The sequence below is a fragment of the Panthera pardus genome, unplaced genomic scaffold (genome assembly GCF_024362965.1).
Source record: "Panthera pardus isolate Hobbes unplaced genomic scaffold, ASM2436296v1 HiC_scaffold_5, whole genome shotgun sequence".
Lineage (NCBI taxonomy): Eukaryota > Metazoa > Chordata > Mammalia > Carnivora > Felidae > Panthera > Panthera pardus.
In genome coordinates this window covers 19,709,524-19,775,688 of record NW_026526980.1, presented here as the reverse complement: position 1 = coordinate 19,775,688, position 66,165 = coordinate 19,709,524, and the positions used below count along the sequence as shown (strand labels likewise).

Here is a 66,165-nt window from a genome sequence, read left to right as displayed (position 1 = left end):
TCGAGCCCCACATTGGGCTCTGTGCTGACAGCTTGGAGCTTGGAACCTGCTTCAGATTCTGTGTCTCCCTCTCTCTCTGCCCCCTCCCCCCCACTCACACTCTGTCTTTCAAAAATGAATAAAACATTTAAAAAAAAAAAAAGAAAGAAAGAAAAAGAAATGCCAAGGACATAGACGAGCCAAAACAATCTTTAAAGAGAAAAAAGTTAGAGGATGTTCACTACTTGATGTCAAGATTCACCCTAAAGTTACAGTTACCGGGACACCTGGGTGGCTCAGTCGGTTAAGCATCCAACTCTTCATTTCAGCTCTGGTGATGATCCCAGGGTTGTGAGATCGAGCCCTGCAACAGGCTCCGCACTGACAGTGTAGTGCAGAGCCTGTTCGGGATTCTCTCTCTCTCTGCCAGCATGAGCACACGTGCATTCTCTCTCTCTCTGTCTCAAAATAAATAAATAAACTTTAAAAAAAAAGGCAAGGGGCGCCTGGGTGGCGCAGTCGGTTAAGCGTCCGACTTCAGCCAGGTCACGATCTCGCGGTCCGTGAGTTCGAGCCCCGCGTCAGGCTCTGGGCTGATGGCTCGGAGCCTGGAGCCTGTTTCCGATTCTGTGTCTCCCTCTCTCTCTGCCCCTCCCCCGTTCATGCTCTGTCTCTCTCTGTCCCAAAAATAAATAAAAAACGTTGAAAAAAAAATTTAAAAAAAAAAAAAAGGCAAAAAAAAAAAAAGCTACAGTTATCAAGACAGTATGGTACTGAGGGGCACCTGGATGGCTTAGTCAATGGGATGTGCAACTCTTCATAGCAGGGTCATGAGTTCAAGCCCCTTGATGGGCTGGCTTAAAGATTACTTTTTTTAAAAAATGAGAAAAAAAAAGACAGTATAGTATTAGTATAGAGATAAACATAGAAATCAATGGAACAAAATACGTAATTCAGAAATAGATGAACATATATGTGGACAATTGATGTTCTGGAAAGGGGGCAAGGCAATTTTTCAACAGTGGAAAGGAAAATCTCAACAAACGTGCTCACGTGACTGGCTAGCCATACACAAAAAAAGTGAAGTGTATACAAAAGTTAACACAAAGATATCATAGACCTAAATGTTAGAACTGAAACTATAAGACTTCTAGAAGAATCAGAAAATGTTGGTGACTCTGAGTTTGATGAAGATTTCTTAGATGGGACACAAAAAGGCACAAACTATAAGGGCAAAAAATCCAAAATTGAACTTCATCAAAATTTAAAATTTCCACTCTTCAAAAGATACTGATTAAAAAGAAGTTAAAAACAAGCCACAGACCAAGAGGAATATTTGCAAAAGATATATCTGACAAAAGACTTGTACCTGGGATATGTAACTGCTACAAACTCAATAATAATAAGACAAATAACCCAATTTTATCATAGACAAAAAATAGGAACAGGGGCACCTGGCTGTCTCAATCAGTGGAGCAGGTGACTCTTGATCTCGGGGTTGTAAGTTCGAGCCCCAGGTTGAGTATAGAGATTACTTAAAAATAACATCTTAGGGGCTCCTGGGTGGCTCAGTCGGTTAAGCGGCCGACTTCGGCTCAGGTCATGATCTCACGGTCCGTGAGTTCGAGCCCCGCGTCGGGCTCTGTGCTGCCAGCTCAGAGCCTGGAGCCTGTTTCAGATTCTGTGTCTCCCTCTCTCTGACCCTCCCCTGTTCATGCTCTGTCTCTCCCGGTCTCAAAAATAAATAAAATGTTAAAAAAAATTTTTTTTTTAAATAAAAAAAAAATAACATCTTAAAAAAAAAAATAGGAGCAGACATTTCACCAAATATTCTGGCTGGACTTCAGGATCACACACACCTGGGTTCAAAGGCCGGCTTTACCACTTTCAGGCTGTGCGGCATGAGATAGATCACTTCACCTCTGTGAGCCTCGCTTTTCTCATCAGCAAAATGGAGGACATTCGTAACTGAATAGTAGGTAGTCAGAAAGACTACACATAATATTCCTAACTTATTTAAATACTTAAGAAATGCCAGGGGCACCTGGGTGGCTCAGTCGGTTGAGCATCTGACTCTTGATTTCAACCGAGGTTGTGATCTTGTGGCTGACGTTGGCGCGGGGCCTGCTTTGGGATTCTCTCTCTCCCTCTCTGTCTGTGCTTCCCCCCCCCCAAATAAATAAATAAACATTAGAAATGAAAAGAAAAAGAAAAAGAAAAGAAATGCCAGATGTCCTTTCAAATACAGATCGGTTTAGTACCACGTTTTAAGCCTGGGAAAAGCCAACATTGTATTTAAGCAAGTTGAAGAGTTGAGACAGAGAAATGTGTCCAAAACAGGGTGTGGAGCTGACGCCCCTGGAGCTGTGGGGCAGAGATGCGTAGGGTAGTCAGTGGAGACAAGAAAACGAGGGCAAGAACAATAGCATCAGAACAGGAAAACCAGAGGCTACCCAAGCAAGTCTCAGGCAGCGCCAGCATCTACAGTGGGTTGTACAGGCTTGTCACGTGTGGTGTCTCCACAGATAGGTGGGGTCTTATCTACAGGGCAGGCTGAGCCAGACAAGCTTCCTGGAGAACAGGGAGACTGGTGGGGACAGGGTGAGCAGACCCCACTTGGCCAGAGGGAGATGTGTGCTGGGATGGCCCCCCGGAGGGGGCAAAAGGAGGTCTGGTGGCCGCTTGAACCGACCACAGAACGGCATGCCCTTGAACCCGGGGAGTGGCCAGAAAGGACCAAGGGGCAAGCCTGGCCTCCATGTGGAGTTCAGAAGAAACATCATCCACCCTTGGGCCTCGTGCAAAACATCCGCTTCCAAATCCGCCCTTGAAAGAAACTCCCCTTGGGTCTCGGTGTCAGGAAGAGCTGGGCATCTCCAGGGCTTCGACTTGGCCCTGGCTGGGAGCAGAATGGAAGGCAAGCCGCTCAGTCTCAGGCCTCCCCACTGCCTGGGAGCCTGGCATTAGTGGCCCTGCAAAGAGGCATCAAACTAGCCAGGTGGGTCTGGAAGGGGTGACAGATGTGTCAAAGGCATTAAGGGACCCCCAAACTCCGTGGGCTTTGTGGAGCCTGACTCTTTGCCAATTTTAACTCCTTTTTGAAGTCCTCCACCATCCTTGTCTCCCCCAGGACCCCACCAGATGCCCAGGGGAGGGTGTCACAGCCTGAGCCTGGACTCGCCTTCTCCCACTCTTGCTAGTCTTCTGGAAAATGGCCTGCCACAGACAAAAGGCTCTGGTGTCCCAGATACAGGGATGACTTCTGCAGCTTTGACCTTGAGCCGCCCTGTAAATTTGCCCATGGCCTCGGTAAAAATGACCCTACCGATCCTTCAGCCCTGCTCCCTGAGAGACTATTGGGTCTAGACACCTGTACACTGCCCATCCAGGTCACACCTCACCCCTTCTGGGACAGCAAGGTTTGACAAACAGTCCCACCGGGAAAGACTTGGCTCATCCCCTAGTCATTCATCAGCACTGAACTCCTGTCTCAGACCAACTGGTGGAGACAGGCCAGCAAAAACTGCTCTGGGTATGGGGCCAGACATCTGTGCTATTGGGCACAGTGGAAGAAACAATGACCAACCAGGGGGGTGGGGAGTGGATTATTAGGAAGCCTGTAGGAAAAGGAGGCCTAGGGGTGCCTGCGTGGCTCAGTTGGTCAAGTGTCCAACTTCGGCTCAGGTCATGATCTCGTGGTTCACGAGATCGAGCCCCACATCGGGCTCTGTGCTGACAGCTTAGAGCCTGGAGCCTGCTTTGGTTTCTGTGGCTCCCTCTTGCTCTCTGCCCCTCCCCCGCTTGTGTGTGTGTGTGTGTGTGTGTGTGTGTGTGTGCGCGCGAGCACGCGCGCTCTCTCTCTCTCTCTCTCTCAAATTAAGAAAATAAACATAAAAAAAAAAAAAGGAGACCTAGAATTAAGTACAACAGATCTATTAATTGGTCTTTCCCAGATAGAGAAGAGAAAGGCATCACTGGCCAGGCCTGGAGAAATCAAATTGCCCTGTTCTGGGATAAGGCTGGAGCCTGGAATCAGGGAAGAAAACGGAGAAGGAAAGCAAAGGCAGATGTGGAGCTGGAGGGGCTGCATCGAGCCAGGCCCTGGAAGACCTTCTCAGTCACCTTCAAGCTTTTGAACTTTATCTCGAGGGAAATGAAGCCATTATAAGTTTCCAGTAAAAGGTTAGGGACTTCACCTCCATGGTCTCCCTCCCCAAAACCATAACTCAAACCCAATCACGAGAAAAATCCCAGACCAAAAAAAGCACCCAAATTTGAGGAATATTTTACAAAATACCTAACCAATTCTCCTCAAAACTGTCAAAAGTCAGCAAAAACAACTCTGAGGAATTGTCAGACCAGAGGTTAAGGAGACATGATCATTGAACGTGAAGTGGTATCCCAGAAGATATTCTGGAACAGACAAAGGACAGAAGAGAAAAATTAGTAAAACCCAAAGAAAGTGTGAGGTTTAGTTAATGGTAATATACCATACCTTCATATGGTGGAATAGTCAACAATAAAAAAGATTACTATTGCATATTACATGGCTTAATCTCAAAAACTGGCTAAGTAGATACAGAAGACACAAAAGACCACAAATTGTAGGAGTCCGTTTGTACGAAATGGCCAGAATAGGCAACTCTACAGAGACGGGAAGTAGATTAGTGGTTACCAGGGACTGGAGGATGAGGAGGGTGGGGAGTAAGAGGGGCGGTTTCTTCTACGGTTGACAGAAATGTTCTAAAATTGTGGTGATGGCTGCACAGCCCTGTGAATGTTCTAAAAAGAAAAACCTCCTGAACTGTGTACACTTCAAATGGGTGCATTACATCTCAGTAAAGCTCTTGGTAAAAAATAGTAATTTTATGTACACACCTAACAGTTTTAGGAAAGGCAAAGGAGTGAAGTGCTGATAGGGGCTTGCAGCAGGGCCACAGCCAAAGGGAAGAGAACTCCAGTGATGCTCGTGGAAGGGGAGAGGCATTCAGCTAGGTGGGGTATGTGTTAGTTTCCTATCAGGGCTGTAACAAATAACCACAAACTTTGTGGCTTGAAATAACACAACTTTATTAGGATTCTGGAGGTCAGAAATCCACAATGCTTTTCACTGGGTTCAAATCCTCAGTGGGGCTGTCTTTTTTTTTTTTTTTTTTTTTTTTTTTTGGTAGCAGCTCAGGAAGGACTGTTCTCTTGCCTTCTCCAGCTTCTACAGGCCACTGCATTCCTTGGCATATGGCCTGGTCTTACGTCTTCGAAGCCAGCAGCTGTGTTTGACCCTCCGCTCTTTTACTTTATAGGACCTTTGTGATGATATTGGGCCCACCCACCTCTATAATCCAGGATAGCACGCCCCCCCCTGCCCACGTCAGTCATTAGTTTAATCACATCTGCAAAGTCTCTTTTGCCACGTAGGGTCCCATATTCAGATTTTGTTGAGGACATGGACATCGCCGGGGGACCATTATTCTGCCTACACAGCCTGACATCAGGAAGGTGATCACAGGAGGACAGTGTGAGGGGTAGATGGGGTGACATCTGGATGTGTGGAGCCCGAGGTGCCAGTGGTACATCCAAGGGAACCGCCCCCTTGGCTTTCATCTATTCGCCCAACAGTAAATCCCTCCCATGAGTCAGTCAGTCATTGGGGTTATAAAGGTGACCAGCTGTATTGCTTTTCACTTCTGAAATCCAGATGCACCGTTTAATCAAGGACATCTTACAAATGCAATTGGCAGGGTTTTCTTAATGACACATAAACACTTCTTACAACTGAAGGCATTTTGGAATCAGTGACCACTAAGTCTGGGCTGGCACCGGCATGGACCCAATTAATACAGAAGTTGGAGGCCTCACTAGAGCATCAAGTATCCCCAACCTGCCGTCTTTCCTACTTCCAAGCCTGGATCCTTCCACCTGGGGTCCTGGCGCTCAGCAATCCTGTTTCAGACCAGCAGAACCCTGGCCACACATGCTCAGCTCTGCCACCACAGCAGGACCTGGGAAGCGGCCCCTCCGGGTGTAACCTCAGTCCCGAGTCATGCCCAGTGGCTCTCCACCTGTCCACACGTTGGAAAACACCTGGGAGCTTTCAAAAAGCCCCACCCACTGAGCCACTATCTAGACTAATTCATTTAGAATTTGAGGAGTAATTTTACAGCTCCCCTGAGACTCCAATGGACAACCAAGGTAGAAAAGTGGAGGGTTCAACCTAGTTTGGTACAAGAAAGAGGCAGAAGGCAGCACTGGCGAGAGGTGGGAGGTGCTAGGTCCAGACAATACAATTCTACCAGTCTCCCTCCCAACCACACCCCCCAGAATCTGAATTCCTGGAAGAGGACTAACCCAGTTATCTCAGCTCCTTCACCGCACTTGCCCATGCACACTGGGAGCTCAGGAAATGTAAACCTCACAGGACTTCCAGGGTGCGAAGAAAGGTCTGGGAAAAGCAGCCCACTGGGGCTGGGCCAGCTCTCTGATTTGCTGTGTGAGCTCCAGGGAGGCACTGGCCCTCTTTGTGCCAGTTCAGGGGTTGGCCCAGGTGGCCTTGAAGGGGCTTTCGAGTGCCAACACTGAGTATGCACTTCCCCTACGAAGCCTAATACAGTGGAGTCAGTGGATACCAGGCTTCCTACTCCCCCCAAACAGGTGTCCCAACCCCCAAGGCCTCAAATCTCCACTTCTGGTGCTCTACCTTACACTGGCTACAAAGACGGAGACTCTGAGGTTCTGAAGGCCAAAGACCTAAGAACTGCAACATAGGAGCCCCCTCTGAGGATACCGGAGGACAGCATGTGAGTGAAAGGAATTTGTAGATGGTGAGGAAACTCCAGAGGCCACCTGACAGCCCTGGTTCTGCCCCCAGAGTGACAAACAAAGGTGAAGTGGTTCAAGTAACCAGAAACTCCCAAGAAGGAACTTCATGAGAAAACACTCATGAGGCGAGTCCAAAGGGGTCCTTGGCTTCTGGCCATCAGCACAGCCAAGGCCCTAATATGTAACCAAAGGCTTTTATTGGGAAAGGGAAATTGACTGAAAAGCGGCCCCTCAAGTCCTCACTGCCTGAGGCAGCTGGGGCCTCCTCCAGAGAGTTCAGGAAAGAAGGGGCCACCAAACCGGGCCCTCAGCAGGCTCAGGTATAGAGGTCAAAGTCAATGCGTTTGGAGTTGTAGAACTGTCCACCAGGAGGGTCCAGCTTCCGGCAATAAACACCATCTGCGAAGTAGCCTTCGTTCACCCAGGTCTGCAGGAAAAGAGAGCAAGAGCTGGGAAAGGACTGGTATGGGCGGTGGGGGAGGAGAGAAGTGGCAGAAAGAAGTAGAAAGGGGCTTACCTGCATCTGGGTGCTGGTGAAGGGCCCATACAGCTCAGCATCCCCTGTGTTCTCCCACTTATATTCCCACATCACGTCCACCAGACCATCTCCTGGCAACTCTGCTTCTAAAACAACAGACAAGGCCATCTGGGCCTCAAGTTCCCTGGCCCCTGCCCCTGCCCCTGCCCCCAGCACTCCTCCTCTGCCCTCCAGTCCTACCTCCCTTCTGCGTAGGAGTTGGGGTCTCCAGCTCCCCCTCTGCCACTTCTTCAGCAAACATGTCCAGAGAGGGTGGGGGTGTGGGCTCAGGGGGTCCCTGGGTCCGGGACCCCAACCCCTTCAGCCGCATGGCTAATCGTTCCCTTGTCTCCTGATACACGCCAAGGTTGCCCCGGGCCACCATCTGGTCGGCCAACCCAGAGAGCCGATCCAAGCGCTGGGGGGAACTGGGCCGCCCACCCCCCTTTGCTGCCCCCTTTGCCTCCTCCTCTGGCCCCCAGACGCCTCAGTGCACCAGCTACGGTCTCTCTTGGCAACAGCAGCTCCAGAAGGCCCTCCAGAAGGGCTTGGGCACTCATTGGTGTCTGGCCCAGGCTGTCCTCTTCCTCTGAGTCGGACGGTGGGCGCTGATCGGGTGGCCGCTCCCTGATTTTCACCTGTGATGTGAAAACAGGGGTGGGGGTGGTTATCTCCTACAAACCGTGAGCAGGGCCCAAGCCCAGCACTGGCTGCCTCCAGGCCCCCACCACGTCAGCCCCTGGGCCACACCCAGTCAATGTTGTCTAGCCAGCTGTCTCGGATCTGAGCATCCCGGTTCAGGAAGTAGTTGCCATCAGCATCAAAGTGGCCTTCCTCCATCTCCTCCTGCAGGTTGAAGGGTGTGATCCGCACACCTCCCTCACTGGGGAGCGTGGCTGCTTCCTGACCTGCATGAAAGACACAGGCATCCCGTGCTGGGTGCACGCGCGCGTGCGCTAGCAGCGCGCACACACACACACACACGCACGTGCGCGCCCTTGCCACCCCCCCATCCCCAAAAGCTCTATCTGTTCCTCCAGCAGAACCAATTCTTGGGTTTAGCTCACCTTCCACATCCTCCGAAGCCAAGATATCGTATTTGCTGGACCCCTCCTCTTCATCATCATCCTCCTCATCACTGTCCAAAGAGTGTTTGCCTTTGAAGCGGCTCCCAGGACCCCCTGCCCCAGCCACAGGATCCACTGGCTGTGAGGAAGGGCCAGCAAGTTGAGAGACGCAGGTTACTGGCTATTCCTCGAAATACTCCAGGTAGAGTTTTCTTCAAAACCTTCCCCAACTGGAAATTCTCCAAACCCACTTCCCAGAAAACATGGAAAAGCTAGCCCCCTCTCTGCTTTCTTTGCCCCCCGCCCCCTTCTTTCTCTTCTGGCTTCTAGTTCTTTCTCTCCCCTCACTCCTCCTAAGAATGCAGGAGTCTGGCCCCCTCACCTTCTTCTTGGGAACACTGATTTCATCCTCATCATCCTCCTCTCCCACACCTTGGAAGGTCACTTTCCTCTTTGGCATGACTGGACTGAGGAGCCTTCCCTGGGCTGAGCCGAGAGAAAGGATGCAGATTAAGGGAAGTGGGCGAGGCTACTCACCGCGGAAGAGCCCCAGCACAACAAATAATCACCCGGTACGCACTAGATCCAGCTCGGGAGGAGAGGGAGCACAGAATGAGGGGCCGAGAGGGAAGCTGGCCGCCAGGAGGCCCCCCGGACTTGGTTCGGCATCCAAAAGAGTTGCTGGAGCGGGGGCGGAGGGGCGGTGGCGCAGAGGGGCTCCCCACGGGCAACCCCCACCCTTGACGAAAAAAGGCAGGCTCCCCCACATACCCCGCCAATCCCTAGCCCCCGCAGTCCTGGGTGCGACGGGGATCCGCGGGCCGACACCCTCTCCTCCACCCCCAGCTCCCTCAGAGCCCGCGGGGCCTGGACGGCCCCAGGACCTGGCGTCCTGGCCACCCCCTCCGCCCCGCGCTGAACTCCCAGCTCCGCGGGGTGACCCCCAACTGTCCCGGGCTAAGTGTACAAGCCTAAGTGTACAAAGAGAGGCGGCAGAGCCGCGGGGATTCGAGCAGCCCCACCGGCTCGCGCTCACCTCAGGATCCACGGGAGGCCGTGGGGGAAGAAAAAGAGAGACTTTCCCCAGGGCTACATCCGGGGCGCCGGGCGCCATCACCCGGAAGAGAACTGCGGAAGGCGCCAGAGAAGGCCGGAAGTGGCTTCACTCCGATTAGATGACTAACTGGCAAAGCGGGCGGAAGCACGCCGAGAGCGGGGAAGACAACCCCGCCCTCCCCAGGGTGACGTGAGCAGTTTGGGGGCGACAACGGCGAGAACAGGCCACAAATGAACGCCTAGACCCTGATCAGACGATAGGGATGGCCGGATGCGGTTTAGATTCCCTCCTACAGCAGTTAGAGACTCTGAGGAGAAAGTAAAGCACACTACTTAAAGGGGCGCCCAGCATCATGGAGGGGCGAAGTGGGACAGTGGGTTTCGGCCCGGTTCCCTTTACAGAGTTGAGTCACCTTTTTCCAGGGTTGGCCAAGGGCTTTGTGCCCCTCACCGTCTCCATAGGAATCCTGCTTTCCCAGTCAGCGTCTAGTTCTGTCCTCTCCTAGTCCGAGGTGCGGCCTTGCTCTTCTCCCTGAGGAGAGACCGAGTTCCCACGATGGCCCGCCTGGAGCCCCCAGCTGGCTTTGGGGGCACTTTCCGAACCCAGCTCTCTTTAGGACCCAGGGGAAGTCATTTACCCCACGCCTGTCCCCTGGTTGAGTTCCTGGTTTCAGAGGTGGGAAGAGCCATCACCGTACAGGTGACAGTGGTTCCTGTGTCCAGAATCCAGGCTAGAAGCCTCTTGTGCGCCGATCTCAGGTAGGCCTGGAAAGAGGCAACAATGCCTCTCTCTCAGACCACAGCCTCAGGATAAAGCCCCACTGCTGGCAAGTAGGGTCCCAGCGGCCCCAGCCCAGAATCTGTAAGCTGGCCCAAGGGGGAGAGCTAAAGGGGGGGATGGGGGGGTGGGTATGGGTCCCTGTGCTGTGGGGACAAGACCTCTAGCTCTTCAGAACAGTCCTGAATCCCACTAGACTAAGGCTATGCCCAGGAAGAACCTACTGGAGCCCCAGGAGGGCAGCATGGGGTACCCATGATAATAAGGAGACCACCCCTCCTCTCTCCTGCCCCCCAGGATTAACTCCCAGATTGAACTACCATGAAACTGCACCAAAAGTCCGTGCTCAGTTTCTTCCACGGATACAGAACACAGGCTCCAGACCGGGAGGGCATCTTGCTAAAGAAGGGAGCCCGAAGTATCAGCTATCAACGCCGCTGGTTTGTCCTCCGGGGAAACCTCCTCTTCTACCTGGAGCACCAGGCAGACCGCACACCCCTGGGCCTCATCCTCTTAGAAAACTGCCAGGTGGAGCCACGCCTCGGGGCCACAGAACCCTATGCCTTTACCATCTTGACCCCCGGGGTTGAGGGCACAGAAGGTGGGCGGACCTACAAGCTGGCAGCAGAAAACCAGGGAGAGCTGGCAGCGTGGCTGTGGGCACTGGCTGGGGTGAGCTGGAGGCGGCTGGTGGCGCTACTACCCCCACTGGAAGCCCAGTACCGGGAGCTGTGCCAGGCAGCTGGCCAAGAACCCAGCTCACCCCCAGAGGACTGTGGCTTCCTAGCCACCCTCAGTCCCCCCTCCAGCTTCCAGGAGTTGCACGAGCACTTTGGGAAAGAGATCCGGGTGCTGCAGGTGGTGCGTAGAGGACTCCAGTCCAGTGACAACAGAGGCAGCAGATCCCAGGCAAAGGGGGAGCAGGAGCTCAACAGTTGTTGATGAGTGACTGAAAGATGGACCAAAGGCCAAAAGGTCCCTCCCTGCCAAGACCAGCTGAGTGCTTCAGCAGACACCCAGATCCTGGCCTGCTCCATTGTTTCCTCCCCACCCCCACCCCACCTAGTTCTTATTCTAACTCCCTTTATCAAATAACAAGGCAGGAGACAGGCCCAGGTACAACAGCAGGTTCTTTTCTGATTCCTCGAAGCGCCGCACAGGGTGGGAGCAGAGACAAGAGAATGTAAACATTGGGTTCCACCCCCTGGAGCTCAGGGGAAGACCCCTTACCCAGATAGGGGCTGGAGGGGAAACAAGGTGGAAGGCAGGGGCCCTGGTAAGACAAAGCAGGAGAGGCCTGAGAACACAGAGGAGGGTGGGTGAAAGAGAACAAGGAGAATGGTAGGTGGGGAAAGGGGGGACATTTCCTGTGCCAGTGCATGTCCCCTTAAATAAACGAGTGCAAGAACATTATGGAAGGAGAACCAAAGGATAGAAGACAGAGCAAGCACCCCCACCCTGGGCCGACCAGCTGCTCTGTACATAATTACAACAGAGATGTCCAGAAGTAGAGCAAGGAGAGCCGTGGTCCCCAGCCAGGAAGTGGGGGAGACCAGCAGGGCTGAAGAAGGGAAAAAGGAACCCAGCTCCACTCATGGATAAGGGGAGCAACTGGAGTGTAAGAATCTGAAAACTGCTGATTCCCATTGCCAGGTCACCCCTGAGGTGACAAAAGGCCAATCAGGACTGCACCTGGGAAAGAACCCCAAAGGAAATCGGGGCAGGAGTGCCAGAGACCCCAGCAGGACCTAACTGGAGGTGAAGGGGCTCCAGACTTGTTCACACCTGCCCCGAGGAAAGGCAGCTGCCCCATGCACTGTCACTGTCCCAGCTGTGTAGGGATCAGCAGCTGGCAAGGAGATGGGAAATCAAACCACTTTCCCCAGAAGGACAGTCTGCCCAGGAAGCTCGGGGCAGCACCCCAGGCCAGGCCTGCTCCTGACTGAGGGGAAAACAAGGGAGGCCATGCAGTCCAGCCCCGGGGACAGAGGTCAGAAGTAAGCATCCTGCCGGGCCTCAGATGCGGAGGACCTGTCCCCACCATCCTGGGGGCCTGGGGGTCCATCTGCCTTTCGACGCAGTGAGAGCTTCCTGCCTTGGGCCTTCTTTTCCTGCTTCTGCCGTTCCTTCTCCTGCTTCTGTTGCTCCTTCTCCTGCTCTTTTTCCCATTTCTGCCGCTCCTTCTCCTGCTTCTCCCGTTCTTTCTCCTGTTTCTGCCGCTCCTTCTCACGTTCCTTTTCCTGTTTCTGCCGCTCCTTCTCCTGCCTCCGAGTCTCCTTGGTGGGACCCAGTGGGGTGCTGTTGCCGGTAGGCGAAGGAAGGGATGGATGCAGTCCCTCAGCGGTGACCACAGGTCCCGGGGCAGGCCCAGCACTGGCCCTGCGGGCAGGAGGGGGTGGGGAGGGGGCCCCTCCAGCTGCCCGGGAGCCTCGGCTCTTGAGGCCAGGGAGGCTAAGAAGGCTGGAGGAGGGGCCCAGGGGTGGCTGCTGCCGCCGACGCTCCTCATGGATGGCCCGGGAGCCATGTAGTCGCCGAGAGGGCCGATACTGCAGCTCCCCCCGGGTTTCTCGCCACTTCTTGAGCTGGGCTGTGTTCTCTCGCTCAATCAGTGCTTCTGTCACTGGGAGGTTGGTCACCTAGATGGAGAAGAAACGGGTACCGGAGTGAAGGTGAGGATGGGGATGGGCTGAAGCAGGTGTGGGTGTGCTAAGGCCACGGCCTACCTCGTGCACCAGGAAGTCCTCCTGCATGCACTGCTGGGGCAGGTTGCGCAGCTGCTCCATGGTCTCATACATGCCTTGGCAGGAGCGCAGCTTCTCCACTGAGCCCAACGTGTGACGCAGCAGCACCAGGGCCACGCGGAAGATGATCTTGACGCCTGCAAGGTCAGAAAGAAGAGAGCGCGGGCGATCAGGGCCGGGACCTCAGTGTGTCCCAGTCAGAAGGGACTCAACAGGCCCCATCCCTGTCTACTGCCAACCGTACAGATGAGGAAACTGAGGTCCCACGAAGGGAAATGAGCTGCCATGGGTTTCGAGTTCCTGAGAGGAACAGTAGGTTCTGGACTGATAGCAGAGCCAAGACTAGGCCCCAGTTTCTCCAGCCCCCAGACTGCTTACAGGGAAGCCTAGGTCCCAGAGGTAACTTCGGGCAGCAGGCCACTCTCTGGCAGCCACCGTGGAAACCCCGGCCCCCTCATGGCCTGAACGGCTACAGAAGTACCTTCACAGAAGAACATATCCCAGACACGCAGCACTGAAGCCCAGGGCAGGGTGCGGGCAAAGATGCACATGAACCATTCTGTCATGTAGAGCACGGGGTCAATGCGTTGCCGCCGCAGGTGCCGGTGTGCCAGCGGGGAGGCCCGGCGCAACAGCGCAAAAAAGATTTCTCCGTCCAGCTGAATGGCCTCCTGGAAGTGGGATGAGCCATGAGAAGAGGCCTACTGTGGCTCCCGTGGGGTAGGACTGTCCCTAGTGGGGGATCCTCACCTCAGTGGGAGAGGCCCAGAGCAGAGGGACAAAAGGACAAAAGGGGGGGGGGGGGAGAGGGAGGAGGCAGGACAAGGACCTCCCTGCAGCCTCAGGAGAAAGTCACCACCTTGGGTGCACCCAGCCCCCAGACACTCACCAGCCCTGCACTGTAGTAACCGGGGAGGTACTTGTCACAGATCTGCACCAGGCACCAAAAAGCTTGCTGAGAAGAGCGAGAACAAGGAAGGAGGGAGGGGCCTGAGAAACAGGGAGCAGAGAGCTCCCCCATCACCACTGTAGGCCAAGGTCCTCCCAGTCCCTCCCAACCAGGACCAGCGTATGCTGACCTCAGCAGGCATGTGCATGAGCAGCACGGCGGCCACTGGGGCCTGGGCCTGGCAGTAGCCCTCATCGGGCCGGTAGATAGTGTAAGCCTTCAGGATTCGATACAGGTCCTGTTGCCTGTGGGTATTGGGAAAGACCATGAGGGCAATCACAGGAGTTGGGGGCTCTCTGCCCCAAACTAAGCCTGCCCCCCACAACCAGCCCCAGCCCAGACCCCTCCTAGATCCAGTTCCAGATTAACCTCAGAGGTTCACCACCACGCACCTCCACCGACCTTCCTAGCACTGCTATCAAGGTTAAGCCAATGACCGAGACCATCATCAAAGCATTCCAGGCTCCAGCCTTCCACCCTTGCCTCCACATCCTATGTGCTCCGTACCCGTTCCCCAGCACAGGATGTGCTCTCTCTCCATCCTTCATCTGCCACCACCCCATAGACCTTCAAGGTCACCTTCTTCAGAAAGCTTCCACTGTCCACAGCATCAGACCTCCCGTAGCACTGTCTGAATTCTTTGATCACTCCAGAGCAGGGCCTGCCCTATCTGCCTCAGTGGATTTCATCAGTTCTCTGCCAGCATGTCCATTGGCCCCTGGTTCTTGGTGAAGGCCTGAGAAGCCAGCTGTGCCTCAGACCTTTCTCGTGTCTCTGTATCCCAAAGAATAAAATCTCTGCCCTAGACCTGTCCTCTTGAGGGTGCCCATCGCTGTGTCTGAGAATTCCATTCACTTAGCCCCACATTGGAAAAGAGAGCCCTACATCACTCCCCGTGGCTAATCAAGTCTTATCAACACTACATGTTGAGTTTCATTCATGCCTGTTCCTTCTCTCTACCTCCACAGCCATTCCGGAGCTCAGACTTTCATTTCTTACCCAGAAAAAAGTAAAAAGTAATAACCTCTTACATCCCCAAATTCAGTCATTGAAGTGTGATCTTGTGTTTTACCTGTGTTTTACCCAGTACTATTTACTTAATATTTTTTCTCCACTTTGCAATAGCATCCATGAAATGACAGGTTTGATGTACTAGTTATTTTACCTAATACCTATTAAACATGTAACTCCCACAAGCTCCCATGCTATTTTTACCCATCTACCTGCATCTGTGTCCCTGCTTTCTCCCTGTTGCTGTGGGTGAACTGTCTGTGGTCCTGGCCAAACACAGCTTTTCCACTTGGGTACTGCGTCCCATCCCCTCTCACCTACACAGTCCATCACTCCAGCAAGCCTCCCACCTCTCCTGCATCATCAGTTTTTCTCTCCCTACTAGATCATTCCCAGTGGCATACCAGTATCTGTTATTTCCTCTATGTTACAAAAAAAGTCTCTTGACTACCCCTCTTCCCCTCCAAATATTACATCATTTCTTTCTTTACCTAGTCAGCAAAACTTCAGAATAAAGACTTGCTGTCTTTAATCTCTTTCCTCCCATTCTCCAGTCAGGCTCTATACTACTGCCCTGTGCAAACTGCCTTTATCAAGGTCACTAATGACCTCTACTGTGCTGAGTCCAGAGGTCAATTTGCAGACTTGACTTTACTTGACCCATCAGCAGCATTCCATACAACTGGTCCCAAAACCCCTCTTCGATTTGCTTCCAGAAATCACACTGCCCTGGTTCTCCTTCTACCTCTCTAGTTTCTCCTTCCTGTGCTGGTTCGTTCTTATCTTCCCATTCTTGAAATGTTACAGCTGCAGGGCTCAATCTCTGAGTTTCCTTTTGTATCTACACTTGCTGCCTTGATGAGCTCGTCCAATCCCACAGGTGAAATTTAGTCCCATCTAGAGGCCAATAACTCTCAATCTCCAGCTTACCTCCAGTTTAAACTTCTCCCCAAATTCCAGACTTATACAGGTCGTAGATCCAACTTTCTTGACATCTCCATCTGGATGTCCAATTAGCATTTCAAACTTCACATTCCTAAACTGAGCTCTTAACATACCCCTCTAACCTCCTTTTCTCATCCACACCAATATATGAACAGCTCCATTTGTCTAGTTTCTCAGGCCCAAAACCTTCAGAGTCGGCCTTAATTCCAATCTCTCTCTCTCTCTCTTTCTCTCTGTCTCTCTCTCTCACACAGTCCACATCTAATCTATTGGCAAATCCTTTTGGCTCTACTTTCAAAATATAGACAGAACCCAACCACTTTTCCCCATAGTTCCACGGCTACCATTCTGATATATCTATCATCCTCTCTCTCCTGGATTATGGAAATAGTCTTCTAACAAGTCTCTCTGCTTCCATCCTGTCTCCTTATACTATTCTCAGCACAGCAGCCAGAATGATCCTTTTAAAACACAAGTCAGATCATTATAACCACATCTCCATTCACATTCTCTATTACCCTTTCTTGCTTTAAACTCCTCTTTAATACTTACCACCCTTTCACATACAACATACTTTCCTTCTCTATCCTCACTAAAATGTAATAAGCCCCATAAGGGCAAGAGTTTTTGTCTTGTTAACTGCTATCATCTGTGACTAGACCAGTTCCTGGCAGATAGCAGGTGTTCAGTTAAATATTTGCTGAAAAGATGAACCAACTGATGAAAAATGTGCATCTGAGAGTCACCTAATACCATCTGGCATATTACTAAGGAGTGATATATATACATCTTGGGGAAGTCTAGCATATAGAACAAAAGTACAAGTGCCTCAGAACAATTTTTAAGGCCCTCTGGTGATCTGACCCGAAACTGCTTTTCCAGCCTCAGCTCCACTCAACCCCACATCCCAGAGACAGCTTATATAAACCCCCAGCCAGGAAAAACCTGCCCCTGGCTCTGCTCCCATCTAACCTTCAAAACCCAACTCAAATGCAACCTCTTCAATAAGTCCTTGTTGTGCCTCTCCATCTCCCCTCCAACAACCCCCCAGCCCCGAGTCAGAATCTCCTTCCCAGGACAGTTCCCTCAATATGGCTTGACACTCAATACATTAAGGACCACTTTCCTAGAAGCCCTGGAGGGCAAGAACAGCTTTCAACCCAGCCCTGTATCCACCTGGAGCCTTCTACAGACTGACCCACATGATCAGGCCATCTTACCCATGCCCTCCTCGAGCGGCAAACATCTCATGGAAAGGGAATTGGCGGTGCAGGTCCTTCTCGATCACATCCAGCCACTTGGGGTCCCCAGGAGCCCGTTCCAGCTCCTGCAGTGGGACATCAGGGATTATCTCAGGATCTAGGGGGACTGATGATACCCTTCACACAGTATCACATGTCCCCATACCCTGGACACACCTCAAACTTGCCAGGGTTCTGCTCCAGGAGTTCCTTGCTATTGGACAGGTACTGCCAGGCCTTGGCTCTGAGGGAGGAGGGGATCCCCTTCCGGCAGCGCAGCTTCACCTAAGGCAGAGTGGCAGGCAGGGTGACAGCTTCAGGGGCTGGCATAGCCTCCAGGCTTTCCCCAGCAGTCCTCAGGCTTCCTGGGACAGCCCTCCCACATCTCATTGGCTTGACTCCACTGGACCTGGCCTGGCCTTCTATCTTTAAAACTACTCCTCCCCCCAGGCCCAAGAACCACCCATCCCCAATGTGGCCTAGAGAACAAATACTATCATGGCTTCCCTGGAGTATATGAGCTCTCCCTAACCCCCTCCCAACTTGTCCATTGCCCTGCCCACCAGTCAGCCTTCCAAACCTTCTGGAAACGCCGTGACAGCCACTTATCCCAGTTACTGAACATCTCCAGCCATTTGAGTTCCCGCTGCCGAGCCACATCTACAGGAATGGAGCTCTCTCTGCAGGATGAAGAAAGCATGGAAAGGGTCAATAGCAGTGGTATAAAACACGGATTGCTGGCGGAACTGAAGCAAGCCACCCACCTCCCCAGGCTCAAATGAGAGACTGGATGTAAAAGCATTTTGTGAGCTACCAAATATCAGGATATCTGGCCACTTAGCCATCTAAGGGCCTAGTTCACCACACTGAAAGGACTTCTTCCCTTGGAAGGAATCTCTGTACAGAGATGGTGTTCTCATGTTGGATCTCTGTACATGTTGGGTGTGTTCAAATCCTGCTTATGGCACATACAAGTTTGGGGAGAGGGTACAGAATATTTAAAAGCCACAGTTTGCATTAGACCTGGGTCCAAGTTGTAGCTTTACCACTTACTCACTGTGTGACCTTGGGCAAGTCACAGAATTCCTCTAAGCCTCGATTTCCTCATTTGTAAGGTGGAGAAAAAAATAGGATCTACTTGAGAGGTTATACAATAGCAAGTGCTCAGTAAGAGCAATTGTTATCCATAAAACAGAATACAGAACAAATATAAATATACTTCTCTGCCTCCTTAGAAGCAACTGAGTTTCCTCCTATCAGACTCTTGAGATCCCCTGGGCCACCTGCAATTCCCTCTACCTCCTCCCTGAAGTCACCCGAGATTCTCAAGCAAATGAAGTTTTCCTTGCACTGTTTGCCCATTGTTCTGTCACAGCTTCACACTCAAGATACCCCAGGAGTCTTGAAACAGTTACTTGTAGGAGCCAGTACCAGGAAATGAGTGGAATGGAAGAAAGCGCTTGAATTTCCAGACCAACCTGAGCTCAAATCCCAGTTCTGTCCATTAGAAATTGGGAAATCTTGGCAAGTGATAACCTGAATCTCTTCCTCATCTGTCAAAAAGGGATGCCACCATCTACATCACAAAGGTATGAGAGAACTACTGAGAAACTGTATATAAAGGACTGGCAAATGGATGGGCTCATTAACTATTAGTTTCTTTTGTCTTAGAACCACTTAATCATTGCTCATTAATATTTTAAAAATATTTATTACGTATTTTTGAGAGAGAGAGACAGAGCGTGAGCAGGGAAGGGGCAGAGAGACAGGGAGACACAGAATCTGAAGCAGGCTCCAGGCTCCAAGCTGTCAGCAGAGAGCCTGACACAGGGCTCAAACTCACGAACCTCAAGATCATGACCTGAGCCAAAGTCAGATGCTTAACCAACTGAGCTACCCAGGCGCCCATCATTGCTCATTAATTTCTATCATAAGTTGGTTCCAAACCCTACTAAGGATCAGGAAGAATTAGGTAATATCTTTCCTGCCCTCAAGAAGGTCACAAGCTTGCAGGGGAGATAACTGCAATGTGGTGTGGGAAATGCAATAACAAAAATGCACAGGAGAGGCACTGACTGGAGTAGGGGCAGTGGATATCAGGAAAGGCTTCCTAGAGGAGGAGACATCTTCATTATAAGCCAGGAGGGACTGAGTAGAACATACCAAGACAAGAAGGAGGAGAAAGGCATTCCTGGCAGGTGGAACAGCCTGAGTATGAAGGGGGAGAGACTACAATCAGTTCAACAGGACCACAGTATTAAGTGCATGATGAGAAGTGGTGGGAGAGAAGACCAGAAAGACTGGCAAAGGCAGAAAATAAGGAGTCCATCTGCAGAATAAAGCACATGGCACTTTATCCTGTGGCCAGGGGAGAGCTACCATAAGTTTTTAAGGTAACATGTGCCCCAGTCAGCCTGGCCTCAGAAGTATGTTCTTCCAGCATGGAAGATAGATTTTAGAGGGACAAAATTACAAAGCAGAGAAACATAATCGAGCAACGTGCCTGGCACACAAGAGGGGCTCACTGAAATCCAATTCAATCCAAGTTCCTTAGGGCAGCATAATATTGAGGAGAAAGCCACTGGTCACACAGATCCAGGTGTGAGTGGGGCAATTCACTCAACTGCTCTAATCCTGTTTCTTCACCTATACATTGGGTACAACAGTGCATCCCTCCAGCATGGGAAAACACCAAGGTCAAACTTCAGTTGCCTTCCTAGGACCATGAATGTTGGTGCTCAATCAAAAGTTTTCTGTTTTTTGTTGGATTATAAAACACCTAGAATACCTTCCCACAGTGTTTTCCCCAACTCCAGGCAGGTGCCCCCCACCCCAACACACATAACACGATTAGACTAAATCCTACGCATTCTTCAGGATTTGGAACAGACTCAGTTGAATTCTGAGTGGGCAAAAGGTCCCTTCCCTAGTACTCACAAAATCCTGTGAAGATCTCTAGGCTAAACCTAAAATACATTGACATCAATTGTTTAAGTATTTGTTTCTCCCTTTTGACAACGAGTGCCTTGAAACAACTATTTTATCCCTAGTACCTAGCACAGGGCCTGGCACCTGGGTGCTCAGGTGATGCTGTAGGTTGAACTGACCAACAGCTTAAAGCGGTACATGAACAATGGGCAGGATCCTTCCCAGAGAGAGGGAAGGAAGAAGTCAGAGGCAATCACACCCCCACATCAGGAGTGACTCAGGCCCCTGGAGGGAACTAGGAAAGAGTAAGCCCGGCTGGGGAGATGAGGAAATGGGGAAGAGGCCTCCCCCAACCCCTTCCTTCAGTAAAAACACAAGATTGCCCTTCTCTGTTTCGCAGAGGAGCCCTACCCTCACGGTCTCCCCTCTACCGACGAGGCCTCCCCCAGCTCATCATCCCATCAGACCTAGGGCTATGGGGGAGGGAAGATGACTGCATCCCTCCCAGACTGCTTCCCTTTCAGGGACCAAATATCTCTACCAGAATCCCTGCCCAGCCAACCCTCCAGAATATCTGACCCACAGCTGGAGTTTTTCACATCAAGGAGCTGGGACGACCTTAAGTATCACCTCATTCAACCTTTCACTATACAGAGATGGAAACTGAGACACAGAAATAGGGAAAACACTCGCTCAAGGGCACACAACACACTAAAAGCAAAGCTCAAACCCAGAACTCCTGACACCTGGCCTGAAACTCTAACATGCAAGTGCCACCAAAACCTCAGGATGCTCTAGGCATGACAGGGATCACCAAATAGCTCACTCCTGCTGGAGCCACTCCCCTGGAGCCTTGGAGGAGGCTGAGCTGCCAGGATCTGGGCAAGGTGTATCATTTCCTCCTCCCCAACCTCTGCTTCCCTGAAGCCCCACGGGGTGCCCACTGGGTACTCACAGACTGCCCGAATACTGGCTGCCCCCAAGGAAGCCATACTTGTCCGTCTTGCGAAGGGCCAGCCCATTTATCTCCGAGTCTGAGCCCATGGAGCTCACATCATCTGCCAAGGACTCCAAGGTCCCAGACATGAGGCTTACAGAGTCCAAGTAGCTCAGAGTGTCCGGGGCCTGCCCTCGAGGCCCAGAGATGCCAGGTCCCAGGCTGGACGTGGAGCCTAGGTCCTGAGAGTTTTCAGCAGGCTCCGGAGCTGGGGTGACCGTCACGACAGTTACCAGAGCCTCACAAGTTCCTGAAGGGCCTGTGCCAGACCCTGAGGGGTCCTCTGGAGCCTGTGCAGTTGATGCTGATGTTGCTGCTGCAGCTTCATGTCCACTTGTCACCTGTCCTGCTGTCACTGCTGCAACCCGCGCGGTCACTCCTGAGGCAGCTGGGGTTCCCGGCTTGGGGGCAAGCGGGGGTTTGGCGGTCAGAACCCCAGGAACTGTTCTGGAAGGGGTCCTGGTGGGGGTACCTGGTCCAGGGGCGGGTGAGGCTCTAGCCTCCTCCGTCTTCGGAGAATCTGTCCCCGGGCCCAAAGCCATGGACATCTCGGCTCCTGCCACTGCCGCGGGCACCAGGGGGTCTGGGTCAGCGGAGACTTGCGCCCTCGGGGCTTCGGATGAGGCCTCCAGAGTCAGCACCACCACTGTGCTGCCTGTGACGGTCGAAGCCGGGGCCGAGGTCTGGGTGGGCCCCGGGACCCAGGCGGGCTTCGCCTCCCCGGGCGCCACCAGGGTGACGGGGGCCGAAGTGGCCGTGGTCACTGGCGGCCCCGGAGCCACCACCACGACGGGCCCGGCCCGGGACCCGCGGGGCGGCGGCGAGGGGGCCGCGGGGGCGCCATGACGGCGCGGCGGGGCCACCAGGGGCGCCGGGCCCGTCTCCATGGCCGCGGGCCACCCCTCACATCACCCCGCCGGGGCGGACGCAGAAGGCGCCGCCCCTCAGGCCGCTCCTCGCCGCCCGCCAAGGAAGAGGAGAAGGCGAAGGGCGCGGCCCGGCGCGCGTCGCAGATGAGGGCGGCGCGCGGGGCGCCGCCGGGCGCGCGGAGGCGTGGCAAGGGTCCTGGGGCGCCAGGCGCCGGGGTCTCGCTCGCGCCCTCTCACCCCTGGCGCTCTCTCGCCGCCGCCCCCTCCCTCCTGCTCCGGGCGAGCGGCCGACCTCGCGCCTGCGCACACTCCTCAGTGCCGGCTAAGCGGCCAGCATTTCGGCGTTTCACGCCTGCGCGCGGACAGGGCCGTCGCGCTCCTTTTTTCTCCCTCCTCGTCAGAGTGTTTGGGCGAATAATAGGAGAGAGGGAACTGGGTTTCTGCCAATCGTTGGAAGGGTGGGTGGGGCTGGAGGTGGGAAGGGGCTGGGTAATTTGGGAAGAGGAAATGGAGAAGAAGAAGGGCTGGAAGACCAATGAGAAGGGGGGTGAAGGCAGGAGGAGGTGGGACGAAAGAAGTAACTAATAGAAAAGCGCGAGGCTGAACGCCCTGGCCAATAAAAATGGCTAAAGAGTGAATGACCGCGGAAGGAGGCGGGTGCTGTGCGAGAAGAGGCTAGCCTGGCCAATAGGAATACTAAAAAGGGAGCCAATGAAAAGGGCGAGTAGGTGGAGGGCAAGTTGACAGACAGTGGTGTCTATTTGGGCAGTGACAGACGGCATCCGCAGTCAATAGGAAGGGCTGAGGAATTCTTAAAGTCTCCCAAGAAGGTCACGAAAGAATGACAGCTGGAGGGGGGCGGGCCAAATTTGCAGTTAATTTGCATTGTCAGCCAATAAACGCATTCCCTCGCTTAAGCATTGGGAGGAAGATAGACGGCTGTCTCAGCCAATGGAAGCATCCAAAGTGTAGGGGTGCTGCCAGCAGGCGGTGCCAGCCCAGGGATATCGGTGACAACCGGAGACAAGCGCAGAAGGGGGGTGACAGTTGGGGATAGCACTGTGAGGGGGCGGGGGCCAGGGACATTACTGCAGCCCTTAGCCAATAAGAGCATGGCGCTGCTTTGTTTGAGTCCTTTCTGGGCTCCCATTCTGTCTGTCTCTCTCTTTTTTAAGTAGGCTCCACACCCAACGTGCGGCTTCAACTCACGACCCCGAGATCAAGAGTCGCATGCTCTACCAACTGAGCCAGTCAAGCGCCTCCTAGGCTCCCCTTCTCCATCCAGCTTCAGAGCCACCTCACTCTCGTGGTCTGTGAGACCCTACCACAGATCCAATGCCTTGATCAAGTCCTCTCAACCTCCACTCCGTCTCTAGTTCTCATCTCGGTCTCACAACCAACTTCAATACTCCAAAGCCCAGGCGACTATAACCAGAGCCTCCAAATCCTCTAAGCGACCCATTTCTCTAGATCCTCCCAAGCCCTTAAGTCCTTCTCCTAGCTCCCCAGCTATCTGAGCTCCTCCTCAGAATCCAGGCTCTAATTCCTTGGACCTCATCCTCTGAGTGCCGCCCCCCAGCATTCTAGTAGGCATCCTAGACCCAAACTATGAATTCCCAGTAACAGGAACTCCCATATCTGTATTCTTATTCTTTTGGGTATCCAGGACCTATCCCATCAACTCCTCTCCCCTCACTGCCACACCTCTCTATACTCCTCATTTTCTAAGAAACCAGACCCCAATCTCCTGAGCCCCCCCGCCCTTGCTACCCTAGACCACAAACACAAAGCCCTGACTTTACAAGCCTCTCCTTTCTCTGACCCACATCCCTCCGAGCCTCAGGGTTAGAGGGCCCAAATTTCCATACAGAGTCCACCATCCTGAAATTTCAGTCAGACCTAGCTCCCAATGCCCAGGTCCTCCTTGGTTTCTGAGTTCTCTTAGGCTACTCACTCCCAGCTCAGACCCAGATCCTGTGTATTCTCATTCAGTGTCTGAATTAGATATACAGCTCCTGATCTCCTCCTCAACTTCCCCACTTTTCATTTGGCCCAAGCTACCTGAGCACTTTCCCTTTTCCCCTCTTTGGAGTTTTCCTCCCCTCCCAGAATCCAGGAATAAGGCTCCTCCCTGGGCCTAGACCCCCATGGTAACCTTATAAGGTGAGACAGCTGTCCACTGAAGTAGGGAGGGGCCAGTGCAGGAGGCCGAGGGCAGCTGCTAAGTTTAGGGTGGCTCCTTCTCTCTTCTTAGAGACAACAGGTGGCTGGGCCCCAGTGCCCAGAAAAGAAAATGTCTTAGAGGCATTGGCATGAGGCTGGAGGAGGGAGACGGAGGAGGCATCTTCCTCAGGACACTGGGTCCTAAAGGAAGCAGATGAAGGAGGAGATGGGTGTCCTCGCCAATCGTGGCCTCCTGGGGTTTCCTCAGCCACTATTTCCCCAGGAGAGGGCACCTCAAAGTCATACAGTCAGCCAAACTTGTTCTTGCCCAGAATGGAGAAAGGGCCACTGGCCATCCCAGCCCCCCAGGCGGAGGTGACCAAGTAGCAGTCCTCTTGGGGTCTTTGACTCCCCTCCGCTCGGTTCCAACTTTCATAATAGGACCCAAAGAAATGATTACAGACTCACATTCCATTATGTTCTCCTGTTTCAAACCTTTCCAAGGCTCCCAAGTTCTCAACCCTCAGCCTGGCATTGAAGCCCCTCCAGTCTCTGGTCTCCAGCCCCTTGCACCCTCTGCTCAAGCCCCATTACCATTCTGGCAACCTGATCTTTCACTTCTCCAGGCCTTTGCCCGTCTGTGCTCTCTGCTTAGCACACCTGCCCCTCCACTTCCACCTGACCCACTTCTCCTGGCCTTCATAAAGTCATCCCCATACTCCCAGACACGGCTGCTATGCTCTCTACTTCTGTACTCCTGACCAAATGCTGTGAATCATTCTCTGCATTTATCCTGTCTCCACAGCTAGATTCTAAGTCCACCAAGACAGGGCCTAACTATTCATTGTAATGATTATATTTCACTAAACTGTTCCCAAATGGTGTTCATATCCACAAGTTCTGTGGGATGGGAATTAATACCCATTTTATAGAGGGTGGAAACAAGACCCAGGGAGTTGAAGCACGAAGCCCAAACTCACAGAGCAGGCTTTCTGTCTAGTCTCTAGTCCCTGGTCATTCTATGCTTGGCGTTTTTTTTTTTTTTTTTTTTTCTTGAAACACCCTCCCCTCCACCATGAAGGGGAGGTAGAAGACTTTCCTATTCTTCAGCTTTCCCAGACAGCTGTCTCCCTTTCAACTCTGCCACTACCCCACAGGCATACATACACTTGACTGTGAACTCCACAATGGGAGTTGAGGGATTGTGCTTGCCAAAATGCACCCATGAAGCACAGCCCAGTGCCTGGCACAGTGTAAGTGCTCAATAATTTTACTGGGTTTAAATCTGGAGGGGTGCCTGGCTGGCTCAGTTGGTAGAGCATGCGACTCTTGATCTCTGGGTTAAATTTGAGCCCAACATCGGGTGTAGAGACTACTTAAAAATAAAAAATATATATATTAAAAAAAATAAGTAAAACCATAAAAAATTAATTTCAAAATAAGGAATGTTTCAAAAGTAAATAAATAAATCTGGACCCACCCACTCAGGGGTACAGGGGCCTGGTTCATCTCTCCCCCAGTACTGTCCCTCAGATTGGGTCCTCTCTGAACTCTGACACATTCCAGCCCGCTTTTGGGAAAGAGAACATCCCTTTCTGCCCAGGTCCCAGTGAGACATGCATCCCAAGACCCACTCCCTCCTCCCTCCCTGGGCTCCAGCTTCTGCTTGGCCCTCCAAGAAAGGAGAGGCCCTCAGCTGGGCTATTTTGGTATCTGGGGTGGGCACCGAAAGGGCTAAGGTTACCTTGGAATGTTGAGGGCTCCCTGGGGCAGGACTATATAACCCCAGAGGGACTGCCCCAGGCTGACTCTGCTCCTTTCCAGCCAGAGCCACTGCCTTGCCCCCAGGAGACCGAAGACATGGTGAGTGAGAATCCCCCAGACCCCTCAGACCTCAGGGCAGCTTCACTTTTGAAAAGAACATAGCCGATTCCCAGTCCAGTAAGAGAAAAAAAGATGAATCCTCCCTTTCTTGGCATTACTAATGGGGATCGTACAGAATGATGGCCTACAGGACCCAACCAAGGATAATCTGCCCAGACTCTCCACTCACAGACCTGTCCCTCTCAAAGCATCCTCTGCACCTTTCTGCACTCCCTCTTCCCCAAACCCTCTGGGACCAGCCAGGCAAGAAGTCCAACTCCCATTTTATAAATGAGGAAGTAGAGGTTCAGACAGGGTGAATGAGTAGATTAGGTCACACAACAAGTCTGGGACTCAGAGGAGACAGGCTCAGGGCACAGAGAAGGGGACTTGTTGAGAAGTCCCACTTGTTGGGTAGGATGAAGGACAGGAATTTAGGGATACAGATTTAAGCAAGTCCCCTCAGCAGAGGTCATAAGGAAGGGGAAGCCTAGAGCCAGAACAGTTGCTTTAGAAAAATGACCCAAAGAACCCTGAATCTAATCCACTGCCTCCAGAGAGGAGTAGGGATTGGCCCATAGACCCCTTTGCCCATCCCTCACCCCCCAGGCACCCAAGAAGGCCAGGAGAAGGGCGGCAGCAGAGGGCGGAAGCTCCAGTGTCTTCTCCATGTTCGACCAGACTCAGATCCAAGAGTTCAAGGAGGTGAGAGGAGAAGGGAGACTGAAGGCTGACCAAAGGCACCCCCTGCTGTTCCTCCCCCCTCATACCCCTCCCTGGAATGTGCACCTGTTTGGGGGGGGGGAGGGGAAGGGTTTAGAATTCCTTGCTCCCCTCCCTGCTTGGCATGTAAGAAGACAGCTGGCTGGGGGCCAGAATCTGATCTGCCTGGGATAGGGATGCTGAAGCCCGGCCATAAGGGACCTAACCCCTCCCTGCCCCTACCTTGCGCAGGCCTTCACGGTAATCGACCAGAACCGTGATGGCATTATCGACAAGGAAGATCTGCGGGACACCTTTGCAGCCATGGGTGAGCCCCTTATCCCACCCATAAAGACTCAAGACTGAGGAAGTACTGGGAATATGGAAGCCTTGGGTTTCAGCCCTGCTAGCCCCACCTTGGGCCTCAGCCTGCCCAGGCAAAAAGTGGGTGGGATGATCTGAAATTATGGGAAGGATCAACCCTTGGCCCCAGGACCCCACTCCAGCTCCCCCCACCCTGCTCCAGGGCGCCTCAATGTGAAGAATGAGGAGCTAGATGCCATGATGAAGGAAGCCAGTGGTCCCATCAACTTCACCGTCTTCCTGACCATGTTTGGAGAGAAGCTTAAAGGTGAATGAAGTGTCTTGGGTCTAAGCCCCCAACCGCTCCTCCCCAGACCTTTCAAGGACAGACCGTTCAGGGACCCTTCCACTTCACATGCCCTCTGACCCTGCAGGTGCTGATCCTGAGGACGTGATCACTGGAGCCTTCAAGGTCCTGGATCATGAGGGGAAGGGCACCATCAAGAAGAAGTTGTAAGTGACCCTCTCCAGCTGCTCACACACAGAAAGCCTCCTTAAATTCTTACCAAGGGTTAGGTATAAGGGAGGGAATAAGGGAAAAATTAGAACTGTGGAAATGGGCAATAGGAGTACATTTTGATAGCACATTCGGGAGGGGAAGAGCAAAAGCAGGGAGGCCAGACTGGGAGACCAGTGAGGGATCTACAGTGACTTCGGTTTTGAAGATGATACCAGGAATGACAACAAGGATGAGGTGGGAGGGAGTGGAAAGGAACCACGAAGCCCAGTCTCAACTCCCCATATGTCACCTCTCTCCAGCCTGGAGGAGCTGCTTACCACGCAGTGCGACCGCTTCTCCCAGGAAGAGGTGAGTTGGGGAGGGGCCCGGGAGACGCAGAGGGAGGGGTGAGGGGAGCGTACGCAACCGGTAGAAGACGCCCCTGAATCTTTCCCCAGATCAAGAACATGTGGGCAGCGTTCCCCCCCGACGTGGGAGGCAACGTAGACTACAAGAACATCTGCTACGTCATCACGCATGGCGACGCCAAGGACCAGGAGTAGGGGACCCTCTTAGGCCTCTGCTGGCCAATGCCTCCTGCCAGTCCGACCCCCCACCCCGACTCCTAATAAAACTCAACTGGTCTTTGTTTCTTAGCTGCGGCGCCTTCGGTGCATTTGTGGGAGAGGGGCTCAGGTGGGATGCCCGGCTGAAACACTGCCTGGCACCAAGGCAGCTCCCAACAAATGAATGAGTAAAGAGTGGCCCGGAGGCCTGGGTGGGGCGGTTTCACCCGCTACTTATTCCCGCTGGGAAAGCGAAGACGCGAGTGGCTTCAGGGAAACTTTTTATTGAAGTCACAACTTGGGGGAAGAGGGGCGGAGATGGGAGTCAGGGGGCGGGGTGGGAAGCGCGGGGCGGGGCAGGGCGGGGCGGGGCCAAAGTCGGAGCTACAAACTCTGGCATTGCGGGAACCTGTTAGCCCGAGAACCCAGCGCCGGGGCGGACTTCTCAGTTTGGGGCTCTGGGATTAAGCGCCCGGCAGCCAGAGGCTCGGGGATTGGACAAAAGACGGACTGAAGGCGGAGCCGAGGTAAAGCAGGGCAGGGGCGGGGGCCTCAGAGTGCGTCCGACTGCTCGCCCTGAGTCTGGCTCTGCTGCATCTGGGCCTGCATCTTCTCCAGCATCTCCTGCATGCGGCGCAGCTGCGCGGGGCAAGATTGCAGGCGGTGGGACCGGGCGAGGCCAGAAAGGGACTTCGCAGAGGACTTGGGTTCTTGGTCGGGGAGGGGGGGTTGGGAAGCGAGGTACTTGCTCACCTCTTCATCTTTCTCGCGGATCAACTTCTCGGTCTCGGCCAGAGGCAGCATGGGCAGCGGGATCTCTGTAGCGCTCTGGCGGGAAAGCTTACTAGAGGGCGGGGGGTGGGGGGGAGGACAGGGAATCAAGGACGGGACCCTTGGTTGTGGGTCACAGCCGCGAGGCAGGGCGTGGGGCGAGGTTGGGGTCTAGGAGGCGGGGCCTTGTCCTTCCAATGCCGTCAGCAAAGTGGGTGGGGAAAGATTCTGGGGGATCGGTCTGGATGGTGAAGGCGGGGTCCGGGGTAGTGAGGGCCGGGCCTTGGGAGCATCTAGGACTGAGCTCGGGCTCTCACCTGCGGCTGGCTCGATCACGCGCCCCAGGCCGGGCCAGGCTTTGTAGGCAGCTGGCCCGGTAGCCCTCATAGAGAATATCGTGGGTCACCTCCTTCAGGTCCTGTAGGTGTGTCTGCACCAGCATCCGTCGCAGGTTCAGGAAATCGCAGTGATGTGGGTTCTCCACTGAGGGGCGGACCGGCGAGCGTCAGGGAGCTTCTTGGCCGGGTCTAGTCTGCCCGGAGTCCTGCCCCCACTCTAGGTGAGGGTCTGCAGTCCAAGGACCCCTCTTTTGATTCTTAAGACCCCCGGGACCGGAGATCGTCCCAACTTCATATGTTGGGTGCTGTTAACTCAGCGGCGTTCTGGGCTCCCTGTTGGCCTCAGAACGCGTGCCCCACCTTACTCACCCTCCACAGTACCCCAGGAGTAGCGGCGTCCCCTCACTGGACGGGTCCCACCGTCCCTCACTACCTCGCAGGAACCGACGACTGCGAAAGGGATGCTTTCCTGGAGGGCAGAAGTCAGGGAATCACCGTTGGCCCCTCCTCGCCAGAAACCTCTTTGTCAGCTTCCACCAACACCTCCTCCTCCCCTGCTTCTCTGCCCCTTCCTCCTTTTGCCTCTGCACCTTCATCTCTGCATCCTGCCTCTTGAAGTCTTCGTCCTCATCAGAGTCACAATCGGGAAACTGGTAGATGTTGATCTCCTCCTCCTTCAACTGGTCCCGGATCTGGGAGCAGACACAGAGAGAAACACAGAGGCTGTGAGCAGCAGACATTGCCTGGTGGGTGACAGTGAGATACAGGTCCCAGGTGGTCAGAGACAGAGAGAAAGGCATGAAAGACAGAGATGGTGAGAGGTGGACATATAGGATACCCCAAACCAAAATCTCAAAGGGGTGCCTGGCTGGCTCAGTCCGTGGAGCATGTGACTCTTGATCTCGGGGATTGTGAGTTTCAGCCCCATGTTGAGTGTAGAGATTACTTAAGTCATTGGAGTGGGGGTCATTATCCTGGGGCTGGAGGGCTATCAAGAGTGATCATATCTTTGCTGCCACTCTCAGGCCTTAGCAAAGCATCCAGCCCAGGGGTTCCATTCTGAGCCTCCAGAGACACAGCTCCTTCAGTCAGCTTACTCCCCATCTTCCTCAGGAATTTTCTCCTACAGACTAGCCTGACACATCATGCTTCCAAAAGGCTAGCCCAAGATCAACGAAGTCAAAGCTGAGTTCAGGTTTGATGGCGACTTTTGGTTTCATGTAGGGCCAAAGGTCAGAGGTCACCAGACCTACCCTCTGCTTGAGGGCCTGGGTTTCCTTAGGCATCAGGGCATCTGCTTTGGCAATGACTGGGATGATGTTGACCTTTTCGTGCACTGCCCGGAGAAAGGCCACATCTAGGGGACGGAGCCTGCACCGAGGGATTTGGTCAGGGTTCAGTCTTAAGCCACTGAGACCCTCCCCCACCCCTCCCCAAACACCCCAGCCCCCCAGGGTATCCCCCCAGACCCTCGGCCAAAGGGTGAGATGAAGTAGAGGCAGCAGTGGACACGGGAGTCCTGAATGTTCTTCCGGTTCAGGCCACTCTCATCCCTAAGATACTGCTCAAATTGCTCCTCAATAAAGCGCACTACAGGCAGCCAGCTAGGGTATGGGAGGAGAGAGTACAGTCAGAGATGAGGGGCCACAGCATAGGGAAGGGGCCAAGGCTAGCCAGGACTTGGGGGGGGCAGGGGGACTTGTTTCTTTGGCTCCAACTAAAGACATCAGAGGAGATTGGCAGGGTGTCAGGAAACACTGGGCACTTTGGCTGCATGGACACCAGAAACAGACCCCACCTTTTGGGGAGGGCAGGAGCAGAGCAGACCAGCCCTGTAACTGACCCCTTAGTCTTCATAGAGTAGCCATACCGGGAAGCTTAGCCCCCGCTCCTTCCCCTGCTCCTCACCAGTCTGAGCAATCCACTGAGTCCCCAAAGCCAGGTGTGTCCACCAGGGTCAGCTTCACCTTTATACCCCCCTCCTCGATCTCCACGCCCCGGCGCTCAATGGTCAGCGTTTGTGTCAAGCGAGCTGTGAGGACAGAGAGAGGACAGGGAGCTGGGTAGGGGCCTGAGACAGGACTGATCTCCGTTCTCAGAATCACAGTTGCCCCCAGCCATTTTTCAGGGGAGTCTCAAGAAAGCAGCGAGCTGCCTGAGTTCCCCAGAAAGTCATGGGAGACCCAGATGAAAAGAAAGAGAGTGCAGCCTGGGGATGGGAGAGACAGAGAACCTGGAGAGGACGGGAGGATCTTACCACTGGCCTCTGGCAGGTGCCGGTCCTCATAGAGATTGGTGAGAAACAGGCTGTTGATGAGGGTGGATTTTCCCAGGCCTGACTCCCCTGTAGACAGGACAGGCCCTCCTGGTCAGGTGAGGAGACAGCCAGAGTGGCTTGAGGACCCCCTCCCCCCCACCGGTCCCCTATACAAAACCCATCAGACCTGCCACCATGAGTGTGAAGTCAAAGCCTTTCTTGACGGACTTGCGGTGCAGCTGGTTGGGGAGGGCAGCGAAACCCACATACTCCTTGTCCTGTTGGTGGGGGGTAGACGGTATGAGGCTGCTGGGGGCAGCAGGAAGGGCCCTCCAGTATAACCTGACCTCAGGTGCAAGAAGTCAGCCTACTGTGGGTTGGCCTGGATCTGGCTACTCTGGGGGCTGGGGGCTGAAGGCAGAGATGCCTGTATTCCTGGGCATAAGGACTCACCATGGTCCTGCTAGCTGTCGCTGCACCTGCTGTCTCTCCCCACTTCCTCTGGTGAGGCAGGAAGTTGAGTGTGGCAAAAAAAAAAAAAAAAAAAAGGGGGCGGGCAATGTAGGAAGCTGAGATGCTCAAACTGGGCCGGAGAGGTGCGGAAAGCCAAGACCAAGAATACCTGGAGTTCTCACTTATGGGATCCCTTTGGCAACCCCCCCCCACCCCCCACCATGGGAAGCTTCAACCCCTCGGTTCTCTACACACCTTTTTCCCAAGCCCCCACTGTAGCCCCATCACCCTGGTGGGAGGTGGGTGTAGGCAGAGAGGAAGGAAGCAAGTTAGTATCTCTAGTAAGTGAGATGAAGGCTTTGACTGGGATGGTTAAAATTTTTTAAAGTTCCCACGGTCTACGTGGACCAAAAGTCATAACAAGATTAGAGGTGGGAGGGGCCGTCAATTTTCCTTACCAGCTCAACTGATTCTTAAAAGGACTTCAAGTCTTTGGACACCCCTGGCAGAGATACCTTACTTTAGAATCCTGGCCAAGGCACTCACCTGCTCTAGCCCCTTCAGGGGCTTCCCAGTAGCCTCAGAATTAAGTCTGAGTTCTGGCCTGGTAGTCAGAGCCTTCCACATCTGGACTCATCACCCCTTCTCTCACTTGCCCTTGGAGAGTGCCCACATCCTTTGTTCTGCCCACACTGAGTTTTTTCTTCTGGCATTCTTGATCCTTCAAGGGTTTGATTCAATGATCTTCCTCTAAGAAATCTTGCGCAACTACCCCAGGCAGAGTCATTTTCCCTCCTCCAGACCCTAACACCTTTCACAAGCCTCTCCAATGCTCGCATTTGTTTATCTGGCTATCTTTTCTACTGGCTGAGCTTTCTGAGGGCAGGGACCATGTTCTCTTCATTTCTATGCCTTGGGTGTCTTGCACAGGGCCTGGCACAGAGAAGGTGCCAATAAATAATATACTCAATGAATGAGTGCGTAAAATAACAAGTGAATGAAGTTGGTCAGGGCCAAAGGCTGGGAGGCTGCGGAACATATAAAAGGAGCCTTGCTTTGGAGGCAGAAAGAACTCTGCAAACCTCAGTTCTACCACTTACTATGTGACCTGGGCAAGTCATTTGACTTCTCTAAACTCCATTTTCCTCATGGTAAAATGAAATACATGCATTTCCACTTAGTTATCAGAACTCCAAGCAGTTTCAGATGACATGTGCTTTGGAATCAATCAGCTACATACACAAACCCTGGCGTTAGACTTGACGAACCGAGTGACCTCTCTGAGCCTTTACAGATGATCTCCTTCCTATGGCCTATTGGGCCCTGCTTGGTCTGGATCCTGTCTACTGCTCCAACCTCATTTTCTTTTCCCATTCCTTGTGGTTCTATTTATTATTTCCCTGTTAACCCCTGTTGCGAACCCAACTGTGTCCCCCCGACCCCAAAATCATGTGATGGAGCCCTAACCCGCAATGTGATTGTATTTGGAGAAGGTAATTGAGGTTAAATGAAGTCATAAGGGACTTCAATCCAGTAATAGGTCTGGGGTCCTTATAAGAAAAGATACCTGTGATCTCTGCGCAGGCCCAGAGGAGGGGCCATGTGACCATGTGAGGACACAGAAGGTGGCTCTCTGCGACCCAAGGAAACCAGAAATCAACCTCGCCAGAAACCAACTCTGCTAGCACCTTGATGTTGGACTTCCGGTCTCCAGAACTATGAGAAAGTTGATGTCTTTTGTTTAAGATTCCTAGTCCGTGGTATTCTGTTATGGCAGCTGAAGCAGACTAAGGTAGCCTCATAGCTCACTCCTATCCCTCGCCCTAAGGCAACCACCCTAATGTGCTTTGTGTGTAATTTTTTGCTTTGTATACATTTTGAAAAATGTGTAGTATGCAGTGCATGTTGACGCAAACGGTTATATATCTATGAATATGTATTTGTTAACTTTTTCATTCATCACTATTTTTTTAAAAAAATTTTTTTTACTTTTTTTTTTTAACATTTATTTATTTTTGAGAATGAGAGAGACAGAGCATGAACAGGGGAGGGTCAGAGAGAGAGGGAGACACAGAATCCGAAACAGGCTCCAGGCTCTGAGCTGTCAGCACAGAGCCCGGGGCTTGAACTCACGGACCGTGAGATATGACCTGAGCTGAAGTCAGACGCTTAACCGACTGAGCCACCCAGGCATCCCAAGACAGAGTAAAAATTTTTAAAGTTTTGTTTTCACAATCTCTACACCCAACATGGGGCTCGAACCCATGACCCCAAGATCAAGACTCGCACGCTCTTCTGACTGAGCCAGCCAGGCGCCCCCATTCAGCGTTATTTTTTAAGATTCATCCACGTTGCCATGTGTCTATCTTACCTTTACTTCACACTCATTTCTATTACTGTCCCCTTCGTGTAACCTTGGAGAAAACCTCTCTGGGCTTTACTTTCTTTATCTATCAGATAGGATTGGAATCTCCTGCCACACAAAACTCCAATGTTGTGCGAGAGTCCTAGGATTATGGAGACATCGTGATTAAGAAATGTGTGATCGTGGCCATCTGACTTTAACTTCTCTGTGACTTAGTTTCTTTATCTGTTAAATGTTAATAATTCTACCTCTTAGGGTCACAGCGGGGATTCTATGGCCTAATCCACAGTAAGCTCTTAGTTGAGTACCCAGCATATGAGATGAGCTCACGCAGAATGCTAGTTATTGCTAGCATTACTCGAGCCGAGGGGTGTGACATGTCAGCATCTCAAATCTGCTCCTTGCTGAGGATCCAGACAGTGAATCAGTCAGGGTTTCGGCCCTCTGGGGAGACAGAGACAGCCACAAGTAAGTGTGTCACAGAGCACTGGTGCTAAAAATGTAGTGTAACAAGAAGATAAACAGAGTACTTTGAGAAGCCAAGGGAAGGGCTAATTATACCCCTCCTCAAGCCACCACAGCTCTTCCTCCAGCGTTTGTTATCTCGCCGAGCAGCCTTAAGGTCTTAATTAAAACTCTGAGCTCCTCCCCGCTGCTCTCCATAAGTGCAGTTGACCCTTGAACAACACGGGTTTAAACTGTGCGGGGCCATCTATATGCAGATTTTTTTTTCTTTTTCTTTTTTCTTTCTTTTTTTTTTTTTTTTTAGTGTTTATTCATCCTTGAGAGAGAGAGAGAGAGAACACAAGCAGCGGAGGGGCAGAGAGAGGAGACAGAATCCCAAGCAGGCTCCAGGCTCTGAGCTATCAGCACAGAGCCCCATGTGGGGCTTGAACCCACGAAGCATGAGATCATGACCCTAGCCAACGTCAGACGCCCAACCGACTGAGCCACTTAGGTGCTCCTATGAAGATTTTTTTTTTTTCAATAAATACAGTACAGTACTATAAAGGTATTTTATGATTTTCTTTTTTCTTTTTTTATTTTGAAGAGAGAAAGAGAGCATGTGGGGGTGAGGGAGGGGGCAGAGGGGAAGAGAGAGAATCCCAAGCAGGCTCTATGCCCAGCGTGGAGTGTGATGGGGGGCTTGATCTCACGACCTTGGGATCATGACCTGAGCCGATATCGAGTCAGAAGCTCCACCGACTGAGCCACCCAGGAGCCCCTCTTAAGCTTTTCTTAATAACATTTTCTCTTCTCCAACTTACTTTATTGTAAAAACACAGTATATATACACAATATGGGTTAACTGTTTATCTTGTTGAGGCTTCTGGTCAACAGTATTTTATTAGTAGTTAAGTTTTGGAGAAGTCAAAAGTTGTACGTGCATTTTCAAACTGTGCAGAAGGTTGGCGTCCCTAATCCCTGCATTGTTCAAGGGTCAACTGAATATCCACTTGGTTTCCAGAACCTTCCTATCAGAAATAATTGGCCTCCTTCTCTTTACACCTTCCACCCCCTTGCATCTGCCCTGGGTTCAAACTGATCAGGTCTTCCCTGAGTTATTGAAGAGCCTTTAAGAAAATAACATGTATATTCATTTATTTGCTGTATAATCAACACATTCTTACAGAAAAAATAGAAAATGCAAATGGAATAGAAATGTGTGCATCTAGGGGCACCTGAGTGGCTCAGTTGGTTAAGCATCCAACTTTGGCTCAGGTTATGATCTCACAGTTTTTGAGTTCCAGCCCCACATTGGGCTCTGTGCTGACAGCTCAGAGCCTGAAGCCTGCTTCGGATTCTGTGTCCCCCTCTCTCTACCGCTCATTCGCTCTCTCTCTCAAAAGTAAACATTTAAAAACAATTTTTAAAAAGATATATACATCCAGTATCACTACCATGGTATAACCCTATTTTGATGTTTATCCTTCTAGATTCTCTCCTAGCTCTATAGATGTGAATAAACATATTTACAAAACTAGGATCATACTATAACTTTGTTTGGAATCCTGTTTTTGTCACTTCATATGTTTTGTACGTTGTTCTATAGTGAATACACATCTATATATTATTTTTTGACATGTTCATTTATTTTTAGGAAAATGACATTTAACAATTTGATAAGAGTGCTTTTTCTTTTTTTAAAGTTGTTATTTTAATTCCACTTAGTTAACATACAGTGCTATATTAGTTTCAGGTGTACATTATAATGATTCAACAGTTCACATCACCCAGTGCTCATCACGACAGGTGCACTCCTTCATCCCCATCACCTATTTAGTCAATCTCTCCACCCTCCTCTGGTAATCCCATCAATTTGTTCTCTATAATTAAGAGTCTGTTTCTTGGTTTGTCTCTTCCCCCTCCCGCCCCCGCTTTGTTCATTTGTTTCATAAATTCCACATGAGTCAAATCATATGGTATTTATCTTTTTCTGATTGACTTCATTTAGCATCATATTCTAGCTCCATTCATGTCATTGCAAATGGCAAGATTTCATTCTTTTTTATACCTGAATAACATTCCATTGCATATATATATCACATCTTTATCCATTCATCAGTTGACAGACATTTGGGCTCTTTCCATAGTTTGGCTATTGTTGATAATGCTGCTATAAACACTGGGGTGCATATATCCCTTTGAATTAGTGTTTTTTAATTCTTTGAGTAAATACCCAGTAGTGCGATTGCTGCATCATAGGATAGTTCTATTTTTAACTTTTTGAGGAAACTCCATTTTTCTGTTTCCCACAGTGGCTGCACCAGTTTGGATTCCCACCAACAGTGCACAGGAACTCCTTTTTCCCTATATCTTAGCCTACACCTGTTGTTTCTTGTGTTGTAGATTTTAAACATTTTTTTTTTAAGTTTATTTCTGAGAGAGAGAGAGTGAGCAGGGGAGAGGCAGAAGAAAAGGGAGAGAATCCTAAGCAGGCTCCACACTGTCAGTGCGGAGCCCGATGCAGGGCTCAAACTCACGAACTTCGAGATCATTACCTGAGCCGAAATCAAGAGTCAGATGCTTAACCGACTGAGCCACCCAGGTGCCTCTGATTTTAGACATTGACAGGTGTGAGGTGAAATCTCATTGTGGTTTTGATTTGCATTTCCCTGATGATCAGTGGTGTTGAACATCTTTTCATGTGTCTATTCATAGATATTTGGTATTTAGATTGATTCCCATTCTTCCCAGTGATAAACAATGCTGAAATGGGTCGGGCCTGTTTGTGGTGCCATCATTGTGTACTTGTCCCATTTCCTTAGGGGAAGGGGAATTACTGAATCAAAGGAAGTCACGTATCTAAGGCATTTGTGCATATTAACAAATTGTCCTGCAGAAAAGGCTCTCGGTTTGTCTAGTATAGAGATGACATGAATTACTAGTGACATAATACTCATTTGCATGCTTATTATTCAAACAAATGTGTCCAGTCATTCATGTTATAAGGTTTGGGGCCTGTTTAGAGAAAGGAAGATCCTGCCTTGACATTCCTATGGGCAATATATGGTGGACAGTTTTCTCATTTAATTATCTAGATTCGTTCTTTTTCATCTTGCCATCAAACCTGCATAGCTACCTAAGGCCCCACCCGGCGACCCTAGAAGGGCTTCTGTATCTTTAGACTGGAGTTCAGGTTCGGACTTAGTGACTCCAGGCTTTCTCTTCTCAAAGTCAAAGCTAGCTCCAAGAGTGAGTATGGTGTGTGGGCTGGCCGCCTTTCAGGGGAGGGTTCCTCCGAGAGGGGCTAGCTCTTTGCCATTTGGTACCCTCTTGCCTCTGTTTGCCAGTACAAGTGCCTGACACATGGGGGGCCCCCAGGAAATGTTTGTGGAGCAAATGAATAAACATACCACTCTAGCTTCCACTGCTTTCCTATTATGTAAACTCATGACATCGTGACACATTAAAACAGAACTATTCTCTATTTTCCTCTTTGAGGGTAGGTCTTAGCCATCTTTGGATCTCAAGCTTCTAGCACATAGTAGGTTTTCGATTAGTGTGTAGGCAACTGTTAATGTGGGGGCACATCTCTCTTCATTCAGCCCCCACCTCAGCCAGCTCTGGACTTTGTTGAAATCTTAGTTCTGTCAGGATTAGCTCAAAAATGCCACCTTCTTTCTTGGTTACTCTAGCCAAAAGAGTAAAAGCTGATATTTTTTGGCTCAGTGTTTTATACATATTACACATATTAATCCTTAACCATTCAAATTCGGTATTATCATCCCCGTTTTACAGTTTAGGAAACAGAACTAATTTCCGCAGTGTCAAACAGTAGTTAAGTGACAAGGTCAGGAATCAGACTGCATAAATGGCCTTAAAGACAGAGTACACAGCCACTAAACTCTACAGAAGGTATCTCTCTCTGCACTACATTCCTATTTTGTTCGTCAGATTGGTATAGATCTGTCTCATCGTCGGCACATCTCCATATTCTACTGGATCAAGAGCTCCCTGGAGAGTTTCTTTGTAAGTCCAGGGAGTAGACAGTGTCTAGATATTGGTTCGTGATGCTTAAGTATGTACTGATTGATTTGTGGTCCTAGTTTCTGTGTCTAATACCTATGAATAGGAGGCATCCAGAACCATGCAGACTCACTCCCAATTTAGAATTCTTCCTGCTCTCGCACACTATCCTGAACTGGTGCATGTACCTCACACCCTTACAATTAATTCTTTTTCATGGTTTGTGTACTTGCCCCTTAAAACTGGTAGCATCCAAGGATATATCTTACTGGTGTTTCACCTCCTTATTCCAAACTCTTGGCTTAGCACTGAGGTGCTAATAAATTGTGAATTGATATACAAACCTCTGTCACCCCTCACTTATCAGATAATAAACAAACACTTCCAAGCACTCCCCCCTTCCCCAAAGGCAAGCTTGCAGAGTACAGATACTGGGGATCACGCCCCAGGGTCCACTGGAACGGCCCACCAAGCTGGGAACGATAGTTTAATGCTTTAGCCTCTCCCTGGGTGTGGCCTTTATAGGGTTGTCGACCTGTCCCTAGTCTCCCTGTGGCCTATTTCTTTGTGTCTCTATCTCTTTGTCTCTGCCAGTTTCTCTTTTGTTTCTCTGCCTCTGGGCCTGTTTTCTCTCCAGATTCCCTTCTTTTTCTTATAGCTCTTCCGACTGTGCTCCAACGATTTCATCTATCTCTTATGTTTCTACATCTCTTTGTCTCTGGAGGCCAATCTTTTGCTCCTGTATTTTTGGTTCGCCGCTCTCTCGGTCTCTCTCGGCTTTTGCGTTCTGACTGGGGGTTCTTAGGTTACGACTTTGTGTCTGGCTCAGGGTCTCCGCCCCGGGCCTGACTTCAAAGGCTGACTCTCCCCAGCATTTCCCAGGCATCTGCCTCTAGCCTCTAGCTGCCGCTCAGGCTTCGGTCTCCCCCAGCCCAGCCCCCATCCCCACCCCACCCCCGGCCCCAGGCCTCTCGGACCCGCCGCGCTTTGTTTCCTGTGTCTCGGCGCCCCGCCCCCGCCCCGTCTGGGGTCTCCGCCGCCCTTTGTTTGCCTGGGTCTCTCCCCCACCCCTTTCCCTGGGTCAGTCTTCGATCTCTCTTTGTCTCTCCGGGCCAGGGTGGCTGGCGCAGTCGGCCAGCCCCGGGGGTCGGCGCAGGTGGCCCGACACAGCGACAATTAGGAAGAGTCTTCGGCCCTCATCACCCGGCTCCGGCCCAGGAGGTACACGGTTAATACCACCGAGTTCGGGCAACTGTCCTCGGCTTAGAGTAGCCCTCTCCGCGGCACGCGGCCTTCCGCCGGCCACCGAGCGCCGGCCGACGCGGGCGGCCTCCACAGGCTTGCAGCTCCTCCCAGTTCCTAGAGCGGCTTGGTGAGGCCTGGCGCTTCCGCTTCCCGTCCCCGCCCCCGGCGGCCGCCCCCGGGACGCCTGGGTCCGAGCCCCCTCCCCATTTGGCGCGGAGCCCGCATACCCCGGCCGCCGGCGGCTCCGGCAGCGAAACCCCGCCAAGGAGCTCGTGAGGGCGCCGGTGTGGCACAGCCGGAGGCGGCTGGGAGGAGAAGGGGGCGCTGCGGGCCGGAAGGAGCAGCAGGTGCAGGGACGGCCGGCGGCGCGGGCGGGGGTCACCGGGAGCCGCACCCCGCACCTCGGACCCGGCCGCTGCCCGGTGCCCGCGCTGGCCGGCAGAGGGCAGCGACAGGGTGCCGCGGGCCGCACATGGCTGTGTGACCGTGGGATTGTGTCTGTCCCCTTGCTCAGGGCGGCGTGCGGGCGATGGAGCGCGCGGTGGAGCCCTGGGGCCCGGATCTCCAGGGCGCAGAGGAGAGGGAGCAGCTGAGAGGCGCCCGCACAGGTGAGGGCCGGGGCAGTGCCTCGCCACGGGCAGGTAAAGGCTGGGTGGGGACTCCGGTGCCGGGCTGTGTCTGGCCGAAGCCCAGAAAAATCGGACGTGAACCGTGCTTCCAGGGGGAGGGGGAGGGGAGCAAAAACCGAGGGAGGGAGCCAACGTTTCTGAGCACCTACTGTGCGTCAGGCCGTGAAGGGGCATCATCGCAAGGACTCTCCCCACTCCTGGATAGTCCTCAGCAGCCTCACAGCCTCTGCCCTACTTCAGGCCTCGTTCTGTCTCGTCTTGACAATTGCAAAAACCTCCCCACAGCCCTTTTCTCTTCAGTGATGCACTCAGCAGCCACATTGATCCAAGTCCAGATGTAATCCTGTTTGCCTTCTCAAAAACCTTCCCTAGTTCCCTTCTGCCTGCTAATTAAAAGCCTTAATGTAGTGTTCGATCTAGGCCTTACATGCCTAATCTAGTCCCAACATCCCTTTCCAGCTTTATCTTCCATTCCTCTCTATGGTTTACTCTTTTCTGTGCTGTGAAAGCTTTGCCCTATCTCCTTATTTCCTCTTTCTCTTGTGACCGCAGTTTTTCTGAGCCCACAATTACAATTATTTGTGCTTGATCGTACCTCTCCTAAGCATTTTGAGGGACAGGTGTGGGTCTGGGTCCTCTCAGGTATATGCAAGATAATTGAAGTAATACATTACACAATAGGCTAATATAAGAAGATATAATAGAAATAGTAAATAGTAGGTGTTCCATATAGAGACAGTATAATGTAGTGGTTAACACAGGCCTGGAAATCAGACAGACCCGAGTGAGAAACGTGGCTTTAATACTTCCTAACCCCATCGCTGCTTGGCCTTTTGGCCAAGTGTAGTATCTGTTCTTACCAGCGTGATACTTTATAACCTTAAGCAAGTGGCTTAAATTCTTGGAATCTCCATGTCTGTAAAATGGGAGTAGTAGTAGCATTGTATCATAGGATTGTTTGCAAGGATTCAGTGATGGGTAGTTCAGTGACCGGCACGTATTAAGGGCACGTTGACAGGAAGTTACCATTGTTGATGAGAGGCAGCAATAATAAGTATTTCAGAAGTTCAGAGGAGAGAGGGAGAGACATCCTTGTGACTACAGATCGCCAAGGAAGCCTTCCTGGGGAAGGTGCCATCAAAGATAGGAGCTGAGCCAAAGGGCAGGGTCTACTACTCCCTTTTGTTTCCCCAGGTTTAGGGAGTGAGAATGTGGAGATTTCTCAGCCCGATGAGTTTGAACATCCCCCCCAGGAGGATGACTTGGGGTTCAAGGAAGAGGAAGATCCGGCTCCAGGTCATGAAGTAGGAAATGCCTCTCTCAAACCTGAAGGCATCCAGACCTGGGATGACTTGTGGGTCCAGAGAGAGGGACCGGGAAAACCTCAGGCTCGGGACAGAGGTCCCCGGCTCCTGGGAGAGCCACGCTGGGGCCAGGCTAGCGATCGGGCTGCCGTGTGTGGCGAGTGTGGCAAGAGCTTTCGGCAGATGTCAGATCTGGTGAAACACCAGCGGACCCACACAGGGGAGAAACCCTACAAGTGTGGGGTCTGCGGCAAGGGCTTTGGGGATAGCTCTGCCCGTATCAAACACCAGCGAACTCATAGTGGTGAAAAGCCCTACAGAGCCCGACCACCAGCCCAGGGTCCCCCAAAGATTCCTCGGTCCAGGATCCCGGCTGGTGAGCGCCCCACTATCTGCGGTGAATGTGGCAAGAGCTTCCGGCAGAGTTCTGACCTGGTGAAACACCAGCGGACACACACGGGTGAGAAGCCCTACAAATGTGGCATCTGCGGCAAGGGCTTTGGTGACAGTTCTGCTCGTATAAAGCACCAGCGGACACACCGGGGGGAGCAGCCACCCCGGCCCGTGGTGCCCAGACGGCAGCCTTCTCGAGCAGCCACAGCAGCCCCACAGGGACCCAAGGCCCAGGACAAGCCATATATCTGCACCGATTGTGGCAAAAGATTTGTGCTCAGCTGCAGCCTTCTGAGCCACCAGCGCAGTCACCTGGGGCCCAAACCTTTTGGCTGTGATGTGTGTGGAAAGGAGTTTGCCCGGGGCTCAGACCTGGTGAAGCACCTGCGGGTGCACACGGGAGAGAAGCCCTACCTGTGCCCTGAGTGTGGCAAGGGCTTTGCCGACAGCTCTGCCCGGGTCAAACACCTCCGCACCCACAGTGGGGAGAGGCCTCACGCCTGTCCGGAATGTGACCGCACCTTCAGCCTCAGCTCCACCCTCCTCCGCCACCGCCTCACTCACATGGAGCCCCAGGACTTCAGCTTCCCGGGCTACCCTTTGGCCCCCCTGATCCCCAGCCCACCCCCCAGCTCAAGCCCACCCCCACCGCCTCTTGGCACAAGCCCCCCACTGACACCTCGAAGCCCTTCACACTCAGGTGATGGGCCTTTTGGCCTGCCTGGCTTGGAGCCAGAGCCCGGGGGCCCACAGGCTGGGGAGCCACCCCCACCACTGGCAGGTGACAAGCCCCACAAGTGCCCTGAGTGTGGCAAGGGCTTCCGCCGAAGCTCGGACCTGGTGAAACACCATCGTGTGCACACAGGGGAGAAACCCTACCTCTGCCCTGAATGCGGCAAGGGTTTTGCTGACAGCTCGGCCCGAGTCAAGCACCTCCGCACCCACCGAGGTGAACGGGCTCGGCCACCACCACCATCCACTCTCCTGAGGCCACATAACCCCCCTGGCCCAGCACCCATGGCCCCTCGACCCCGAGTCCGAGCCCAGCCCTCTGGACCCAGCCAGCCCCATGTGTGTGGCTTCTGTGGGAAGGAGTTTCCCCGGAGCTCAGATCTGGTCAAACATAGGCGAACACACACTGGGGAGAAGCCATATAAGTGTGCAGAGTGTGGCAAAGGTTTTGGTGACAGTTCTGCCCGAATCAAGCACCAGCGTGGGCACTTGGTCCTGAGGCCCTTTGGGACAGGGGATGGTCGGGCAAGGCCCCTCAAAGAGGAGCCGCCAACAGGACTGGAATGATGGGGTCCAGGGAAGGTGGAGGCCCAGGAGACCAAAGGGAGGGTATCGGCTGCTTAAGCAGAGAAGAAAGGGCCGGGGAGGTGGTGGGAGGGAGAAGAAGGGGAAGAAATGGGAGAAAGGAGTGAATAGATAGAAATAGAGATTGGAGACAATAACCTTGAAGCTCAGGAAACTGTCCTGGCTGGGCTCAGTCAGGATCTTGACAGTGTGGTCTATACCCCCAGCTTCTAGAACACTGCCTTGTACTCTGAATAGTGTAGGCACTCAATAAATACTTGTTGAATGAATAACTGGCCTTAGCCTGAGGGCCCTTAAAGAACTCTAAATTCCTGCTGCCTCTTAACCCGTTAAGGATTGCTCCTACCCAACCTTGCCCTTAGGAGACCAGCACCCTGGCCAGCACCAAACAGGGTTTGACCTGTGTTTACAACAGCGAGACTTCAGGAGTTTGGGGTGGTAGAGAGGCAGGAGCATCTTGAACCTTCTGATGGGGAGAGTGTTGCTGTGTGGACTGCAGTACGCAGGCTCAGGCCCCTGGACATGGCCTTAGCCAGGAAGGGCACTCTTGGACAGCCCAGACCCATCTGCCCTGGAGAACCCTAACCTGCCCTGACACCTGGACACTGGCAGAATAGACCAGAGACAGCAGAAGGAGCACTCCTACACTCGATGCCAAGCCCAGGTCCTGGTGGACGTCAGCAGAGACAAACTGGCTGGGAGAAGGACAGGACTGGAGTGAGGAGAGGCCAGGGAAGCTCCAAGGCAGGACAGCCACATTTCCATGTATCTCCTTGCCAATAAACTTTCTTGTCTGAAGCTTGGACTCTGTGCTTGTGTGTGTGCGCAGGGTGAGGGGTGGAAAAGATGTCAGAGCCCCACCACAGGTGAAGCCATGTGTAACCCTGTGAGGGGTCTCTTGCCTTCTTTGAGCCCAGCAAATAAAGAAGATGGAATAGGCTGCCGCTATCTAGGTGTGACATCTGGTCGAAAAAACAGCCACCAGGTTTGTCAGCTGATGCTCCTGACTGACTTCTGGCTGTCCACGGGCGCCACCTACACCACAACGTCGAGCGCGGCCCCTAAAAGGAAAAACTCGGCGCCACAGGGCGGGCTGGGGTGGGGGGGTCGGTCCGTGAGCACCGTTGCTATGGCGACAGGTACCCGGGGAAAGGTGGCCGTCCGTCTAGTACAGGCACAGAAGTCCCCGACACTGATGCTGGGCCTACTGGGAAACCCCACCTCCCTGAAGCCCTTTTTTATTTATCGGGAAACGGGTCGTTTGACTGCATAGTCCAAAGGGAGGGCAAAGGGGATGCCTCTTTAGTCCCTGGAAAAAAACAACCATATATTCTCAGCGACCCATGCGTCATTAGGAGCAGGACTACAATTCCTAGCTTTTTCCGAGGAGGGCGCCAATGGGGAGGAAAAGAGGAACTGACCTGATTGGCCAGGGACAAAGAAGACGAGGGCAGTTAACCCATCTGAGAAATGAAGTACAAGACCGCTTAGCAACTTCGCGAGTTGGGCGTCTCCGCTATTCTGCGTGGGGGGAATGGTCCCCGGATAGACGCTCTCGCGAGATCGTAACCATCCGCCGGGCTTCCCTAGAAACCAACGAAAGCTTGCTAGAGCGCCCTTCCTCCGGGTCTTCCCACCTCTGCCAAGTTGTTAAATACACTCTCGAAACCCTAGAATGCTGCATTCAAGCCTGGGGTTCTTGGAGACTTCGGTCCTTAAGTGCACACACACCCACAGATCTGAATGGAGGTCTCCGGGGGCGTTTGGAAGATCGCCCCTGCTGGGTTCCGTGTTTCCCCTCCCAACCAGTCGACCTCCAAGCCAGCCTGCAGCGAACTTTGTAAAATTACATCTGACTGTGTCGCTCCCCTATTAAAAACCCTGCCGTATTTCCACATTTCTCTGTAAAACGTAACTCCTTGGCATTCAAGTTGGCATTCAAGGTCTTCCATTTGTGTGATTTCCGCCCTGTGCCTCTCAAATATTGCTCCGTTTACTTGGAATGCTCATCCCCATCCCCACTCCCTCCCCCTTGTTAACCTCTCCAAGTCAGAACGCTTCAAGCATTACTTTCCCCCACAAGCCTTCCCTGAACCTCCAGCCTGGGTTAGAATCTACTTATTCTCAATACTTAACACCTGCAGAACTTCTTGAGGCTTATTAGTCACTCAACAGCATTACCTACTGTGTGCTGGGTATGGGGGATAGGAGGATGAATAAGACAAAGTCTCTGCCCTCGGTTTCTATGCAGAAGATGGACGTTGGCCAAATAATTCCAAGTGTAGTAAGGACTCTGCAGGAAGCATACACACAGAAGAGAATCCTGCCCGATTCAAAGGCCTCGCCAAAGAAGTGGCAACTAGAACCTAAGAAAAGGAGTGGGGGATAGGATAGGAGCTGGAGTCTTCTAGGCAGGAAAAAGAGTATGCACCAAGTCTTTGGGCACCCAAGAATTTAAGTAAAGTTCTAGTGAGTCTGAAGGCAAATAGTGAAATGCAGAGGGGTGAGGTGTAAGATGAAGCCTTTTCCAAATTCAACTTTCTACCCCACCCTCACCCCCCCACCCCCGCCCCGTCCTAACAGCAGCCTGGCACACAATAGGCCTCACTGAATACTTCGGTGAACGGTGTCCTTGAAACATGATGGGCTCTTCATAGGAGTTTACAATCCCATAAACTGCTACTTCCTTGTCAATATGGCAAACTCCCACTCATCTTTGAAGGTCCTTCACATTTTTCTCTTCAGCGAGGGCTGCACCCAATAACCACTCCCTTCCAAGGGGGTTATTCAGTTATTCACTCATCTTACTATGCTGCCGGAACACTTATATACCTATTGTTTTCCCTTTCATATATGTATATGTATATGTATATTTATTCATATATATATATATATATATATATATATATATATATATACATATCACAATCTTTTTTTACTAGACTCTAAGATTCTCAAGCACAGAAACTAGATCTGAGTCCTGGTATATGCTTGTACACATTTGTAGAGCAAATGGACAGAAGCCCTCTTTTTCCTTTTTCGCAAGCATCTATTCCAAAGCCTTCCCACAGCAGGAGACCCTGCCAGTGGTGACTTTCACTGTTCCCAGTGGAGTCTCCTCACTGACTGAATCAGGGCAAGCAGGCCTTGCCTTTTGCTAGAAGTGGGGTTCCAGCCATAACCTGGCCCCTCCCTACCTCTTCTCCATCACTCATATTAGATTTACCCTTTTGCTAACTCACTTGGCTCCGGTCACATAAACCTCTTTCTGTTCCTCAGATATGCCAAGCTTATTCTCACCTTAGGCCTCTGCAGTTCTGTCTCGAACACTTTTCCTCCAGATTTTTGAAGGGCTAATCCTTTCTCCCCATTCAAGATTCATCTCAAGTATTATTTCCTCAGAGATGCTCCCCCTATCCACATGAAAGAAACCCCCAACCACAGCCACACTCTCTACTGCATCATCTTGCCCTATTTATTTCATTATCTGAAATTATCTTGTTGACTTACTTGCTTACCATTTTTACACTCTTAAAATCTCCATAGCAGCCAAGATTTTTGTCCGTTTTGTTCACTACTGCATCTCCAATACCCAGAATGGTGCCAGGCATGTAATAGAGCCCAAGAAATACTTGATAAGAGAATGAACACAACCAAAGTGGGTCTTGGTGACCTTGAGTGTGAGTATCCAGGCACACTTTCTCTGAGGAAGAACAAAAGTTTACCAGATGTAATCCCAACTTCCAAACTATGCCCTGGCCTCTGAAGACTGAGACTCAGGTTTGAGTCCTAGCTCTGTCACCAGCTTCCCCACGTAACTTCATTTCTGAAAGATAATTTGGTGAAATCGAAAGGACATGAGCTTTGGAATCTGGCACTTACCAGCTATGTGACTTTGAGCAAATCATTTAAGTTCTCTAAGCTTTTGTTCCTTCGTTTGTCAGAGGGAGACATTATTATTGATTCCCACTGGACTGATATATAAAGAGACATAAGGATTATAAGCAATTACTGAATGTTATTTCTCTTTTCTTTCCTTTCTGAATCTTAGTTCCCCCGTTCGTAAAATGGGAGAATTAAGTATCTTTTTCAGGAGAAGTGGGAAATACAGCTCTTCATACAAAATATCTTAGTTTTTAAAATTTTTATTTATTTTTGTATGTAGGCTTCACACCCAGCAGAGAGCTTGAATCGAGACCTTGAGAAGCTGAGATCAAGAGTCGGAGGCCTAACCAACTGAGCCACCCAGGTGCCCCCATAAAATATCTCAATTCTTAAATGTGGCAAATTAAAATGTGTAAAAGACCTGTATTTTTTAAAACTAATTTTTTTTTTTAAAAAGTAAAAACACCCTGAGGGTCAAACAAGATACTTCTGTGGACTGGGTTTGACCCGTGGGACTACTAATTTCCCACTTAGGCTATTACTTGTCAGGGACGCTATGCGAATTTTTACTGTATAACTTGCGCAAATCGGTTTTATCTCCATCAAGTTCTGATAGCTGATCTGTAAAATGGACCCACCTTTGTGCAGATCAAAGATCATGTGTGTAAAACACTTAGCATAATGCTGGCGCATAGTAGGCACGCCACACCCTAAGTGGCTGCGGTAGCTTGGGTGGCTGTTGATTTGCGAAGTACATATTCAAGGGGCAAGACATCCCAGACACCAGGAGACTGGGAGGGCGACGCCGGGAAAGGAGAAAAAATAGGAGAGGAGGAAAAAAGAGGGAAGGGAAGAGGTGAGCAGGCAACCGGGTCCGCCCTCCAGGCGGGGCGCCAGCGAGAGGCCCAGGCCGGGGCGGGAGCGCACGTGGCCTATTTTGGGCGGAGCAGACGCGCTTGGCCGCAGCGGAGATCTCCGAGGCGGCCACAGGAGACGATCCTTGAAGGTAGGTAACAACTGGACCGCGAAGACCTTGGACGCCGGGATGGGGCGGCCAGGGATTCCTGGGAGTTGGGGTACAGCGGAGGGCGCCAGATCTGGGCTCGCCACCCTCCCGGGGCAGTTCTGGCCGGACGCCTGGGTCCTCTGGGCCCCTCCTCCTCGTGGGCGGGGTTAGGTGACCTGACCAATGACTGGCCGTCTGCGAGGCCCCGCCCCACCCCGCCCCCGGAGCCGCGGCCTCGCAGAGTGCCCAACCGCCCGGCGCCCTGGCCAGGGGCTGTGCGAGCGCCGAATCTGCGGCTGGTGAGTGCGCACCCCACCGGGGTCTCCGCCCCGATCCCGCCCCCAGACCATGCCCTAGAGCTCAGGGCCTCTGGCCCAGACGCGGGGGAGTGACTCAGCGTGGGGAGGGTGCCGACTTGCTGGGGCTGGAGATTCGTACTGCACAGGGCCTTGAATGCCGGGATGAGTGGGGAGAACGAGTGTCTTCGGAGCTGGTCCTGGGGCGTGGGGCTGGGCTGGGTGGAGGGAAGAGGGCAGACCCAGAGACCAGGGCAGAGCGGGAGAAGCCAAGGCTTCACAGACTTGCTGGGGTCAGGGCCACGGGGCGGGGTGGGAGTGGGTGCAAGTCCTGAGCTTTTGACCCAGCCCCTCACCCCAGAACACCAAGATGCCTGGTGAACAGCAGACAGAGGAGGAGGAAGAGGAAGAGATGCAAGAGGAGATGGTGCTGCTGGTGAAGGGTGAGGAAGATGAGGGTGAGGAGAAATATGAGGTGGTGAAACTCAAGATCCCCATGGACAACAAGGAGGTACGTGTCCCACACCAGGGGGCCTGGTTTCTCTTATGTCTGGTCGGGTCCAGCCACCCTCAGACAAACCATCAATCCAGCCTAAACTTTTCTCTGCATCTTAGACCTAGAATCTCAAGTTGGTGGCCCATCCTTCTGCTCTATTGCCCATGCTGCCATCATACAGATGTCACACTTGCTCTGCCAGGCTCTGTGCTGGGTGCTGGACAGGGAATGCTCTCCTTGGTTCCCCCGGTTCCCCGTGGAGCTTGAGGACGAGCGGGATTAAAGTGACAAGTAACCACACAGCTACAATCCCGTGTGATGGGTGCAGGCACAGGAGGTGTGGAAGTCCAGAGCTGGGAACTTAATGCACACTTAGGGGTGAGGAGGGGGTGGTTAGGTAGGCAACAGCATTAGGAACACCTGACTCTTAGTAGCATTTGCTATGCACCAGACACTGTTCTAAGTACCGCAAATCTGTACCGTGGTTAGGATTTGTTCCATTTCACAGGTGAGGAAACTGAGGCCCAGGAAACTGGACGGTTTGGTGACTGGCCCAAGGTCTCAAAGTTAGGAAGGGGATGGCTTAGCTGAGGCCAGTGGGGGTCTGAGATTTAAAAGGAATGGCCCCTTACGTGGCCCAGGGGAGTGGGTGGGGCACTGGGAGAAGGGAAGGCACTGGGAGAAGTAGTTCAATCAGGCTGTAGCATGGATGAGAGTAGGGTGGCTGGCAGCCTGGGGCGGGGGAACCTCTGGTTTTACCCTGAGGGTTTTGAAGGTTTAAAGAAAGGAATTTTAAGGAGATCTCAATATGAGTTAGATTTCCCCACTGGAGATCCTAACTGCCACCAGGTATATATTTCCACTTCCAGAACCCTAGAACTCTCACCCCAAGACAGAGGAGCCCTGAGTCCAACTGGAGGGCTCCTGTTGGGCGGGGTTTCTGGGCCCAGGCTCCCTCTCATTTCGTTCTGCTAGGGGCCAGTTCTCTGGGAAAGACAGTTCTGCTGCCCCCTAGTGGGTGTGGTGGGCCTTAGGGGGCGGGGGCTGGCTGCTTTGGCAACTGCTTCCAGTCAAAATAACTGTTTAGTTCCGTTTTCCTCAGGCCTCCTTGGCCTGTCATCCTAGTTCAGCCTGTGTCTTCTGGCTCTGTGGATCCCCTCATCTCCACCTTTGGCCTATAATTTAAGACCTCAGACTCCAGGGCTTGGTGTAGACTTCCAACTCTATCACTTTCCAGCTGTGTGACCTTGGGCAAGCTTCTTAACCTCTTTGTGGCTCAGTTTCCTCATTTGTAAAAGGGAGATCATAACAGCACTCACTTCCTGAGGTTGTGGGGACTGAGTGAATTAATACATGTAAAGAGTCAGAACTGTGTCTGGTGCATAATAAACACTACGTAAGTATATGCTGCTGACATTCATTCTTCTCCCTGGGGTTCAGGACCGGACACTAGGTAATCCTTTTGGAGATGTTTCAAGTCCTTTCTATCAAAGAACTTTGTGGGCTGAAACCTGGGGCTGGGAGTGGACAGAGAAGCCAACGGAGGCCTAGACAGAGGACGGAGAGCAGACAACTCAAGGCAGTGGGGAAGGCTTCAGGGAGATGACTTGGTCCTTCAAGACTTGGTGATTGGTAAATGGAGGAGGAGAAAGGCCTCCCAGAAGGAAATAGCAAACGCAAAGGCTCAGAGGAGACGAGGCCAGAGAAGTAGGCGAAGCCAAAGTGTAAAAGGCATTGGAAGCCAACATAGAAATTTAGACATAGTCTCAAATCGGAGGAGGGACATGAGTGATTTTCTCCTTAGAAGAAACACTGGCTCCCGTGGGGTACCAAGCCAGGTAAGGCTGGTAGCCTAGTCTAAGGTTTTGACAGCAATGGGGAAAAGAGGGAGAGAAGGGGACATTTGTGAATCCTGATTGGACTGGCTGGAGGTAAGGATGAGGATATGGGGAGTGGGCATGTCTAGTCATCAAAGGTATGTAGGGCTAGACTCTAAATGGTATCGTGTAGCAGTGAAAAGCATCGGTTCCAATCCTAACTGCCAGTCACCAGCTTTGCCTTGGCTTTCTCGTCTGTATAGAGGAGTCATGAGAGTTAAAATCCTTGACTGCCCACCTGAAAGGTATCATCTGGGTTACTGGATTTGGGGGGGTGGCGGGGGTTGGGATTGAGGATGACACACAGACATCCCACGAACTGTGCCCGCAGCATAGCTCATTAACTTGCTGTGTGGTCTCCCTGAGTCTCAGTTTCTATGAAATAGTGACCTCAAAAGCTCTTCCCAGTGCTAACATTCTGTGACTCTTAGCTATCACCCAGGCTCATGGCCAGTCATTGTCCAAAATAGGCCTTAATTATGCTGCACTCAGGGCCTGGAGTATCCTGTCACTGCCCATCAAAACCCAATCTATCTTTAGTGAATAGAAAAGATTTTCTCAGAGGGCTCTATGCACATCCAATCCTCTCTCTCTTTGCTTAAACCCTTGAGTGGTTTTCTGTTTCCTTCAGGATAAAGTCTCAGCTCCCTAAGCCTGGCATTCAGAGCTCCTCACCATCTGACCTCATGTCCTGGCTTATCTCTAATCACTCAGCTCCTATCCCAAGCCCTGACTTCAAACACACCTGACCCTTTCTCATCTCTAAGACTTTGCCCATATGGTCTTTCAGCCTGTAAACCCCTCTTCACCTTTTCTACCTGTTTTCTTCGGGAGCTGCTCTTGTCTCTTCTAGATCAGGTTTCTTAACTTTTAACATGCATACAAATCACCTGGTGATCTTGTTAAAATGGAGATTTTGATTCTGCAGGTCTGGGGTGGGACTTGAGAGTCTGCATTTCCTTCTTTCTTGTTCTTTTTTTTTTTTTTAATATATTGTTTTTTAACGTTTATTCACTTTTGAGAGAGAGAGAGACAGAGTGAGAGCGGGCCAAGGGCAGAGAGAGGGGGTCAGAGAATCCAAAGCAGGCTCCAGACTCTGAGCTGTCAGCCCAAAGCCTGATGTGGGGCTCGAACCCAGGAACTGTGAAATCATGACCTGAGCTGAAGTCAGACACCCAACTGACTGAGCCACCCAGGCACCCCATCTTTTTTTTTTTTTTTTTTTTTTTTTTTTACTCTTTATTTATTTTCGAGAGAGAGACAGACAGAGCATGAGTGGGGGAGGGGCAGAAAGGGAGACACAGAATCGGAAGCAGGCTCCAGGTTCTGAGCTGTCAGCAGAGCCCGACGCAGGGCTCAAACTCAGGATATGTAAGATCATGACCTGAGCCAAAGTCGGGCGCTTAACCACCGAGCCACCCAGGGGCCCCAAGATTCTGCATTTCTAACAAATTCCTAGTGATGCTGATGTTGATCTGTGGACCACAGTTCCTGCAGCTAGGAGCAAGAGGATAGGGTCTTATTTTATACTTTGTACCAAAAAGAGGGGAGATTCTGATTGCTAAAAGAGTCCAGGGGAGGGAGACAAGCTGTGCAGGTGATCTCAAACTTGTCAGTGAGATAGAATGGCATCATGGCAGAGAAGAGGTATTTTGGATGATGACAGACTTTCAGTTCAAATCCTGGCTCTGCCATTGATTAGCCGTATGGCGTCGGGTGATCACTTCACTGCCGAGCCTTATTTCCTTACTCAGAAACGGAGCAGATGATACCGAACCCAAAAGGTTGTGAGAGTTTAAAATGAGAACATGGATGAAAAGCACTTAGCACAGTTCTTGGCACATAGTGAATGCTCAGTGGATGGTATTAGTAGTTGTTGTTGTTGTTGTTGTTGTTGTTGTTGTTAATTAGGAAAGTAAAGGCTGAGGAGAATATGAATTTTAAAAAGTGATTAAAAAAAATACTTAAGCAAGGGGGCGCCTGGTGGCTCAGTCAGTTAAGCGTCTGACCTCGGCTCAGGTCATGATCTTGCGGCTTGTGGGTTCGAGCCCCGCATCGGGTTCTCGGAGCCTGGAGCCTGCTTCGGATTCTGCGTCTCCCTCTCTTTCTCTGCCCCTCCCCTGCTCACTGTCTGTCTGTCTCTCTCTCAAAAAATAAATAAACATTTTAAAAGTTTAAAAAAAAATACGCAAGCAGGAAGACAAAAATCACAAACTTCAGCTACCTGGATTTTCATATTATTATATTTGTCTCCTCATAGTACCCTCTTGTTATAGTGCAAATGCCATTCTAATGTCTAAGTCTACTAGTTGCAGAATTAAAGGCATGGAAGGACCTTTAGTGATCCCTTAGTCTGGTACTGGCCAAGCCTCAGTGACCTGTGTGTCGCTCACCTCTTGTGCTCATTTATGTACTCTTTTCTTCCGATATATTCACATCATTTTGTTAAATAAATCTGCCTTCATCTAAACAATAATACTGATGGAATTGTGGATTTCATGTGATCTACTGTTTTTCTAATGTCCATGAAAATAAATACACAACGGTTATAAGATAGTTTCCCTACATAACACCTAGAGTACTCTTGCATGTACGGGGTGTGCATGCCTCAAGTTGGGAAATTTTTATCTCACCTAGCCTATCTACCGCCTTCCTTGGGACACTGAAGCAGGGGAAGGAAGTGACTTGCTTGGGGTCTTAATGAGCTAGACCCTACCTGTCTTACCAAGATTCTTCCTGGAGGGCTCCTGGCTGGCTCTGTCAGTAGAGCATGTGACTCTTGATCTCAGGGTCATGAGTTTGAGGCTCCCGTTGGATGTAGAGATTACTTAAAAAAAAGAAAAGAAAAAAAACTCTTTCTGGGGCCCTGAGTCCTTAAGCTGGCGATACTAAGGTTACTCATGTGAAGATTTCCTTTCACCTGAGTCAGTGAGCCCAGCATAAGAAAGCCCTCAGGCTGGTCAGTTATCTTATAGAAGGGTGCCAAAGAAAAAATGGGTCCAAAAAATGTAAATATAATGAGAAAAATTCTCTCCACAATGGCCGACACGTTTAAACAAACACAACAGATGTCAAAACCAGGGCAAGACTGGAAAGTATGACCTTGAATTCAGACTGTGCCAAATCTGCTGTGGGGAGTTTCTTGATTTAAAGTATCAAGTTGTATTTTAACCTCGAATCCCTCTTGGAGAGCACCAGAGGCTTGGAGTCCAGCCTCTGTCACGTCTTGGCTGTTCTAGTACAGGGAAGCAGTGTAGCCTACTGGTTAAGGGCGAGTGCTGACTCCCTCTGGCTTTGTGAATCTGATCTCAATGAGCCTCTGTTTTCTCAACTATCAAAAGATAACACCCAATTCAAGGGGATGACAGGAAGATTTAATGCAATAATGTACATAAAGTAGCACTGTCAAAGCCTTAACTGTATCGTTATCACTGTTATTATATGTACATTTAAACCAGAATTCCCATGGTTGATCATTAATTTCCCAAACTGCCTTGTTTTCCAGTTTCTGAGTTGGTTACAGAAAAGCCACTGACTATTTACAAAGGATCTTGAAGGACCTGAAGTTGCTATCCTTGCACTTCAGAAAGAAAAAAGCCTCACTGTTCTTATCACTCACCCTTTTAAGAGAGTTTCTTTATCTATAAAGTGAGAATAGTAGTAACTACTTTGTGGAGATTGAATATGGGGAGCAGCTAACACTTTCTTGTCCTTAATATGTGCCAGGTATTTCATTTGGTCATGAATTAATGTGCCTGTTTGGTTCATGGTAGGGACTCAATACCACTTCTGCTGGGGTGAGCATTCTCTTTTCTTTTTCTTTTTTAATTTTTTTTTTAATGTTTTACTTATTTTTGAGACAGAGACAGAGCATGAGCAGGGGAGGGGCACAGAGAGAGGGAGACACAGAATCTGAAGCAGGCTCCAGGCTCCGAGCTGTCACCACAGGGCCCGACGCGGGGCTCAAACTCACAAACCACGAGATCATGACCTGACCCGAAGTCGGACGCTTAACCGACTGAGCCACCCAGGTGCCCCACATTCTCTTTTCTAAGGAGGGAATAATGTGCCCCCAGTATTCCCCTTCACTCCGCTGTTAGTAAAAAGTTTTCTCTTCACCTGTCTCTTACAAAGCATTTCTTCTGATTGTATCTCTGGAGGCTCAGACCTCATGAAACTGGCTCATTTTCAAAACTTTCCATTTCAGGCCTTGCCTTCACAACTTAAAAAATGATAGGTGCTTGCTCTGAAAAGTTTATTAAAGAGCCTGGACTTGGTCCTGGCCTGGCTTCTAAGACACCATACCATGCCTTCCTGGCTCTCCTGCCTCACTGACTGCTCCCGTTCAGCCTTCTTTGCTAGCTGATCACCTTGCTGCCCCAGGTTCTCTCTCCCCATTCCTGGGGTGATCTCATCCAGACTCAGCTTTAAAAACCATCTATAGGCTGCCGGCTTCCCAATTAACATCTCCAAGCATAGGCTTCTTTCTTGAGCTCCAGATGTGTCAAGGAGAACCGCAGATATGCTCCAGAACAGATTTCACCTACCGCCTTGCTCCTACCGCCCTCATCTCTGTAGATGGCCACCCAACTTTTGCAGTGGCCAAACTCAAAATCTGGGTGGAGTCATTTTGACCCCTCTCTTTCATTATACCTCAGAGCCAATCTACTGTCAAATCTGTGGTCTTCAACTACACGATATACCCAGAAGCAGGCCACTTCCACTTTCCACCTGTCACCTGGGTGTGAGCCACCGTCTTCAGAGACGGCTGCAGTATAGTGGCCTCCTCTCTGGGCTCCTGCTTCTGCCCTCTCCCCTCCTTGCTTCTGTTCTCAACCCCAGCAACCTGAGTCTGATCTGTTCAGGTCCCTGCTCCCAATCATCTGACATCTCCTCTTTTGGTTCCCCATCTCATTCATATTACTTGACCCTAAGCTGAGAGAGTCCCAGCAAGACCATCCCATTCATCACTCTCCCCCTCAAGCATTCTGCCCTAGGCACTTTTTCTTGCCCTTCTTGGAACTTAACAGGCAGACCCCCTGCAGGGCCTTGCTTCCTTGTGTAGCCTGTTCTTTCACCTTCTTTAGGTCCCTCTGCTCACGTTTTATCAGTAAGGTTTCTTAACAATCCTATTTAAATGAAGCCTCCCCCTCCCTGCCCCAATGCCAGCAACTTCTTATCTATTCTCCCTGTAGCGGGACTTTTTAAATTTTAATGTTGAATCCCCAGTGCCTAAACATAGTCCGGCATATCTTGCGCACTCAATAAATATTTGTCGAATTAATAACAAAGAGCTTGAGTATCACTAGGCCTTGTGATACGTGCGTGCGTTAACATACTGTCTCATTAAAAGCGCACAACCGTCCCGAGGCGGGCACCGTTGCTTTTTCAGTTTTACAACGGGGAACTGAAAGGCTGCGGCTTGCGGAGACCCGGGTCTCCGGCTCCCGCCGCCCGCAGTCAGGGCTGACGTCTCCCCACCCCTTCTCCCCGCAGGTCCCGAGCGAGGCGCCAGCGCCGTCGGCCGACCCGGCGCGCCCACACGCGTGCCCGGACTGCGGCCGCGCCTTCGCGCGCCGCTCCACGCTGGCGAAGCACGCACGCACGCACACGGGCGAGCGGCCCTTCGCGTGCACCGAGTGCGGCCGGCGCTTCTCACAGAAGTCGGCACTGACCAAACACGGCCGCACGCACACGGGCGAGCGGCCCTACGAGTGCCCCGAGTGCGACAAGCGCTTCTCGGCCGCCTCGAACCTGCGGCAGCATCGGCGGCGCCACACCGGCGAGAAGCCGTACGCATGCGCGCACTGCGGCCGCCGCTTCGCGCAGAGCTCCAACTACGCACAGCACCTGCGCGTGCACACGGGCGAGAAGCCGTACGCGTGCCCGGACTGCGGACGCGCCTTCGGCGGCAGCTCGTGCCTGGCGCGCCACCGACGCACGCACACGGGCGAGAGGCCGTACGCCTGCGCCGACTGCGGCACGCGCTTCGCTCAGAGTTCGGCTCTGGCCAAGCACCGACGCGTGCACACCGGCGAGAAGCCGCACAGGTGCGCCGTCTGCGGCCGCCGCTTCGGCCACCGCTCCAACCTGGCGGAGCATGCGCGCACGCACACAGGGGAGCGGCCCTACCCGTGCGCCGAATGCGGCCGGCGCTTCCGCCTCAGCTCGCACTTCATCCGTCACCGTCGCGCGCACATGCGGCGTCGTCTCTATATCTGCGCTGGTTGCGGCCGGGACTTCAAGCTACCCCCTGGCGCCACGGCCGCCACTGCCACCGAGCGCTGCCCAGAGTGCGAGGGCAGCTGAGCCGCCGTTCTCGTCCCTGTGGGGCTGCTCGCGTCCGGCTGGGGGCAGGGACACGCTGGGACCCCTACCTGGGGCTGCATTACCCTGGATCTCCCCGCCCCACTAGGAAAGGGGTGGGACAGCAGGCCTGACTGCCTTGGAACTGGGAGGCCGGGAGAACGCCCTACTGCGATCCCAGGAAGCAGTGCCCACTCCCTCTCACTACAACCCCTTGGCCCGTGTTAGTGAATAAAGTATTAAATCCTCACCCCACCCGTGCCTGTGAGTGAGGTGAGGGAGGGGAGGAGGAAAGTTGGGGTTTTCCCCAAGCTTGAGTGATATGAACGAGTTACCATGGAGCCAAGTGAGGCTATAAACCCAAAAGGATTTCTTGCACCGGCTTTACGGGGGAGAGGGGGCGGGAATTGGCCCTTGATTGTCCTCATAACTTCAGGTCTGGAAGGGTGCACAAATCCTGCACATTCTGATCAAACAGCCACTGCATTCGTTGGTGAGCAGGCATGAACTTCAGTCTAGGAGAGATCGGCTGATTTCATTTCTCAGCTTGGATGACGGGCAGAGTCAGAGATGAGGGCACAGGATGAGGAGCAGGGCAGGAATTGTGGTGACAATGGTTACACCCCAGTCTGGACACGTTGAGGGTGAAGTGAACGCAGAGGGGTCAGAGAGGTGATTGGAAATAGTAGTTTGGGGATATCAGGTCTGGAGTGGATGAGAGGGTACCCAAGAAGAGTTCGTGAAAGGGCAGCCACAGCTAGAAAGAAAACCAGAAGTGTCTTGTCTGGAAAATCTAGAGGAAAGTGTTTCATGGAGGGAGTGGTCAGCTCTCTTAGATGCTGTATTTGTAGCTCCGGGAAAGTGGTGAGAAGAGGCGTGGGGGTGAAAGCCATCCTTGAGTGGGTTAGAGTATAAATAGAATGAGGAAGCCCAGCGGATGGGTGTAGACAATCCATTTTAAGAGGCTTGGCTGTGAAAAGCAAGAGCGCAGTGGCTGGAGATTTGTTGGGGTTTTGTCAGTAGGAAAGAGACTCTATGATGCTTTATATCTGCTAGTGGAAAGGAAGGGAAGTTGCTTACGTAGAGGAGATAGGAGAGAACTCACCATGGAGAGGGTATGTGATAAGAGATCAATCAGTAAGGATGAGAGTCCTGCTGTCACTGGTAGGGAGGAAAGGTTGGGAACACAAAGCTGAAGCGGTTCCAATCTGGATTGTGTTTTACCTGGCAAGTAAGAGGTCACTGGTTAAAGGAGTGAGGTCATCAGTAAAAGGAATGCCTTATTTTGCTGATGTGGAAATGGCTCGTAGGGGCAGCAAAAATAGTTTAAAAGTTTTTTTTCCCCAGCATTACTCTGCACTGTGAGGGAGGCAGGCTGTGGGTATCCCAGAAAGGGAAGTGATGTGCCCGAGGTCACACAACGGGCAAATCATACACACCCAACACTATCTTTAGGTATACAAGTGGAAATTGGCCTTAGGAGGATGGGAGGAGGCAAGAGACCCTCTCCAAGAGGAGGGGGATCCCTGTGATGGGGGCCCACAAAGAGGGGCATTCGGCTCTCACAGGGCTGGGGTCCTGATGGACAGGGATGGGTTTTAGGCCCAGCTCCAACTTAACTGTTGACATTTCCTGCTCTGGGGGCCTGAAAATTCTGAGTTGAAAAAGCAAACAGGTAACTGCAGACTTGGAAAGTCCCTGCTATGTGCCAGGCACTGTCCTAAGCACTCTACTTAAATAGCTTACTTAAACCTTACAGCCCAATGAGGTAGATCTCATGATTTTCATTTTAGATGAGGAAAGCAAGGTGCAGAAAGATGAAGTACTTTGATGAATGTCATCCAGCTCATAACTATCAAAGATGGCATTTGAACCCAGACAGCCTAGCTCCAGAAGCTGGGCTCTTAACCAACTCTACATACAGCCTCCAATCCCCTCTAGATGCCCAGACGGGGTCAGGGAATTGCATGACATCAGTGATCTTGGTAGAAAGCAGATCTTTCTGCCCTATAGGTGGGAGGTACACTAAAGAAACATGGGAGCTGGGCTCAGAGACATCCCTGGTGCCCTTCTCCAGTACTTGCTGGGATAAAGCCTTCCCAGTTATTCCAGAAAGAATCTAGAAGTTGCTAACCAAAACATTTATTGAGAGAGAAAATTCCAGGAGGCTGTCTTCTGGAGGTTCTCAGGCCTCAGGCCTTAGGAAGTAGGGCCCCTTGGCCCGTGACCTATTAGGAAAGGACTAGAAAAAGTTCCGTGACCAGGCCACTCTCTGCTTCTCAGATGCCACGCCGAGTTGCAGGTCCTGTGCGCATGGTTCTAGGTTGAGGCCTGGCCTGTGGACTCACAGGCAAGGTCTGCAGGCCCCCCAGCTTGGTCTTCAGAGGTGGCCCCATGGGGTAAGTCTGTATACTTGAGGGCAGAGCCACGGGACAGATGTGCTGGGTAGCGCTGCCGGTTGATGTCCATCTTGGAGAGCACTGCTTGGGGCAGATCCACATGGCAGCGTGCTGCTAATGCCACCAGGTAGATGAGGACATCACTAAGCTCCTCTTGAAGGGCTGCCCGTTCCCTGGGGGGCCAGGCTTGGGGGCCAGGCTCCTCATCAGGTTTCCACTGACTGGAGGCAGAACACACAGGCACAAACACAGATGCTAAGACCACAGACTCCGCCTCTCTTGGGAGCAGCCTAGTCCTTGCAGCAAGGAACGCCCACCTCTTAGGAAGTTCCTTCAAGGACAACTCAACCCACCTGCACCCTAGGCAGAGTCAGGGTGGGGAAGAGACCCCGACAGATGATTCATCCAGACCTGTGTGCCCCAACCCGAGCCAAGGAGTGGTCAAGAGAACATTTCACTTGCTAAGACCCAATTGTACTCTCTCCAGCCCTAGCCACTGCCACTCCAGACTAATTCTCAGACCTGCGAAAGCTTGCTAGCTCATCTTCTGCTCTTGCTCAGTACCATCTTTTATAAGCAGAAATTACACTTTGTCCCTCTCCTGCTACAATTTCCTCCAACCGGGCTTAAAATAAAATCCAAACGCCTGACCATGCCCTTTAGATCCTGTATGAGCTGTCTCCTGCCTCTTCCAAAGTCATTATCCACCACTCTCCCTCCTGCCCCCCACCTAAAGCCACTCTGGCCCATCCTGTCTTGCAAACCGGCCATATTGTCACAGGGCCTTTGCACTTACTGCCTCCTCTGCGTTAAACGCTCTTCTCCCTGCTCCCCCACCAGATCTTTCCTGTGGCTGGCTCCTTCCTGAGGTCTCAGCACAGATGTCATCTGCTCAGAAAAGCCTTCTCCTTGTTACTTTCTTTTTCATCACTTTGGGTTGTTTTCCCCATAGAACTTTATCACAATTCCTGGTCTTTTAAAATTAGTTTGCTTATTTATTGTTAGTCTCCTTGCACTCTGAAGACAGGAACCATGTCTTTTTTTTTTTTTTTTTAATCCCCAAGATTTTAAGTCATCTCTATACCCAACATTGGGCTTGAACTCACAACCCTGAGATCAAGAGTTGCATGCTCCACTGACTGAGGCACCCAGGCACCCCAGGAACCATGTCTATTTTGTTGAAGGCTATATCTCTTAATTCTAGAAGACCTAGCACATAGCTGATGCTCACAAAACCGCAATAAATGAATGGTTTGCCCTTACATCTCTGTGCTCTCGTTTCTCCATCCCCAAAGTTCAGGCCTTGATTTAGGCCTTCCCACCTCTTTGACGGATCTGTATCAGCCTCCTCACAGGTCTCCCCTGCCCTGATTCTCTTGGTGACCCAATCCACCCTGCAGACACAGTGATCTTTCTACCCTTCAAATCTGTCAGGTCCTCTGTTCAAACTCCATCACTTCCTAACTCCAACTTTGTCAATCCGGGTTCATACGCCACCTCTCTCTTCCACGGTCCGCCACTCATTCTGTTATGTGTGAGGCACTCGGGACATACTAGACAACGAAACAGATACAAAATCCTGCTCTCTCTTGAAAAGCTTACCCTGGAGGAGTCTCAGGATCTTCCTGAATGGGGTGCCTGGATGGTTCAGTCAGTTGAGCGTCTGACTCTTGATTGGCTCAGGTCATGATCCAAGGGTCGTGGAATCAATCCCTGTGTCCAACTCTGCACTGAGCATGGAGCCTGCTTAAGACTCTCTCCCTCTCTCTCTCTCTCTCTCTGTCTCCTCCTCTGCCCCTCTCCCCTGCTTGAGCTCTCTTTAAAACAACAACAACAAAACAAAAAACTCCCTTAATTTAACTTGCCCTTTCCCACTCACTACCTTGGGAAAGGATTCTTCGGTCTGGAAGGCCACAGGCAGGTCTCCTAAAGAATACTCTCCTTTCCACCCCAGAGGCAGAGGTCAAGGTAGGCTGTCACCATCCCTTCTTAAGACCTGGACCTGCCTTGCTGTTTCCACACCTTTCTTTCCCAGAAGAATGGATGCCCCAAGAGGGCAGGGACAGGTGAGTCATTTCTGTATCCCCAGACACAGCCTGGCATGGATATTTAATGATCAGATAAATGTTCCCCTCCCCCACAACACAGACTCTTCCAAAAAGACTTCCATCTACTCACAAGAGCTCTGCCAGCTCCCCCACTTCCCCCACCAAGGCCAGTAGGAGGTTCCGAGGCTGGTGGAACTGGCCCCAGTCTCGTTCAGCAGCAAATTCAGCATGGAGGCGGCGGCTAGAACAGAAGAAAGGAGTAGAAGCCCAGGTCCCAGGGTTAGAGAATGCGGACGACCAGGCAGGTATCTCAGTGATACCTAGTGGGGGCATTAGTTCCGCACCTAATTCTTTGGATGGCCTTAAGCAAACCGTTTCTTCTCTATGGGCCTTGGACTCCGCATCTCTAAAGTGGGTGCGCCCTACTCAGACCCTGAACTCTATCAAAACCTAACAATACTGTCTTTTCCATTATTCCACCTCTTGATGCTGCTTCCGCTGATTTTACAAAGTGCAGCTCCGGGAACATTTCCCCTAAGAAGCCCTCCTTGATTTCCTCTAGTAAAAAATAATGTCACCCACCTCTCAGCACTGCTTTTGCCCCCATCCTACCACCCACTCCTGGAGGGCAGGGGCCGGGCAGAAGCAGCACCGGAAATAGCCATATTTCCCCAAGGCTGGTTCTAATATCCCTCACCGGGCATCACCATTTCCCTTGCCTCAGGTGTGCATCACTAAACCCATTTTGCAGATAAAGAGGTTAAGATGGCTCGCCCAGGACAGCCAGCCGAGCTGGGCCCCCCAGCATAGCCTTCTTCCAGACCACGTGGAGTGACCCGTCCCAATAGGAGGGAAAGAGGGGGAGACCTCCCCAGGCTGGGGCAAGGACGGCTTACATGTCCTCAAGCGTGGGCTCCGGGCTGAAGCTGAAGGGGCCGGCAGCAGCAGTGCCGTCTCCCCCCGTGTCCTCACGCGCGACCCCATTTGGCCGAGACATGCCACCCACCACACAGCAGCCGGGATGCGCTAGAAAACACCGCGCCAAGCTCAGAACCTGCCTCTAGGACCCCCGACCAATCACAGGCGTTCACGACTACTTCCCGGGGCGGAGCCACGGGAAAGACCAATTATTTGTGTGGAGTTTACACTCGCCTCTTGCCCCAGTCCCTAGATTCCTGCGACTTGGCCTGGCATCTTAAAGGTATAGGGACCAGATTTGCCCGGGAAGAGACAACGGTCAGAAGGCGAGGAGAGCGCAGGCGCGTCATTTCTCTCGTGGACGCCAGATGGCGCCAAAGAGAAAGGATGGGGCCGAGGCGAGGATGGGACGCCCAGGGGAAAACCCCAGAAATGGAGAGTTTAAACAAGAAAGGGAAATTTATTATAAGGATACAAGAATGTCACCAGGATACAGGAACTAAGTAGGGTAGCCGTTCTAAGCATTTTACATATTTAATCTTCATAACAACCTTATAAGGTAATAGCATCGTCATCCCCATTTTACAGGTAAAGAAACTGAGAAATTAAGTAATTTTTTAAAGTGTATTTTTGAGAAAGAGAGAGAGCACAAACAGGGGAGGGGCAGAGAGAGAGAGGAGACAGAGAATCCCAGGCAGGCTCCGCACACTGACAGCGCAGAGCCCCATCCAGGACTCAAACCTATTAACCTTGAGATTGTGACCTGAAACGAAATTAAGAGTCCCAGGCTTAACCCACTGAGCCACCCAGAGAGATGTGCCCGGAGAGATGGAGTAATTTAACTCCGCAGCTAATAATGTGGTAGCCAGGTTCCAAATCCAGGCAATTTTGGTTTTAGAGTCTGTTTTATTAACCTCTACACTATATTGCCTCAAATGATAAGTACTATGAAAAATAAAAGTATCGGGGCGCCTGGGTGGCTCAGTCGGTTAAAAGTCCGACTTCAGCTCACAGTCCGTGCGTTCGAGCCCCGCATCGGGCTCTGTGCTGACAGCTCAGAGCCTGGAGCCTGCTTCAGATTCTGTGTCTCCCTCTCTTTCTGCCCCTCCCCTGCTCATGCTCTGCCTCTCTCTGTCTCAAAAATAAATAAAAACATTTTAAAAAGCTATTAAAAAATAAGAAGAAAAGTATTTAAACGCTATGGGAAGTGGGAGTAACTTTAGATTGCATGGTCCAGGGATGAGGCGGTAAGCGCTGTTGGTTACCAGCTCAATTTCACTTTCCCCTTCTCCATGCTTGCACAACTGTGATTTTATTCTCGGGTTCACCCTCCTCTACTTGATTGATCATGTCCCATTGCCCTGGCCTCATCAGTTTATGGGTGAGCATGTGGCCTAGATCTTGACAATGAGAAGTTAGAGCAAGTCTGCTGGAGACTCCTGGGAAAGATTCTCAGTTCTTTTGTTTAAAAAAAGCACAAGATGTTTCTGCCTTTAGATGTTAGTATGTGAGGGAATCTTTGTGTGGAGAGCTAGCCCACAAACGGGGATTGGCAGATAGGAAGATAGAAAGGACCTGGATCCTTGATAAAATTGTGGGGACACTTATTTTTACAAGTTCCAGAAAAGTCCTAATTCAGGACGCTGGTTATATAAGAAAATAAATCATTTTATTAATTAAACCACTTTTAGTTGGGTTTTCTGTTACTTGTCATTAAGAAAGTGACTTTTAATCTGAGTAAAAATCAAGGGGAATAGAGTTCTAGATAGAGGGAACACCAATGCTTAAAGCAGAAAAATCTTTGCATGTTCTAAAGACAAAAAGAATTCCAGTGTAGCAGGAATGTGGTGAGCAAGGAAGAGTGGTTGGATATGGTATTAGGGAAGTGACAAGAGGCTAGATCAGATCAGCCAACCATGAATTTTATCCTATATTTGATTTGGAATTTTAAGTATTATGGAAACCCTTTGGAGGGTTTTCGCAGGGGGGGTTATATGATGTTGACTCTGGGCCAGGTTGATGGTGAGTCAAGATGGAGAGAAGTGGATGTATTGGGGAGATGTTTTTAGAGGTAGATCTATAGTCTTTGTTGATTTTGAATTAAGAGGCATGGGAGAAAGGGTAGAGTCGAGTGTGGCTTACAGGTTTTGAGTGTTGAGCAATATGGTGGATGGACGGTGACTCATACTGGGATGAGGAAGGTAAGGAACACATGTGGCATCAGGAGTTTGGTTTAAAGCAAAGCAAGGTGAAGCTACATATCAATTTGACAGGTGGATTTATGAGCCTAAGTTTTAGAGGAGAGATCAGGGCTCAGACTCAGATTTGGTAGTCTCAGTTATTAGATAGCACTTAAAGTCATGGGCCTGAAGAGGAATAATTAATACAAGAGTCTAGATAGACAAGACTGAGATTTGGGGTACTTCTGCATTTAGCAGTTGAGCAAAAGAGAAAAAGCAGGTGAGACAGGAGGAAAATCAAGAGAGTGTGGTGTTCGGGAGGCTAAGAGAGGAGAGTGTTCCAGAATGAGTAAATATCTGATTTAGATGCTACTAAGCCGCTGGATAAGATGAGAGCACAGAAGTTGCTGATGGATGAGGCAACACAGAAGTTGGATATGGGAGCTGGGAGGAAAGAGGAAGTTCTGGGTAACTCCTGGGTTTCTGGCTTGAGTAAATAGATAGTTAGTTTTGCCGTTTGCTGGAATGAGGACACAGAAGACCCAGGAGTTGGGGTGGAAAGGAAGATAATGAAATCAGTTTGGAGCATGTTCGGGTCAAGATGGCTCTAGAACATCGGGATGATGTCCAGTAGGCAGGTGGCCATACAGGTCTGAAGTTCAGAACATTGAGCTGCCTATGGACCTGGGAACTGAAAGTACCTTCCCTAGCACCTACCCTGATGTTCACTAAGCTTCTCTGCACAAGAACCCAAAGTCTTTTACTGGAATATAAAACATAGCTTTCTTAGGAGTCCTCTGCATCTCAGATTTTTGAAGAATCAGGGACCAGAACCTCTAGAGCTCACAGGTCAGATGGTCCTTGGTGATTGACAGGAAGGAGGAGGCACTTTTTGTGGGAGGCACAGTGTTGGAGGGGTGGGGAAGGCCCTCACGCAGGAGAGGGAACAGGCGTGAACATATCATTGGTCCCCTGATCTGGACCCTTCATCCAAACTCTTTCTGCACCCTCACCCCCATGTTAATTCACCTTTCTCCATTCTCCTCCGACACATCTTAGCAACCCAACCTCCCTGCTTTCATCAGGGCCTCAGTGTGCGTGGTCGTGGCTTTTGGTTCATGTTTGTGATTAGCCTTTCATGAGCCTATCTCTCCAGGGACTGGGTGCCCTAGTCTTCAAACCAAAGGTGTTTTCTCAGTGTAGGCCAATAAATGTTTGATGA

General features: G+C 51.4%; 8 protein-coding genes across 18 annotated transcripts; 4 read left to right on the top strand and 4 right to left on the bottom strand.

Annotated features, from left to right (window-relative positions):
• Positions 1-6,973: 6,973 nt before the first annotated feature.
• CD2BP2 (CD2 cytoplasmic tail binding protein 2) lies at positions 6,974-9,533 on the bottom strand. Its single transcript, XM_019436255.2, is given in 8 exon segments — positions 6,974-7,222; positions 7,313-7,419; positions 7,514-7,766; positions 7,768-7,950; positions 8,063-8,220; positions 8,380-8,518; positions 8,762-8,865; positions 9,416-9,533. Coding segments are annotated over 7 exon segments (1,029 nt in total). The 5' UTR covers positions 8,840-8,865; positions 9,416-9,533; the 3' UTR covers positions 6,974-7,111.
• A 116-nt stretch (positions 9,534-9,649) lies between these two features.
• LOC109258996 (sesquipedalian-1-like) lies at positions 9,650-11,337 on the top strand. 4 transcript variants are annotated; one of them, XM_019436259.2, is made up of 2 exons: positions 9,650-9,754; positions 10,511-11,337. In XM_019436259.2, exon 2 carries the CDS (start codon positions 10,535-10,537, stop codon positions 11,153-11,155), a length of 621 nt encoding a protein of 206 aa, XP_019291804.1. In that variant the 5' UTR covers positions 9,650-9,754; positions 10,511-10,534; the 3' UTR covers positions 11,156-11,337. The 4 variants fall into 4 exon arrangements, with proteins under 4 accessions (XP_019291804.1, XP_019291802.1, XP_019291801.1 ...); XM_019436257.2 differs by having other exon boundaries at positions 9,683-9,838; XM_019436256.2 differs by lacking the exon at positions 9,650-9,754 and adding an exon at positions 9,889-10,194.
• TBC1D10B (TBC1 domain family member 10B) lies at positions 11,326-22,282 on the bottom strand. Its single transcript, XM_019436244.2, has 9 exons — positions 20,984-22,282; positions 17,681-17,780; positions 17,278-17,385; positions 17,080-17,186; positions 14,034-14,148; positions 13,844-13,909; positions 13,436-13,625; positions 12,937-13,091; positions 11,326-12,849 (listed from the first exon to the last, which is right to left on the bottom strand). Exons 1-9 carry the CDS (start codon positions 21,910-21,912, stop codon positions 12,205-12,207), a joined length of 2,415 nt encoding a protein of 804 aa, XP_019291789.1. The 5' UTR covers positions 21,913-22,282; the 3' UTR covers positions 11,326-12,204.
• A 3,508-nt stretch (positions 22,283-25,790) lies between these two features.
• Positions 25,791-28,080, top strand: MYL11 (myosin light chain 11). The gene is made up of 7 exons (XM_019436260.1): positions 25,791-25,920; positions 26,530-26,625; positions 26,875-26,950; positions 27,149-27,253; positions 27,360-27,438; positions 27,745-27,793; positions 27,883-28,080. Exons 1-7 carry the CDS (start codon positions 25,918-25,920, stop codon positions 27,985-27,987), a joined length of 513 nt encoding a protein of 170 aa, XP_019291805.1. The 5' UTR covers positions 25,791-25,917; the 3' UTR covers positions 27,988-28,080.
• A 272-nt stretch (positions 28,081-28,352) lies between these two features.
• On the top strand, positions 28,353-44,330 carry ZNF48 (zinc finger protein 48). Of its 3 annotated transcripts, none has more exons than XM_053894330.1 (3): positions 28,353-28,517; positions 40,404-40,497; positions 41,713-44,330. In XM_053894330.1, exons 2-3 carry the CDS (start codon positions 40,419-40,421, stop codon positions 43,512-43,514), a joined length of 1,881 nt encoding a protein of 626 aa, XP_053750305.1. In that variant the 5' UTR covers positions 28,353-28,517; positions 40,404-40,418; the 3' UTR covers positions 43,515-44,330. The 3 variants fall into 3 exon arrangements, with proteins under 3 accessions (XP_053750305.1, XP_053750306.1, XP_053750304.1); XM_053894331.1 differs by lacking the exon at positions 28,353-28,517 and adding an exon at positions 39,670-39,865; XM_053894329.1 differs by lacking the exon at positions 28,353-28,517 and adding an exon at positions 39,891-40,236.
• Positions 28,516-32,451, bottom strand: SEPTIN1 (septin 1). Of its 3 annotated transcripts, none has more exons than XM_053894332.1 (12): positions 32,356-32,451; positions 31,810-31,857; positions 31,544-31,634; positions 31,357-31,464; positions 31,008-31,131; positions 30,569-30,703; positions 30,353-30,470; positions 29,690-29,791; positions 29,469-29,568; positions 29,079-29,244; positions 28,744-28,834; positions 28,516-28,629 (listed from the first exon to the last, which is right to left on the bottom strand). In XM_053894332.1, the coding sequence occupies exons 1-12, from the start codon at positions 32,434-32,436 to the stop codon at positions 28,543-28,545; spliced, it is 1,251 nt and encodes a 416-aa protein (XP_053750307.1). In that variant the 5' UTR covers positions 32,437-32,451; the 3' UTR covers positions 28,516-28,542. The 3 variants fall into 3 exon arrangements, with proteins under 3 accessions (XP_053750307.1, XP_053750308.1, XP_053750309.1); XM_053894333.1 differs by having other exon boundaries at positions 31,357-31,443; XM_053894334.1 differs by lacking the exon at positions 32,356-32,451 and adding an exon at positions 32,065-32,109.
• A 3,960-nt stretch (positions 44,331-48,290) lies between the features above and the next one.
• On the top strand, positions 48,291-57,648 carry ZNF771 (zinc finger protein 771). 4 transcript variants are annotated; one of them, XM_019436253.2, is made up of 3 exons: positions 48,291-48,423; positions 49,068-49,230; positions 56,589-57,648. In XM_019436253.2, exons 2-3 carry the CDS (start codon positions 49,090-49,092, stop codon positions 57,399-57,401), a joined length of 954 nt encoding a protein of 317 aa, XP_019291798.1. In that variant the 5' UTR covers positions 48,291-48,423; positions 49,068-49,089; the 3' UTR covers positions 57,402-57,648. The 4 variants fall into 4 exon arrangements, with proteins under 4 accessions (XP_019291798.1, XP_019291797.1, XP_019291795.2 ...); XM_019436252.2 differs by having other exon boundaries at positions 48,294-48,423; positions 49,081-49,230; XM_019436250.2 differs by lacking the exon at positions 48,291-48,423 and adding an exon at positions 48,529-48,722.
• A 1,876-nt stretch (positions 57,649-59,524) lies between these two features.
• DCTPP1 (dCTP pyrophosphatase 1) lies at positions 59,525-62,913 on the bottom strand. The gene is made up of 3 exons (XM_019436262.2): positions 62,742-62,913; positions 61,976-62,086; positions 59,525-60,018 (listed from the first exon to the last, which is right to left on the bottom strand). The coding sequence occupies exons 1-3, from the start codon at positions 62,840-62,842 to the stop codon at positions 59,718-59,720; spliced, it is 513 nt and encodes a 170-aa protein (XP_019291807.1). The 5' UTR covers positions 62,843-62,913; the 3' UTR covers positions 59,525-59,717.
• Between the last annotated feature and the right edge of the window lie 3,252 nt (positions 62,914-66,165).

Excerpts from the sequence above, each read along its gene's own strand:
- LOC109258996 (XM_019436259.2), top strand. The coding sequence starts at position 10,535 with ATGAAACTGCACCAAAAGTCCGTGCTCAGTTTCTTCCACGGATACAGA.
- TBC1D10B (XM_019436244.2), bottom strand. The coding sequence starts at position 21,912 with ATGGAGACGGGCCCGGCGCCCCTGGTGGCCCCGCCGCGCCGTCATGGC. Across the intron at positions 13,092-13,435 it reads GGATATGTTCTTCTGTGAAG|GCGTCAAGATCATCTTCCGC; the intron begins GTACTTCTGTAG and ends CTGACCTTGCAG. Across the intron at positions 12,850-12,936 it reads AGGACTTCCTGGTGCACGAG|GTGACCAACCTCCCAGTGAC; the intron begins GTAGGCCGTGGC and ends TTCTCCATCTAG.
- MYL11 (XM_019436260.1), top strand. Across the intron at positions 26,626-26,874 it reads AGATCCAAGAGTTCAAGGAG|GCCTTCACGGTAATCGACCA; the intron begins GTGAGAGGAGAA and ends TACCTTGCGCAG. Across the intron at positions 27,254-27,359 it reads GTTTGGAGAGAAGCTTAAAG|GTGCTGATCCTGAGGACGTG; the intron begins GTGAATGAAGTG and ends CTGACCCTGCAG.
- SEPTIN1 (XM_053894332.1), bottom strand. The coding sequence starts at position 32,436 with ATGTGGAAGGCTCTGACTACCAGGCCAGAACTCAGACTTAATTCTGAG. Across the intron at positions 29,245-29,468 it reads CTCCTGGGGTACTGTGGAGG|TGGAGAACCCACATCACTGC; the intron begins GTGAGTAAGGTG and ends TCCGCCCCTCAG. Across the intron at positions 28,630-28,743 it reads TCCGCGAGAAAGATGAAGAG|CTGCGCCGCATGCAGGAGAT; the intron begins GTGAGCAAGTAC and ends TGCCCCGCGCAG.
- ZNF48 (XM_053894330.1), top strand. The coding sequence starts at position 40,419 with ATGGAGCGCGCGGTGGAGCCCTGGGGCCCGGATCTCCAGGGCGCAGAG. Across the intron at positions 40,498-41,712 it reads GCTGAGAGGCGCCCGCACAG|GTTTAGGGAGTGAGAATGTG; the intron begins GTGAGGGCCGGG and ends TTGTTTCCCCAG.
- ZNF771 (XM_019436250.2), top strand. The coding sequence starts at position 48,607 with ATGACTGGCCGTCTGCGAGGCCCCGCCCCACCCCGCCCCCGGAGCCGC. Across the intron at positions 48,723-49,067 it reads GAGCGCCGAATCTGCGGCTG|CCCCTCACCCCAGAACACCA; the intron begins GTGAGTGCGCAC and ends CTTTTGACCCAG. Across the intron at positions 49,231-56,588 it reads TCCCCATGGACAACAAGGAG|GTCCCGAGCGAGGCGCCAGC; the intron begins GTACGTGTCCCA and ends TTCTCCCCGCAG.
- DCTPP1 (XM_019436262.2), bottom strand. The coding sequence starts at position 62,842 with ATGTCTCGGCCAAATGGGGTCGCGCGTGAGGACACGGGGGGAGACGGC. Across the intron at positions 62,087-62,741 it reads GAGCCCACGCTTGAGGACAT|CCGCCGCCTCCATGCTGAAT; the intron begins GTAAGCCGTCCT and ends CTTCTGTTCTAG. Across the intron at positions 60,019-61,975 it reads GGGGAGCTGGCAGAGCTCTT|TCAGTGGAAACCTGATGAGG; the intron begins GTGAGTAGATGG and ends TTCTGCCTCCAG.